Raw genomic sequence first — 71,202 nt, forward strand, 5'->3', positions numbered from 1 at the left:
GGAGTCCTGGGGCTTTGGCCCAACCCCCACCTCTTCCAGGTCCCTCCCCATCACCGGCCGGTGATCTCATCCATTCCTGGGCTGTAAATATCACCCAAATGCTCACGACTCCCAAATGTGTCCTCCAGCCGGGCCCCTCTCCTGAGCTCAGCCTGCACAGCCCACGCGACACCCCCGCCCAGATGTCTCCTGGGCTTCAACAAGCCGCTCCTCCTGGAACCCCCTCCTCGGGGACAGGCACCCCTTGCCGGCTGCTTAGGGCAGACGCCTGGGAGCCCTGCCCACCGCCTCCAACCATCCTGTCAAGTCCAACTTGAAACACATCCCCTGCCTTTTGGATCACCCACCCCTCAGGTCTGGCCCCTTCCTGTGCGCAGGCCCCACAGTGTACACCACTGCCAGAAGAGCTGTCTCAGAAAATATAGACCCTGTCCACTCCCCCTTGAGACAGTTAAAAAAGGATGCATTCTCTCTCTCTCTCTCTCTCTCTCTCTCTCTCTCTCTCTCTCTCTCTCTCTCTCACACACACACACACACACACACACACATACACACACACACACCTCCGACCACTGCCTGCACACCCTGTCCCCTGCCTCACCCTTAGCCTTCATGCCACCTTCACTGGCAGCCTGGTTAGACCGCTGTCTCCACTTCATAACATGTCCCAGATTTCTCTCTTTGAGGAGGGGAGCGTACAGAGCCTCAAGGGACAGCAGGGTCTGTAGAGGCAGGACCCAAGTGATGCATCTCAGGCTGTTAGCCTGGTTACAATACATCATGTGGCCCCATAGGCTTCTTTGCCATCACTGGGGGTTGGCTTCCAATCCCTACCTGTAGGCCAGCTGTTGGTAACAGAAACAGAAAGTGGCCTGAGGCCAGATATGGCCTGTCAGTGTGGAGTAAGCACAGCATAGGTAGTGAACTCCCTGTTCCTAATGGCATATGAGCTGAGACGGGACCCTCTGTCCTGTAAGCCACTGAAAGTACCGGTATCTGCTGTAGATGGCCAGCTCAGGCCCCTAAGGTTCTTTGGTCCTGGCTTACATTTCAGAAAACAGCCTTACCTCTAAGCTCTGCCCCTCCCCTGGACTCAGCAGGCTCAGCTGGTTTTCTCAAATAGGCAGGAGCTCCTTAAAGGTGGGGTGAGGGTTGATGAAGACCCCTATCCACCAGGCGCAGGCCAGTAGCCTCCTAGGGTGCTGGGAAGGGCTGATGGTAACTGTCCTCTTCACAGGCTGTGCACAGAGCAGCCTCTGCTAGGGCTGTGAGGGCGAGCAAGGTGTTGGAGGATGTCTCCTAAGGGAGAAGGGCTGGCAGACCCTAGGCAAGCAGTGATCTCACCTGTGAGACCTGCTCCAATTGCAGCATCCCCAGCCTTGGGACCAGCAGTGATACCCAGGCCTGGAGCTCAGGCCAGAGTCCACTGGGCAGAAGGACAAATTGCAGGTGTAAATGTAGGCAGCCATGTGGGTACATGCAGTAGCACCAGCAGGCCCTGCCCCGGGGGGTTCCTGGAAGAGGCTCCCTGCTGAGGAAGGGCAAAGCCAGACAGGGCCTCTGCACCCCACCTTTGCCCCCAGCCCCTACTCAGATGGCGATTGCTGAGCACATCCCCCATGCCAGCCTCCTCCCCAAGTTTCTGGATCCCTGGCCGCCCCCATGGCCATCTGGCTCCCCAGTTCCCTCCCCCAGTGCCTGCATTTTTCTCCTCCCTTTCTCCCAGCTTTTGCCCTGTCGGGGAGGCAGACCCCATTCCTGTTCCCCTCACCACTACTTCTACCCAGGGTTTTCTGACTGAGTGACTTTCCCTTTTGTCTCTGAGGCCTTTGCAGCCCGGGCCTCAGGGAATCACACATGACTCTTCTTGTCTGTGCTGTTTTTAAGCACATGCGCACACACGTGTGTCTGTGCGGCTCTGCTCTGCCATGTGTGTCTGTTATGTGCGCACGTGTGTTCTTGGGCACGTTGCTCCTCAAGGGCTGTGGGGTGCTGTCAGTCTCCCAGGCATGAGGGCTGTGACCTAGGGCAGCGATATGAAGGTGCACACAGTCCTTTCATGATCTTGAATCCACCTCATTCCTGGTCATTCTCCAGCAATGGGAGCATGGTCTTTACATCTCACTCTCAGCCTTCTCCTGAGCTGGACAATCCCAGAGTAGATGTCCCCAAAAGATAGCCTGTTCATAACCACGTAGAGCTGGGCAGTAGTCAGCCCAGCTCTCATAGAAGTTGGCTGAGCTCAAGGATGCCAGCTATGGGACAAACTCACTGGTGCAGCTAGCAGACGGCGAGAATGTCGTTTCACTCCTGCATGTGACCCCCCCTTCAGCCCAAACTGCCCCACCAGTGAGGGTGGGCAGTTCTATCTCCTCTCGGGCCTTCTGTGCCAGTGTCTGAAGGAGATGCTATGCTGGGACCCACCCTCGTTTCTCACCACCCACAGTACCGCAGCCCAAGAGGCCACAGCTTAAGAAAAAAGCTCTTTATTCCACGTCATCCGATATTTTACACAAGTAAAATAAAATTCATATCTCTATATACCGCGATCCGGGTGGGAGGCGGCGTTCTGGAACAAACGCCACCCCCGGAACCCTGTAAACATGATGGGGTGGAGATGGGGGTGGGCTGGTGGGGAGGCATCTGTCAGGGAGGGCCTGGCCTGCCCCACGGGACCTGTCCCTGGCTCTGGCTGGCGGCATGGAGGGAGACCCCATATGTACACACACCTGGTAGCTGGTGTCTGGTCAGCAAGGCCCGAGCACTGTCCAGAGTATCAGTGCAAGGCCCACAGGAGCAAGGCTGCAGGCCAGAGCAGGCAGGGCGCCTGAACCCTCTGCTTCCCCGGCTCCACTGCTTCCACTTCCTGCCTGGCCCAGACGGCAGTGGCTGCGGGTGCGATTCTTTCGGGAACAACCTGGCCTCCTGCGGGGACCGGTGGTGGGCAGTCCTGGTGACTCGGATCCCCCAGGCCGCACAGCAGTCAGTGGGGGCTCTGCGGAGCTGGGCAAAGTCCCAAAGGGAGAGTCATTGATGTGCCGTGGGCCTGAGCCATTGCCTGGTGGAGTGTCACCAGGAGGTACACGTCCCTTAAGGGCATTGCCAGCAGAAGCTGGCCGCCCGGGTTCCAGAACTGAGGCTTTGTCGGCAGCGTCCGGCTGGCAGCACTTGGGGAGGCTGAGCAGCTCCTCATCAGTGAGCTGAGTGGTCAGGATGGGGCGGAAGGGCCCCGAAGCCACAACACAGCCCTCTAGGTCACTGGCAGCCAGGCGCTTAAGATCATGGCTGGCCAGGCGTGGGGGCAGGCTGCAGGGCACCTCTGACGAGGAACCTCGGAACTTCTGCAGCCAGGCCCAGAGTGGACGTGCCCGGCAGTCACACACCCAGGGGTTGTCGTTGAGTCGCAGGTACTGCAAAGATCTCAGGGGCACTAGGGCCTCTGCGGGTAGCATGGAGAGGTTGTTGGCAAACAGGTAGAGGGTCATGAGGCGGCCGAGGTCCTGGAAGGCATGTGGATGCACACGAGCCACATGGTTCTGGTGTAAGAGGAGGCGGTCAAGACTGTGCAGGCCGCGGAAAGCATGCTCAGGCACGCTGGGGATGCGGTTGCCATGCAGAAAGAGGTGTGTGAGGTTGCCCAGGTCACGGAAGGCATTGTCAGGCAGTGCCTGCAGATTGTTGTCTTGTAGGTAGAGGTACTGCAGAGCTGCCAGTCCACGGAACAGGCCGGGACCCAGCTCCTGCAGGCCGCATCGGTCTAGGTGCAGCGTGTGCAGGTGGCCCAGGCCATGGAAGGTGGTGGGGTCCACAGTACGGAGCTGTGCATTGTCACTGAGGTCTAGTTGCTCCAGGAGGGTCAGGCCAGTGAAGGCAGTGGCATCAATCCGGGCCAGTGCATTGGAGTGCAGCCACAGGATAGTGAGATTTCGGCATGAGTGGAAGCTGGCAGCTGGCACGTGAGAGATGCGATTGCCATGCAAGAAGATTCTCTGGCTGGAGGCTGGGATGCCAGTGGGCACAGCCTGCAAGCCCTGCTGGGGGCAGCTTGTTGTCACCTTGGGCTCATTGTAGCACACACAAGCACCAGGACATGGTGCCGCTACCCGCCAGGCCTGTAGCCATAACACCCATGCCAGCAGCCGGCTTCCTGTAGACAGAGGAAAAGGTGATCAGATAGGGGCCCCAAGGGGTGGGAATTGATGCTGGAACAGTTCTCCTTGGGTTGGCCTCGGGGAACTGGGCAGAGCCTAAAGGGAGCCAACCCTGGGAATGGGGCTATAGGACCTCTACCTTCCACAACATAGAGACAATGCTGGGCTGTAAGTTGTCCTTGGAGGCACATATTCCACACTGGTGATCATGTCTGCACCCCCAACCCTCATGCCACCCTACCTACACACCTGTTGCTCACCCCCATAGGGTTACCCCAGTCGGTCACCAAAAACATGTATCTAGAAGGCCTTCTGGGGTAGTTGCATACACCATCTCAGGACTCCAGGGCACACAGTCCCAAATCAGCCCCAGCAGGCTACAGGGTAAGATGGAAGAAGGGGAGTCTGAAAACACCATAGCAGCAACTGACTCATCCCTAGGCCTGCCGGGTCCCTTGGCACAGGCTGCAGAGGAGGGACTGAGGCTCACAATCCACACCCTGCCCAGGCTCCTCCAGCTCTTGATAACCTCTGGCAGCTGGAATTATAGGGAACCCCCTCATGCCAAAATGAGAACTATGCTTGAGCCCCTGGAGGGTTCTGTCTGTCTGTAGGGGTCTCCTGAGGCTTGGGGTAGGTCTCCTCACTAGCACCTCTGCTATCTGAGGAAAAGGAGCCTGAGTGTGGGGAAGGTGGGGAGGGAGGAAGGGCTTCTCCTAGGCCCCCAGGGCAGGCTGCTCCCTCCTCCACACAGCCTCCCTTTTAAGCACTTCCTGACTTGGCTCTGAACACCTTCTGCAGCCTCCTCCCCCGGCCTCATTCTCTGCTCCACCCCTTCCCAGCCTTCCTGCCCATCCCTGTTGCCACCCTACTTCTCTTAGTGGCCCCAAGGCATCAGGCCCTATTCTAAGTCCTTGGGCCAGATATACCCAGGTGTGGCCAAAGACCTATATTCACAGCAGTAGATGCTAGGGCTGGGGTGCCAAAATTCCTAGGAAAAAGCTCCTTGCCTTGCCCTGTCACTAGAGCCCCATCCATTTTGAATGCTGAAGGCTCTTTCAGGAGTGAGTCTATTAAAATGTGAATCCCCCTGGGAGGGTTATGGCTTATCAGCTAACACCGTCATTGACAGCTAACACCTGTGTTGACAGCTAACACCTTTCTTGGCAGCTAGCTAAGAGCAGGATACTGCAGACAGGAGGCCAAGGCTGGCTAACTGCTTGGAGTTGGGAAAAGACTAGGGGCCAGCCTTCCCTACCCAGTGTTGGCCTCTGGGGACTTCTACTTCACACTGGGCCCCTTACCATAAAGGGTCCTCTTCTGCATGATGCAGTCTGTTGCTCTAAATCCCAGGCCCCACAGGGCAGGCAAATCTAACAGCCCAGCATTCAGGCTCTGGGAGCCCTCTTCTCAGACTCAGTGACTTTATTCAATGAGCTTGGGTTTGCTGGGCCTAGGGTCATTTATTGGCAGCTGTGGTGGCAAGACAGGCCCAGGAGCCCCCAATCCACGGATGCCTGCCCCCATCATGCCCCAGGATGGTCATGTGTGTGGGCTGCACTTGGGCCTGAGGCTCTGTCTAAGCAGCCTCTCGAATTCTCTTCTTACATGCCCCCCTCCCCGACAGTGGGGTATGGCCACGTCAGCACCCCTTGATGCCTTAACTGCTATCACAAGAGGACACCATGCCTTGTGCATAGCACTTCCTGGTCCTGACCTCAGGACCCAAGGCTGGGTAAGTAGGGGCTTCATGCACCCAGGGTCTGGCTGGAGATTTTACTGCCATGGGTGACTGGGGGGGCACTATCAGCCCAGCCACACCACACACTGCCTATCACCTATGCTGCCACACATGCACTGAAGGCACCACCAATTTCTGTGCCATCCATCACACCAGTGGTAGACTGTAGCTCCCAATCGATAGCTCAGCTGCGGTCAGTGGGGGGTCCAGGGCTGCCCCACAACAGGGAGGTGGCCAATCAGAGGAGTGGCTATGTGGTGCTCAGTCTTGCCAGGCAGAAGGTAAAAGACACAGCTGAGTTCCTGTTGGAAATCAACTTCCCAGAGGCGGCCCTTCTCACCCACCCTGTGAGCACAGGGGCTGGGGTAGGCTCTTCTGCTGTAGCCACAGTAATTGGCTCCAGCCTGGCCCCCCTTGGGGCCTGCCCGCTGGTCTCCATGGCAACCCCTGCGCTGAGCAAGCATGAGGGGGCATCTTTTTATGAGATAATCAAACCCAACTTTGCAGCATAGCTTGTGTTCACAGCAGGAGTTTGGGGAAACACTGGACACCTGACCAGGCCGTGAGGGTGATCCCTAACCGCACCCCAGGGCTGCCATATTCAGTCTGTCTGCCACTTTGCCCGGCCTGCTTCCGCTCATCCTTGTGGTTTCTGTAGTGCTTTGAGCTACAAGGCTTCTGAACTTCAGGTCTGGACCCCCTCCACCCTCACATTGTTTTCACTGTAAAACCTGCCCACAGATTCCGTTTGAGACAGCCTTCCTTTTGGGGAGCAGTCTGGCCCTCTTGCCCCGACCCCCATAACCTACACCTGCCAGTCTCTTTCACGTTCCCATTCTCAGAAGGCACTTGGCATGCACTCGTGGCAGAAAGTGGTTGCGGGGGGTCCATCCCTCTCACATGGGATCCATGAAGAGATCCCTCAGGACACTGCAGCCACTTGAGCCGGCCTTAAAAGCTATGCACAAAGTGATATTTCTCCAGCTATACCCAAGTCAATTTTCATCAGATTTGTGTGGGGGTCTCCTCCAGGGCTTTTCCGTTGGGACTCACTAGCTGTTGGAACTGGGTCATGGCCAGTGGCTTCTGGCTTAGCTCAGGTCATCTAGGGAGCCACAGGGACATGAGGGTGAACGTGGGAAACGGCTGGCTTCCTAGTGCACATGGCCTGGAGATTCCCCAGGCAGGGCAATAACTAGACATACAGCCAGGGGTTCTCCTCCACCTGGGGCAGCCAGATCAGGCAGGATACAGCCACTGGCATCTGTACCAACAGATGTGATTCAAAAGCCCAGAGTCACATTCATTGAGGAAGGAGTAGGGGGAGGGAGGAAGAGGGAGATGGGAGAGAGGGAAGAAGAGGAAAGAGGAGGGGGGAGGAAGTAGGAGGCAGAAAGAGGGCAGGGGCAGAGGGAAAGAAGCCAGAGGATGTGAAGAGGGAAAAAGGGAAAGGGAGGGGCCAGGTGGGGTGGAGGATTCTGGGGCCTTGCCCAGCAGCCACTTGAGCCAGCAGGCAGGCACTGCTGAGGTCAGCAGCTCACCTCAGCAGCCCAGTGAGCTGAGACTGCCTTCTTTAGCATCTTCCCAGCCCAATGTGTTCTTGCATTCTCTCCACCACCACCCTAGCCTAGCCTGACATCCTGTGGAGATGTCCTCTCGTCCTTACAGACCCAGGGCACTGACTTTGCTCCTTCTACCAGCTGGGTGCCCTTGGGTCCTGATGTTGCTCTCAAAGGCTACCCCCAGGGATTTTTGGAGTGCCACAGAGAATCTCATTCTCTTTCCATCACCAGCATCTATTTACAGATGAGGGAACTGAGGCAGAGAGTGGCAAGCCCTGCTCCTACACCGAGGCAGTTTAAAAGGAAGGAGAGGTGAGGGTGGTGGCGTGGGCTACCTGGAGGGCTGTCAGGAAAAGTCTAGTCAGCTCATGAAGGACAACTGTTACACGACCAGGACAGCCAGTGGGCGCTGGACTTCTGGCCTGCCGGACAGGCTCTGGGGCACAGGGATCTGCCATGCTAGCTACAGCTGGGAAGATATCTTCATGGGTGTACTGAGCTGGGGTCAGAGACTATAGAAGTGGCTGGATTGCTGAGGCAGTCCAGAAGAGACCACACTTAAAAGGCAGAACAGGTCAGCATACATGACCAGAAATAGCTCTGGTAAAAGAGGGTGGAGGGACCAATGTCATCCCCCCCCCCACTGCAGAGAGTCAAGGCATCCTTCCCTGGGCCCACTCCCCACAGCACATCACTACTGACCCCCACCTCGTCTGTACCCTCATCTTCACTCACCTCTCTCTCTCTCTCTCTCTCTCTCTCTCTCTTCTCTCTCTCTCTCACACACACACACACACACACACACACACACACACACACACACACACACTGCCCACCTTCTACCCATACTTGGGCCCACAGACAAGTGCAGTGACAGCTTGAATTCACACTATGCTTCCTTCCCAGAGCAGTGATGGGGACAGGAAGATGGCAGCAGCTTCCACAGAGGCCAGCTCACCCTGTATCTCCTGTGGGTGTGGCCACTAGCATCTGCTGTCCTGTCCTGGTCCTTTGATGCCTTGTTCCTTATTGATCTTGACTATAGAGCAAAACAAGCAGGTCAGGTCGATAATGGGTAAGGTCACTTACCATGGTTGGCAGATACGAGATCCAAGCTGATATGCCTCAAACCGGGCCATAAGCAGTGGGGAAACTGAGGCCTGGAGTGTGTCCTAGCTGCTTGACATCATATTGCGACTGGAGCAGCGCTGTTGAAAACGGCTTTTGACTGTGCCAGGTCATCCTCATATCCTCAGAGAACCTACCTGCCCCCCCACCACACCCCCGAGCTGCAATTGAAGACATGCACCACCATGCCCGGCTCTTTTATTTTTATTGCTGAGACACAGGGACATGAAGTTGCCCAAGCCGTCTTTTAACTCTTAACCTCAGCCTCCCGAGTAGCTGGGATTACAGGTGTATGCTACCAGTCTTTCCAAGGAATTCATTTTCGGTTCTAGTCCCATTACCTAAAGGGCTCTAGAGCCTCACCAGGTCCGGCAATATATTCTACTCTGACACTCACCTCCTGAACCCTGCCCTGTGAACTCTGCTCTGTGGGCCTATGCGACCAAGCACCTACAGGTTCTGCCTGGCTGAAGCCCATCCAACCCGGAGACTCAGTGTTCCCTCCCTGACAAGAGGCTAGTTGCTCCCATCAGGTGACCAGCAAACACCTGCTGCTTAATTACCTGGCTCCCACCCCAGGCCTTTGGGGTCCTGCTGCTAATTCAATCCATCTTCCATTCCAGGCTTCAGTCCCCAGGGTCACTAATGAGGAACCAACCAACGACTGCCATATCCTTACCATAGACATCCTATGAAGGAGACCCCCTTAGGCCATAGCCTAAGCCCCAGGACTGTCACAAAAATACCCCACCCCTCCTGCACATCCTGATGCTGCCCTGGATGGATGCTCAGCCTGGCAGGTCTATAGTTCCTCCTTCTGTGTCTCGAATCTATTTTAGGACAAGCATCCCAGACTGAACCCTGGGTCTCCACCCTATCCCTGAATCTGCTGCTGACCTGTGAGGCCCCGAGTGTCAGCACATGGGGTAAACACGAGACTTGGGGTGCATGTGGTAGTTATATATACTTGGCCTCAACTGGAAGATAAAAACATATGCCAAGGACAAGCAGTAGGGGCGGGGAGGGCAGACACAAAAATGTGTTGTTAGTACATGCAGTATGCAAAGCAGGATGAATGTATTATAGAAGCCAGCATCCCTTGGGCACGGAGCAAAAATGGGTTGGTACGAGGGGCCTGTGCAGACCTTGGAACTTAGAGGAGGGTCTGCTACCCTGCAGTGGGAGGAAGTAGGTGACACCTCCCCACATGTTCTTGCATTTGTAAAGCATGATCAATCAAGCAGAGAGGTGGCTTCCACCCAGGCTGAACTTACTTTACTATTAAAAAAGCAGGTGCAGGTCTTGAGGCCATCATCAGCTTACACCATCTGGGACCTACCTATTGGGCCCTTGGCCACTCATCAGGAGGGAAGCAGGCAGACAGAACCCACAGGAGAAGGCCAGTTAATGAAGCCTCAGCACACCCTCCTAAGCTGGGCTCCCCAGCCTCTAGAGACCTCTGTCACAGAGCCAGTGGCAGAGGCAGGACAGGCAGGGAGAGCCAGTGGGAACAAGGAATCCAAGAGGGCGCATACAACCCTCTTCAGCTAGATGTTCCCACTGGAATTACCTTCCAAGGCCAGAACTTTGAGCCCATGGAACTAGAAGAAAGGCTGAAGGGCCCTGGACAACCTGGCCCAAGAGCTAGCTGTTACATTAGCAATAAGCTGGGTTTTGGCATGCAGCCACGTAGATGTGTTCACCCACAATCCATAGCTGCTTTTGATCCAGTGATGTTAGCACAGTGCATGGTGTGACCCACAATGCTGGGCCCTCTTACAGGAAGTTTGTCTACCTGCATTGTGACTGAACACCTACTGTGCGCAGTGTTGCTATTTTCACATTTATGAGGGCCCAGCCAAGGCCACTCCACTCAACCTCTTGGCTATGGAAAAGGAACTCAAGGGTCAGAGAAGACCATTCATTGTTCCTGCCAAGCAGGTATGGCTGGGTGGGCTGAGCACAGTGGTCTCTCACCTTAGTGCAGGGTTGACACCGAGGAACACTGGGCAAGATCAGCATTTGGGGATTGGAGGCAGAGTGTGAAAGGGAGGTAGTGAGTACTGGTATCCTGTTTAAGTCATGGGAAACCAAGTGTGTTGTAAGGATACTGTCAGCAGGCATGCATAATGGGAACGCATGCAACTTGGAAATGAAACAGGGAAGCTGAGGCAGTGGGAGTGCAAGTTCAATCTAGGCTACAAAGCAAGACACTGTCTCAAAAAGTTCCCAAACAAAACACGCGCCTTTAATCCCAGCACTCGGGAAGCAGAGGCAGGCAATTCTCTGTGAGTTCGAGGCCAGTCTGGTCTACAAAGCTACACAGAAAAACCCTGTCTTTAAAAAAAAAAAAATCCTCAAACAAGCTGGGTATGGTAGGGAACACCTTAATCTTGCAAATGGGAAGCAGAGTCAGGAAGATCAGGAGTTCAAGGTCAGCTTCAGTTACATGGTGAGTTTCAAGGCCATCCTGTCTTAAAACAAACAGGGGCAGGAGAGGTGGTTCAGCAGTTTTGAGCACTTGCTGCCTTTGTAGAGGAACCACTCTGGTTGCCAGCACTCATACAGCAGCTCACAACCGTCTTTAAGTCTAGTTTCTAGGGATCTCATGCCGAGAGCATGAGACATGACCATGGTTTACATACACTCAGGCAGGCAAAAACACTTGTACACTTAAATTCTCAAAACCTTTTAAAAAAAAGAGCAAACAACACAAAAGACCAAAACTGTTCATAAGAAAAAGATGAACAGCTGTCCCCAGGTATCAGGAGGAAGTCATGACAGTCAGTCCTGATTTGGGAAGGATGGATAAAGGCACTAATGGGGGAACAAATCTAGGGGAGGTGGGTTTGGGGTTGGTGGCATCTTAGTTTAGGTGGGATCTGCTGGGGTGCTGGTCCTGCTATTCCAGTGTATCCACCTACAGGATTTTAGAGGGCTCTGATGACCCCTTTTCTGCAACCTACCCAGAAACCCTAGCCAGGTCCAAATGAGGCTTCTCTGACCCGTTAACATCCATCCTTGGACAGGACAGGACCTGGGAGCATGAACTTCCAGGACATGATCACTCCAGCACTGATATACTTCCCAAGATGTCAAGAGTCTGGCCTTGGCTAATGGACATTCTCAGTTAAAAACAAAGGCTCTATTAAAGGTGAGAATACTTAGCCTGGGAACGGTGAAGGCAGTACTTCTTGGTAAACAGGAAGGTCTGAACCACTTCTTTTTCTTTTTTTTTCCAACACAGGGTTTCTCCGTGGCTTTGGAGGCTGTCCTGGACTAGCTCTTGTAGACCAGGCTGGTCTCAAACTCACAGAGATCTGCCTGCCTCTGCCTCCCGAGTGCTGGGATTAAAGGCGTGCGCCACCACCTCCCGGCTCTGGCCCACTTCTGATGACTTCAGAAGCAGTTACTTACGCAGACCCATGGCCAGGATCACAGACTGAAAGTAAGTTACAGGTATCTTCTGCTCTCATCATCACTGTCACCACCAACCACTATCATCACCATCGTCATTGGTATTGCCATTAGCATCACCATCAGTACCATGCCATGATCTTCGCTGTCATCACCACACCATCCTTATCATCATCATGGTGTTAGTCAGCTTTCTGTCACTGTCACAAAAGCTGAGTCAACTTTTTAGGGAGGTATGGCTTACTTTGGTTCAGTTTTAGAGGGCTGGGTCCCTGGCAAGGCAGAAGTGCACAGCAAAGGAAGTTGCTCATTTCATGGCACCCAGAAAACAAAAAGAAAAAGAACTAGAAGGGGATGGGGTCTTATATGCCTTCAAGGGCACACACTCAATAACTTAACTTCTTCCCCTAGGGCCAACCTTCCAAAGATTTTACCACTTCCCACCATGAACTGGAGCTACGTGTTCTGTACAAGAATCTTTGCCTCCTATAGTCTAGACATTCAGGATCTAGACTGTAGAAATCATCACCATCATCACCACCACCATCACCACCACCACCATCACCACCATCATCACCATCATCACCATCACCTCTACCATCATCACCACCATCACCACCATCACCACCACCATCATCACCATCACCTCTACCATCATCACCACCATCACCACCATCATCACCATCACCACCATCATCACCATCACCACCATCACCTCTACCATCATCACCACCATCACTTCCATCACCACCACCACTACCATCATCACCACCATCATCACCATCAGCACCACCATCATCACCATCAGCAGCACCATCACCACCATCACCTCTACCATCATCACCATCATCACCACCATCACCACCATCATCACCATCATCAGCACCACCACCAGCACCATCATCAGCACCACCACCATCATCACCACCACCACCACCATCATCACCATCATCACCACCATCACCACCATCACCACCATCACCACCACCATCACCACCATCACCACCACCATCATCACCATCACCTCTACCATCATCACCACCATCACCACCGTCATCACCACCACCATCACCACCATCATCAGAACCACCACTACCATCAGAAGCAGCATCACTACCATCATCACCATCATCAGCACCAGCAGCAGCATCACTACCATCATCACCATCATCAGCACCATCATCAGCATCATCAGCAGCATCACTACCATCTTCACCATCATCAGCACCTCTACCATCATCACCATCACTATCATTACCACCATCATCACCATCACCAGCACCACTACCATCATCACCATCATCACTATAAGCACTAATTTGGATGGCAAACAGCCCAAGCTTGAAGCACATATGGAGAGCAGCCAGCTTCACACAAACACAGGGAACCACAGGCCAGTGAGCAGTGGCCTTGTCCTCGCATCAGAGGTTTGAAGCCATACGGGAGTATCTTTGATGAGCAGTTGTTTCCTAGGGAGGCACTGTCCCTGCCACCATAACTCCAACCTCACTGGAGGCTCAGTAGGAGGGCAGGACAGAGGAAGGATGAAGGGAAGAAGGGAGCATTCCTGGACACCTCTCTCCTGGGGATTTTTGTGACCTCCCTATGGTACAACCCCCACATAGGCCCACATAGGCTCATATATTTGAATGCTTAAATGAGTGGCACTATTTGAAAGGATTGGAAGGATTAGGAGGTGTGGCCTTGTTGGAGGAAATGTGTCACTGCGGGGTGGACTTCGAGATTTCAAAAATCCAACCCAGGCCCAGTCTCTCTCTCTCTCTCTCTCTCTCTCTCTCTCTCTCTCTCTCTCTCTCTCTCTCCTTTCCTTGGAATCAGGATGTAGCTCTCAGACACTTCTCCAGCGCCATGCCTGCCTGCTGCCATGCCCCTTGCCATGATGATAATGAACTGAGCCTCTGAAACTATAAGCAAGACACCCCAATTAAATGCTTTCTTTTATACAAGTTGCCTTGGTCATGGTGTGTCTTGACAGCAATAGAACAGTGACCAAGACACCCCATTGCACAGTGAGTAGGTGATCATTACTTCTACTCCATACATAAAGGCCCTGAAACATGCTAAAACCCAATAGGGTACCAGTGATGTCAGGGGACAAGGCACATAATGGGCCCCAGGATCTCCACAACCTTACCCAAGCTCCCAGGGACCACAGGGCAGGAATGGATAGCTACTCTGGCCTCCTTGATCCCCTGCAGCATGTGACTCTTGGACCAAGCCTTGCTCCTTGGGCTGGCTGAAGGTTCAGGCTCAGATGTAGGCTCCACCCACTTTTAGAGAAGCTGGAGAAGAGGCCAGGCCCCCTGAGTCTGTCACCATACCAGCAATGTGAGGATCACACTGGGCCAGCACCATCTCTTCAGGACCCAGTGCTGCCTCTAGCCTCGAATCCCCACTGAGGTGTCCCTAGACAGGTCTGGGCTGGGGCTAGTGTCTTGCCTCCCCAGAAGTTAGCCCAGAGCCTGACACCCATGATTGGTGTAGTCAGCCAGTATGTCTAACCTGGGTCACTGTGATTCAGCTGGAAAAGGTGAGGCACAGTTCAACACAGGTGTTGTCTTGGAGCCACAGAACCACTCTGGCTTGGTCTGATTATTGTCCCTGCCCTGTGTAGAGAATCCTGCGTCTGTACTAAAGGACAGCCCGGCAGCTAGGCTGTGCTTAACACATACCTGAGCTGTGTCCTGTCCTCTCTACAGTCATCTTAGTAGGCTTGTGTCCTGTACAGCCTGCCACACCTTCCAAGAGACCTGAACTCAGGCAGCATCAGCTGCTGCTGCTTCATCACCAGGGACCACTATTCTCCCTGCTTTGCCCAACCATCGTCACATAGAAACTTGGTGAGCCACATGCAGACACATCTGATAGTGACCAAGGAGCATGCCCTATGGAGAGTAGGGAGGGGGGGTAGAGAAACACCCAGAGAAAGGGTCTCTACTCTTGGCACGTGGGGAAGCCTGGGGCAGCTCCTACTTGTTGGTTCAGAACCTGCCAGTTGACATGTACCATCTCAGCAGACCCCTGAAACTGTTTCCCAGAAAAGGTGACCAGCAGCCGTCCCACATGTGAAGAAGGCACAGTGCAGACAACAAAGGAAATAATTCAAGAAGCTGCAGCTGGAGGGTCCCAGATAGCCAGAAATTAGGGGGCAATTCTAATCAGGGGACCCAGGAATAGAAGTAGGTTTCAAACAAGAGCAGGGTGCTATGACCAAAGAGTCACCAGAGAACAAGAAAGAGTGTCTAGAAATTAAAAATAGAGTTGCTAAAATTAAAAGAATCAATAGAAGGGTTGGAAAACAAGGTCAAGGAAATCCTCCAGAAAGAAAAACAAAAAGAAAAACTGAATGAGATTCAATGGGCAAATATAGGTCGAATGTGTTTTAGGGCAATTCTATGAAGAGAAAACAGAAAATGGAAGATAAAAATATTACCCAAGAAATAGTACCAGAAAACTTCCTAGAGCTGAGGGCCTTCACTGGATACTCACACCGAGCTTCAGGCTCCTGGGGACCGAGGGAAGCAAGCGTGAGTCCAAGAGGAAAAGCCGGTCGTAAGCAATGTGAGGTAGCACAGAGCTCCTCAGAACACCGTGGTGCCAGGTAACTGCAAGACTCAGAAGAAACACTTTAAGATATGGAGTTCTGGCCCCCGCCAGTCCAGCTTGATCACACTGGCAAACATAGGAGAGCTCAGATGGCCCACACAATACCTTTCTTACAGTCAGCCAAAACAAAGCTAATTTGCAACCTATGGCATGTGAGTTATGGGGTAGCAGGACAAGGGCCTAGGATGAGATCCCGGAGTTGGGGGGTGGGGGGTGGGGAATGAAAGACCATGACCCGATGAAGAGCTTGCTCTCCTAGGAGATGGGGCAAGGGGAGAAACAAACAATGAAGTCAACTGCAACCCGAGGTACAAAGGAGGACATGAGAGAGAAGAGAGTGCGTCTTCCTGAGTAGAGTCAAACGTGGGTTAGACAGTAGAGCTGGAGGGCATAGAGCGCTGGCATCCTGAGCAGACACATGCTGTTCACTGGTGCAGGCCCCTGCTTAGCCAAGGGTGGCTGAGAATGTACCTACATCCTTTGTTATGGGGGCTTCTGCAGTTCAGAGGCTTGAAGGGATTCTCACAGGTCCAGCTCTGCAGCCACTCTCCCTCAGCCAACCCAGAAGTCTCTCTGCATCCCCCGTGCTGTGCTTCTATGACACCTGACCAACCCCCACCCAACACTTCACATGTGCCACCTCCCTGTTTAGTCTTCAATCTCCATCTCAGGCTGTCGTGGGGAGTGGGGAGGCAGCTGAGAGTCGGCAAGGGCCATCTTGTACTGGAAGCAGGACTGCAGCCACTAGGCCTCAGTCCGAGTCTCAGCTTCTCTGTTTTTCAGATCCTAAACCTGCAACAAAGCCCACAGCACACCGGCAGGGGCAATGTGAATAAGTAATTGCTCTTTTATTAATGAGTGATAAATTATTCCTATATGATTGTGTGTGATAACGCTTGCTTATTTGAAATCAATTTGGATGGAAATTGTTGGCGGCTTCTCACCTGCGCGGGTGGAAGCCAGGCACTCTTGTTTCCTACAGAAAAGGAGGTCACTGTATTTTGGCTACATCCTGATGCTGCTTCATTTAGGGTGCTGTGGCAGACATCAGGGGGAAGGGCAGTGGCCTGGGCTGTGCAGCCAGGAAGACCAGGTACTTCTAATCTCACTTCTGGACAGCACCTCTGTCCAGGGTGCAACATGGGTCAGCTCAGACTCTCAGGGTGGTCCCCTATCTGCAGCTTGGACAAAGTGCAAAGCACTGTTGGTGAAGTGCTTGCTGGGCAAACGTGAGGACCCGAGTTAGAACCTCCCAGAATCCACAGAATAGCCAGACACAGTAGTGTGAACCTGTAATTCTGGTACTGGGAAGATGGGGACTGGAGGGTCCCTGGAGCACACTGGCCAGCCCATCTAGACAAATTAGCAGGTTCTAAGTTTGTTGGGAGACCCTGTCTAAAAAGTAAGGTGAAATGATCCCCCTATTAGTTCAGGACCCAGACTCCTTTTGTGCTGAGGAAGGACCAGGCTGGGAGAGTACCCTCTCCAACAGGCCCTAGGCCCTACTGGGGACAACTCTAGTGACCATAGCATAGCCAGCAGTGTCAGTGGCCATTCCTAAATCTGGCTGCATCCATCTCTTCCATGTAATCCTTGGGGATCTAGGAGCCCTGGTTGTCACCTCACACAGGTCACACCCAGTGCCTAGTGTCCAGCTCAGGCACTGCTCAGGCCTCTCATGGCTTTCACTATCAAGCCTCAAAAACCACTTACCTTTTCCCTGGTCACAGTCCTAATGATTCCACAAAACATGGCTGCATTCTGTTCCTTCCCCAAAGCCCAATACAAGAATGTGTGAGATCCTAGGCCTCTGGCACATGGGACCCCATATTCTGACACATGGAGGCCCCATAACCAGATCCTACTTCGGCATCTCTTCTTGGGAATGCATATTTACAACCCAGCACCCACAGCCAACCACACCCTCCCTCCATCCAGGCCCCACCCATTCCTCAGCTGTTTGGGGTGGCTGCAGCAGGTACCGGTGATCATGACTTGGCCAGTAGGTATCAGGGGGTTAGTCCCAGGTCTGCCTGCATGAGTCTCTCCCATGTGACCCTTGAAAATTTGGAAGGCAGCTGTGAGATGGAATCACCCTTAAGTCCAGCTATATGGGCCAGTGTGGTCATCACTGATGCCTCACAGGCCTGGGTTTTCTTATCTGTGAAGTAGGAGAGCTGGTGCCAGGGTGGCATACCTATAAAACACACCCCAGGGTCCCTACCTTCCACTCAATGCCAAGGTTCCCACTTGGCCCCACAGGCTGGCACAGAGACTGGACAGAGACCTAGCTAGCCTCCGTGTACCCTGATTCTGTCACTGGCCCTGGGCACCATGGAGGCAGAACCATGGCTTGTGAGAAGCACACAGTAGGAACTTATGGATGTTTGTCACATGCTCACTGTAGGTAAGTGGCAGACTTTGTGTAGCCGCACAGATGGCATTCCATGAGAATGGCCAGGGCTGGAGGGGTAGTGGTCCTCTCCTGACTGGGGGAGGCTCATGTACCCAAATGCTGAGGATCTGAGTGGCCCTCAATAGTGGCTTCACTTCTGTTATGGACAGACGTTTGTACCACCCCACCACCACTTTATTTATTTTTTTGAGACATTGTCTTATACTGTAGGGCAGGTTAGTCTAGAATTTACTATGTAATCCAGGCTGGCCTCAAACTCATGGTGATTCCCTGCCTCAGCCTTCCAAGTAGTGGGATTACAGCATGAGTTACTATGCTAGGCTTTCCTCCAAAACATATGCTGGAATCCCATCCCCAATGTGATTTTATTTATTTATTTATTTGTTTGTTTGTTTATTTATATTTTGAGAGCACCAGAGGCCTAGAATCTCACATGCTCTTGCACTGGGCTTTGGGGAAGGAATGGAATGGAGCCATGTTTTGTGGAATCATTAGGACTGTGACCAGGAAAAAGGTAAGTGGTTTTGAGGCTTAATAGTGAGAGCCACGAGAGGCCTGAGAGTGCCTGAGCTGGACACTGGGCACTGGGCACTGGGTGTGACCTGTATGAAGTGATAGCCTAGAATAGCCTGGAGCTCTTTATTTTATTTTCCTTTTTGAAATGTTTGTTTATGGGTATTTTGCCTTCATGTATGTCTGTGTACCATGTGGGTGCAGTGCCCCTAGAGGCCAGAAGAGGGTGTCAGATCCCCTGGGACCAGAGTTAACAGATGATTGTAGGATGCTATGCAGGTGGGAACCAAAAGCAGGTCTGCTGGAAGGGCAGCCCATGCCTTTAACTACTGAACATCTCTCCAGCCCCAGCCTGGAACTCTCGATCTTTCTGCCTTGGTCAAAATGTTGGTGCTTTAGGAGTGTAATCAGTATACCCTACCCCTGATAAGATGGTATTTGAAGGGGTTAGTGGGAGGTGGCTAGGGTTGACACCTCAGGATAAGGTCTGAAGGGCCAGGCTTTGAGATGGATTAGTGGCCTAGAAGAGACCCCAGAGAGGCCTTTCCAAAGCAAGAAAACCATCTGCCAGCTAGGAACAAGTAGCTCACTAGAACCTGGCTGTGCTGACACTCTGATCTTGGAGTCCTAGCCTCTAGAACCGAGAGAAAATTAATTTCTGCCATTTGTGACGCCCAGTTCACGGTATTTTGTTATGGCAGTATGAACTAATACAACCTCCTTCTCAAAACTTTGTGGAGTATCTTTTCAGGGTTTCAGCCATGAGTATGATCTGGTAAAATTCAAAATGTTTCTGGCATATTCTGATGGTCTCATGTTGGTGTCAGAGCAGGTAGAAAGAAATAAACCCACAGCCTTGTGTCCTGAGGTCCCTGCACACACAGGCAATCCTGTAGGGTAGCCCTGAGTCTGTCAGGGTTTGGGAGGCCCAGGTGCACTTGTGTGTGTGTGTGGGGGGGGTTGCTCAAGTGGGGTCCCCAGCCTCTGAGTTTATCCTTTCTTCTGGACATAGAGGTCAGGAAACCTACCTGGTTCATGCAGGGCAGGTGCACTGTGGCTGCATAAGAGATGTTCAGCCCACCAGCTCAGAAAGACCTGAGGCATGCCTTCTCCCTGAGGAACTGTCCTCACCCTGTGGAGGAGAAAGCTCAATCCTGCCCTTCCCTTCCCTCCTGCAGGCTTTTGTTCAAGCAACTCCCCTTGGGCAAGCCTACCTTGTTCCCAGGCCCATGGCCTCAAGGAGGCTCTTCTCTCCTGAGCTCTACCCACCACTTTAAGGAGGGTGAACCCTTCCCAGTCTTTCATCACTCCTGGCCTGTTCCTGCCCATCTTCAGACCTACAGGGGCTTCTGTGGAGCCCTCTGGAGTCAGTGCCCACAGGCTCTGTCCATGGGGCATTAGTCACCTGGGCCAGAGCAGGTCTCCACCACAGATGTGCCCGGGGGAGGGGGGGGGGGAGGGGGGGACAAGAACAATGAACATGCACAACCTGGCCAGAAAAGGGGCCCTGGGCCCTGACTATCTGCCACCTCAGAACCACATGTAGCAAACCCTGCCTTCCCAAGGGCTATTGTCACAGCTGATAAAGATAGTTCTACGACCTGAGGGCCTGGGAGTCTCTGGGAATTCATCTCCTGAGGCTTTGGGTCTTGGTAGCTAGCTGTCTTGGCATGGGGAATACCTTAGCCAGAGGGGGGCGAGGCTGGTGGTGGAGATGCTGGGACCACCAGGGACTCTCCTGTGTAAGTCACTGCCCCTGGAGTTGCTGGAGAGGCTCTGTGGGACAGGTGGGAATGGAGTAGGCTTCAGGGCTAGGGAGGGTTCTGAAGAGGTCTGATGCCCCACCCCCCCACCCCCCCACCTCGAGCCACCTCGTAGCCGGGCCGTGGCTCTGGCAGCAGGTGAAGAATGGAGTGCATTAGGACCACCATCTGTCTCGGCTGTGATGGGCTCTCTCTACTGACATCCAGGAGGTATGTAGATAGAATATCTTTATGGGAAGAGTTTTTCTTTCACCAATTTTCGAACAGGAAGCCAGACACTTGTCACACCTGTCCTCATGTCAGCCTCTGCCTGACATAAATTGGGGCCGAGGCAGGGAGATGAAAGACAGCCTGGACACGGCCCAGTGTGCAGAGACCACGTGTCAGGCCGCAGAACACATGGCCATGAGGGTGTCCTGCTGGGGCTGGGTGCAGTGGGCTCCTCCTCTGCCTCCTCCCGTGCCCTGCCCAGAAGCCAGCCTGCACTGGCACCCCTGCCCTGCCCAGAGGCCAGCCTGCACTGGCACCCCTGCCCTGCCCAGAGGCCAGCCTGTACTGGCACCCCTGCCCTGCCCAAAGGCCAGCCTGCACTGGTGCCCCTACCCTGCCCAGAGGCCAGCCTGCACTGGTGCCCCTGCCTCCCATGGAGCAGAGGGACATCTGCTCTGACACAGCCAGCCCCTTCCCCGGCAGAAGCTCCAGTTCCAGTGGGAAGGGAGGACCTCCACACAGAGGGCAGACCTCAGGGTCCCCATCCACTCTCTAGGCACCCACACTACACCTTTCTCTCTTGAGATCTGAGGACATCTTTTGGAATCTGGGATGACTTAGGGAGAAAAGAGGTTACAAAGATCTCAAGGTCTCCACTGCCCAACACAGGGCTGGCCCATACCTGGTGACACCAGGAAGACTTTGATGAGAGAAAGGAGGGAGAGGCCAATGCTCCCCCCAGGCCTTCCTGCAATGGGAGCCTACCCAGAGCCCTACCTCCTCACCATGTGGGCAGCCCAGGGCCATCAGCTTTACCAAGGGCATGGCTAGGGCTTACCCAGAGGACCAGGTACACCCAGGACCTCAGCCCTCATGGCCATGCAGTTAGCCAAGGAACAGTCTCAGTGGGAGACACCAACAGTCCTGCTACTTCCTCAGGCAGTGGTGAAAGCTTGTGTCTATGGCCCTGCCAGGGTCCCATGCCACCATCACAGAGGGAGGGGGCACCAGCCCACTCTGTACTGTCTGAGGATGGGAGTGCTGGACACGGCAGGTGAAGAGTGAGAGACTATCGGGGGACATGACATAGCTCCATGAAAGGAAGCTGCTGGTCAGGGCAGTGTGGAGGCAGAAGTAGCCATGAGCACTGAAAGTGTCACATTCTGGGTGACCTTGGGCTGGCCTGTAGCCCTCTCTGGACTGCCATTCTGGAGGCTGGCCAGGCTCAGGACAGAAGCTACCCTGTCTTTCTATGGAGTTCTGTTTCCAGCCACAGTTTTGGGGTCCACGTTCTGCCAGCTGAGTGGAAGTATGCAAGCCTCCAAATAAAGGAGGTGCTACTCCTCAGTCAGCCAAGCTGCTGTGACCAGGCTCCTGCTCAGGGCCGAGCTGCACCTCACATTTCTCAAAGGTACGAAGACACCCCACCCCAGCCCCAGTGGAAAGCCTAGCTTCTCTCTACATTCCCCAGCCGCTGGGCATGCCTGGGGCAAGTATACCCCACCTTCACCCCACCATGCCCTCTCATCTCAGGTACCGTGAGCTAGAGCATTGCTCCCCTCAAGACAACTAGCAAGGACTCTCTAAGCAAACAGGCTGGGGTGGGGGTGGGGGGCTCCAGACACTGGCTCTTCCTGTACCTTCAGTGCTATGCTTGTGTTCAGAAACCCACAGGGCCCACACACCTACTCCCACTTTCTGTCTGGGGGTGGGGCAAGAGTAGGCGGGACTGAACAAGAGTCAGAAGGAGTACAGGATTGGGGACTTTGTCTCCTACTAAGGGCTCCAAAGCCATCACCCAACTCAGTTTCCACAGCCAGTTCCCTTGGTCCATGCTGGAGGCACAGGAGTGTTGCAGCCTGCCAAGAGGAGTCCCGTCATCCAGATGACAAGGAACCGGCCAGCATGGCCAGATCAAGCTCCCTGTGGCCAGCTGGCTTTCACCAGCATGTCCACCTTCACACTATCCACATGCCAACAGGGGAGCTCAGGAGCCAGCATCCGCCTTTGGGTTCTGGAGCCCTTACCCGCAGCCATCTTGGCCAACTAGGCTGCCCGACTGCCAGTCCTAAGGGCCACCAGCTTGGGTATTTCCCAACAGATAGGGGCAAGCAGGTGGTGGGAAAGAATGTTCCTCTTTGCTGATACTCAGCAGCCTCCTGGACACCCTCTGCAGCTATTTGCTGGTGTGGCTGGCCACTGCTCATGCTCCCTAAACCCTCATGCCAGGGTGGGGATGCTTGGAGGATGTGGACATGGGGAAGCAGGAACCTGGAGTCCAGTTGACAAGAGGGTCCCCCATCAAGGGTGGAAGAGATGGTTTACACACAAGTTCTTCTAGCCCACCCTGAGAGCAAATGAGCAAAGCTAGGGGCAGCCAGGGGAGACTTTAGGTAGCTCAGAGGCTACCATGGTGAGCAGAGAGCCTGGGGTAGCATGGAGGGCATCTATACCTATAGGCCAGGGAGGGGGTGGCTTGCAGTGAGGGCTAGAAGGGACTAGACAAGAGGTCAGATGGGACACTGGACTTGACTTGGGGGATGAGAAGGAGGGGGCACAGACTCTGGGCTTGGATGTTGGGTGCAGAGGATAGGACACCATCTGGCTGAATCGGGAACCTGGGATGCTCAGGGGAACACAGCTGGGGAACTGTGGTTATCAGCTGGGAGGCAGCTGGGTATCAGCAAAGACAAGTAGCCTCACCCGGTGTGAGCAACTGTCCAGGTGCCTGTCCACCCCTGCATCACCTAGGATTTGCTCAAGCCGGTGACCCTAAGGGGCAGGCTAGCTGGCTGGAATGGGGGCAGGCTAAGTGGTCTTGGGCCCTGAAGACCTCTAATTGGCAGCGCTAGCCTAGTGCTTGGCAAGGAGGCAGTTGTTGTGCATTATTAACACAGGGCAGGGTGAGCTGGACTGGACACAGGGCGGGAGTCGGGGCTGTGGATCCCCAGATTCAGTCACCCTTCTGCTTTCCATCCGTGTTTCACTCTTTCTTGTGTACCTACAGTGTGCAGGGCCTGCTCCTGGCCCAGCTGCCAAGTGATGCCACCCGCCATCTCCCCCAGAGAGCAGCACCCCTAATATTGAGGAGGACTTTTCTTGGCCCTTGGGACACTAAGCTGGAAGTACCACCTCTGGTAAACAGCCACGGATTACAGATGACACTTCAGTGACCAGCAAAGAGTGGCGAGGCCCAAGGTCGCACAGCAAGCAGCATGGCCTGGGCTGATCAAATGGCTGCCTGGACTTGGGGGGAGGGGGAGCTCCTGGCAGGTTCCCAAGCAGGCCCCATCTGGGCCCTGGCAGGAGGGTGAATAAAGCCACTATCTTAACAAGGTCACAATAGCTGGGACAAATCGAGGACGCAGTGTAGGGGATTGCAGGCAGGTCAGGGACAATCTGAGAGGGCTCCCAGGAGGCAGTGAGCACCCAAGAGCCTCACTGTGGTCTGAGACCCTGGACACTGTAACATGTTCAGTCCCACCCCCTACCTCAGTGGGCCCCTCACCCAGCTTCAGCCTTTGCCTGACATTTCCCGTGACATTTGCTGCAAAGAAATAGAGTCATAAATCCAAAGGTTAAATTTGCACATTGCCTTACAATGCCAGGAGAAACCTGTCCTTCCATCCAGCAGGTGTCCCATGGGTGGAGCTTGGTGTGGGATGGCCTACCCATCCCCCTGACCCCTCAACCCCCTTCAAGGAACCCCATCACTATTTCCCCAAATGGCTTCTTGAGTACACCAGGCCGCGGAGTTTATTGCATAGTTTGACTGTTGGAGATGCCGGCCCCATCTGAAACCAAGACCCTGAGATGCCCTGTGGGAAAAATGCTGCATGAGCACCTTAACCCAGCCTACCCCAGATTCAACCATAAAACCTTTGTCTGAAATCCAACAACAATCCACAGAGCTCCAATTTCCAGTAGGGCAGAAGAGCGCTCTTGGGCAAGCTACTCCCCGTGAGGTGTGTCAGCTCCTCACACCTCTACATCCCACCTCTGCCAACCTCCATGTGCCAGAGTGCTAAATGGGGCGTACTGCCTGCTAGGCTCACCTGGGTCAACATAGGGAGGCAGGCTTCTGCCTGCTCAGAACCTCCCTAAAAGCCCCCACTTCTGGCTTCCACTTGCTGGGTCTGGCTGCCTTGGGGGAAGATTATGGGGGTGCATGGGAACACCTCAACCACCTCAGCCTCCACCTTTCCACATCAGACAAAGTACTAGGAGCTATGTGAACAGGGCTGGAGACAGGTGACCCCAAAGGGCCAGCTGATGAGATGGCCACCCTAACAGCTGGAATCCTGGTCTACTTCCCATGTCATCGCCTGGCATGTAAAAAGACTCAGGTTGTTGGGGTTGGGGCAGGGCAGATTTAGGCCCTGACTGGAAGCTGGCTCAAGTGTGTAGGAAGGGGCACACACCCTGGCCCTGGTGAGGACTCGTCAGGATGTATATGGAAAGGCGTATGGCTGAAGGCAAGGCGAAAGGCCAAGGCAGGTTTAAATGAATACATTTGGGTGCATTCTCAGGAAGGGATTCCACACTCACCGTTTAAGTATGATTCACAAGAATAGTTCCCGATGTGCAAAGTGTTTAAAATACAGTGACAAAAGAAGAAACTGCAGTACCAAACACCGGGTGTGATGGGACTAGCCAAGCCCACGCACTCTGGGGACAGGCAGGGAGATGGGGGACATGTCCCCCTGCCCACTGATAGGCTCCCACTGATGGCTGCGTGGTCACCTGTCTTTTAACACATTTACCCCTGGAATCAATAAGGTAAGGATTCACCACCTTCATTGTCTGATCAGAGTAGGATTTGCAGGCCACAAATGATCGAGTGAGAGATGGAGGGTGGGAGCAAATGCGGCATCTGGGATTTGGCCACGTGGATGGCACAGGTGACCTTGGCTGCATGTAGCCAGGCCACAGGGCAGACATACTGAAGGGTGCAGAAGGTGCCAGGCCCTAAAGAGACAGGCAGAATAACCATACTGGCTCTTATGGATCTGAAGGTACAGGCCCTGGTTGGCTGCTGCTGAGAGTCTGACAGCCCTGCCTAGGGTTGAAAGTCGGGGCTCACAGAATGGGGGTTGAACAGCATGAATTTCACTGACCAGGCAGGCACAACGCAGTGCCAGGAGCCTTGGTAACTCTATGACAGGGTCAGATTTTTCTCATATACTTCTTCCATTACACACACACACACACACACACACACACACACACACACACACACCCTTCTCCTGACCCCTTTCATGGATGCACACACAGCCTGAGGCTTCTTGGGAGACTTTCTAGGCATAACCCCCAGAAGGGCTCCCTCTGCCTCCTTTCCCAGCTGAACCCATCCTCTCCCAAGGAGAGCATGGTACCAGGAGGCTGGCAAACAAAGGGTGCTAGAAGCCAGGCCTGGACAGCAAGAGGGAGGCATGATCCCACAAACCCTGCACCTCCCAGACAACTTACCACTTGTAACAAACAGCAGCAAACCTGGGCTTCTTTCCAGCCAACGAGCCAGCCTTAGCCCTCCAAGACAGCAGGCTAAGACCACCTTCCAGGAAGGGCCCTGGGCCAGCCTTGGGGTTCTTCTCTTGCTGTCCTCATGTTAGAGGACATGTCTCTTCCTCTGTAACCACAGGTCAGTCCTACCAGGTCCTGGTTAGTATAGGGCAGAGCCTTAGGCTTACCACCATCATGCTCCCTGCTCACAACCTCCCTTAATATCCCAACAGATTTTCCAGGAGGAAGGAGGGGCTTAAATTGGCAGGAGTCCCAGGAAAACCCCTGTTGACTAGGAGTTGAAAAGCGTATTTGGGGACTTTTAAAGCAGAGATACTGGCAGCCAAAACTCCTAGGAAAGCAAGGTTTGGTGACTGAGACCAGTATTTCCAGTACTTGGGAAGCTGAGGTGACTCCAAGTGTAAGGCCAGCCTGGGCTCTGTGGTTACACCTGCCTCGAAGCAAAACAACAATAAAAACTCCTTGGTGCAGGGCATAGTGGCCTATGCCGTTAATCCCAGCACTCGGGTGGATAACTGAGGCCAAGGCCATCCTGTTCTACATAAAGAGCCCAGGCTAGCCAGGGCCACAGTGAGACCCTGTCTCAATCCAGATCAGGCCTCATGCCCAGGACTAACTGACTAACACAAAATGGACCTTTTTTGGAGCTCTTTTTCTATTTTTGTCTCACTGATCTTTTTCTTTCTTTTGCACATTTTGGTTTTCATTTTTGGTTTTTGCTGTTTTTCTTGGGTTTTGTTTTATTTTGTTTGAAAAAGAGAGAACATGAAGCTGGGTTGGTAGGGAGGTGGGGAGGGTGTGGGAGGGCTGGAAAGGGGAAAGAAAATAATAAAAAAATATGGTATGAAAAACAAACAAAGCCACCTCCATGGGAATTGTGGGCAGACACCACTGGACATCAGCTGGAAATGCCCCCAACAACCTCAGACTACTGGTGGCTGAGACAGGAGAAAGCTCTTTAAGAAGACGCATTGGCAGGCCCGGTAATCTCCCCTTTGCCAGGAGGGATCTGGTGCAGACCACACCTGGCTGAGGTCCTGCCATGGAAACACACCTTCCTCCCCTGGGCTGGAATAGGACAAGAGAAAGAGAGGGCTGGGCTTAAGGAAGGGAGGGGCCAGCTGTTACCCACACACCTGAGCTAGGCGAGCACCACAAAGCAGTGTTCCAGAAGGTCACCAGGATGGAACAACTCATGTGCTAAAGGCAGGGGCCATGATGGGTCAGATGCCCCAGTTGGTGGAGCTGCAGGCAGCCAAGTGTGCTCAGGCTCACACCCCTCTATTGTGGTGTTGACCTCAAGCTGGGAAATGGATCTTCCCTGCCCAGGTAGATTCCAGTCTACCATAGGCCACCACTGCCCCCACCCTCGCTGGAAGATTCTGAACCTCACAGCTTGAACTGGGGACACTGAACAAAACCCCTCAACACATTCCCAAGGCTTTTGGTCCAGATTTGGGCAGGGTATAGCCACAGCCCTCCTAGGTACACAGGGGCACCCACACCCAGAGGCAAACTAAAACGGGCAGATAGGCTTACAGGCACACGTGGTCATGAACACAATCACCTATGTGCAAATACATACCATGCTACACACACACATGCTTGCACACTCAGATCCAAGCACTGGGAATAGGACTCCAGGACTTGTCCCTCTGTCTGTGAGTCCAGATGCCTAGAGCCTCCCTACTCAAAACCCGAGCATATCTACATGTGAGTGGGTCCTGGTAAGGGGCCCCAGCGTGTGCTAAGCATGAAGATCACAGCAGGCAGACTGCGTAAATGCATGTGTGGTCATGGGCATGTTGGCAGGAGTGAGAACAGGGATATGCACCCTTAGAATCTATATGTGTACCCATAGTGTTTACCCATGTGCACCCTAGGGCAGATTTGGTATGAGTGTGCATTGGAGGTGTGCAAGACTATATGAAGCCCACATAGACACGTGCAAAGAAACGTGTGTGCAGCCTGCGGCACCATGGACATCAGCAGGGTAGATAGGGTGGGCACCTGGGGAAGGCAATGTGTTCATTCCACTCCAGATTCTCCAGGTAAGGCATGCCCAACCTACACGAAGCCCTTCCTCCCTTGCCCCTACTGCGGGGACTTTGCACCCGGATGGGAGGAGGGATCCCACAGAGCTGCCAGGGAGGGAGTGCTTCGAGCACCAACGCCCCTCAATGGAGCCTCTCACTCTCAGGAGCCCTCCGGATCTCAGAGGAGGCATTGCTCTGTGTGTGTGTGTGTGTGTGTGTGTGTGTGTGTGTGTGTGTGTGTGTGTGTGTGTGGTGTGTGTGTGTGTGTGTGTGTGTGTGTGTGTGTTATCCTCATTGCTCTGTGTGTGTGTGTGTGTGTGTGTGTGTGTGTGTGTGTGTGTTATCCTCCTCGCTACCTGCCCCAGTAACAGCGCTGTGATTGCCCTGTCCCCCACGCCCTCTGCTGCCGCCAACACCCCTATTCATCCCTATTCTGTTTGACCCCAAAGAAACAGCTTCTGAGCAGAGTCCGCCGGGCAGGCGAAATACCCCATCTCGCTCCGGTGCCCACGTTTCTGCAAACCCCGCTTATTAACCCATTCGCCGCCTGTGCGCTCGTAGGTGGGACCCCGCCCTTCCAGTCCGCAGCCTCCACCCGGCCCTGGTCGAACATCTGGAACCTCCGACCCGACCCGCCATCCCTGGCCCCGCCGTCGCCGTCAACTTTCCCGCAAAGCCGCAACTTTTGCGGCTGCCGCGGGCTCCGCCCTCTCGGGGCCCAGTAGCTAGCGGCCAGCGCGCGGCATGGCACTGCGGTGGCCCTCGGGAGCGCCCCGCGACCGGTCCCCGGCTCTGGCAGCGCGGGCCGTGCCCTCGCTCTCGCCGCCCTGCTGCAGCCCGGCTCTGGAGCGGCGCGGACACTCACCTCCGGAGGACGCCCTCTTCATCTTCGGGGTCGAGCGGGGCGCGTCGGGCACTGGAAGCGGCTTCGGGGCGGGCGCCCGTCTGCGCGCGGCCGGTCCGCATCCAGGCGCCGCCGCTCCGCAGTCCCGGCCCGGCCGCGGGACGAGGCTCGGGCGCTCCGCTCTACCGGGCCGGGCTGGGCTCGCGGCTGCGGGCGCGCAGGGCAAGGGCGGCGCGTGGACTGGCGGGGCGCTTGCAGCGCGGGCCGGGAGAGAATGAATGTTTTATGGGATCAATGGTTGACGCGCGAATCCGCCGGTCCCCCGCCGGCCCGGGCGGGCGGGCCGGGGCGGGGCCTGACGCCGGCGGGGCGCTCACCTGGGCGCGCGGCGCGGGCGCGAACCGGTGGGTACCCGGTGCAGGACCAGCCGGCGGGCGGTGGGAGGGGAGGCGAGGGTGCCTTGCGCGCAGTCCAGGTAGCAGGAGGCGCTCAGCCACCCGGTGCACGGGCCACGCGCGGCCCCAGACAAAGGCGGCGCATTCCTGAAGAGGCGGCGGCCCCTGCAGGCGACCGCAGGCACAGCGTCCCGGAACGGGCCGTGGGCGCGGGCTCGAGGGCGTGGCGGCTCAGCTTGGCCGAGTCCCGAAGGTAGTCCTGGGCATCCGAGGACTACATCCGAGCAGCAGGCCTTTGAGTGGCCCGCCTCCTGCTTGCCCCTTAAATCTCTTTGCTTGAGGGAGGTCTGTCCTCGGCGACTCGGTAAGCAAACTGAGAGGAAAGGCTTAACAGTGCAGTAGTGCTCGCCTTCCCAGCTTTGTAACCCTCTCTACCCCCTTGTCGCAGGGAGGGCACTCGGGCCTTGTCTTCCCCTGTCTCTGCACAGGCTCCCGTCTCTTTCCTTTTTGCGATGAAGAAGACAGAGTCCGAAGACTCCTCTGGACCCACTCTCCACCAACCCAGACCAATATAAAGCCAATAATCCTAATGGCACTCCCCCCCAACACACACACACACACACACACACACACACACACACACACACACACACACACACACACACACACAATCTCCCACTGCTGCTTGGGTGCTCTACCTGGAGTTCTTAAGTGCATTCTGGAGGACTTCAGCTGGCTGCCAGGCCATTGTCTGTGTCTGTCCTGCACACGATCCAGCGAGGGAGCTGGGTAGGGCTCATGGTCTTGCCTGCCTCACTAGGGAAAGCAAACACCAAGTATGCAGCATGACAAACCTTGGGGTGGAGACCACTGAAGTGGCTGCAATGGACTGACCTTGTGGCTAGATATGGAGACTACACTGCTCAGTCCTGCCCTGGTTGCTGCTCTGTGTTCCCACACCTTTGTCGGCCTTGTCCCAGTTGCCCTTGTCCCAGTCTTGGATTTTCAGGTCACTGAAAAGTGGGTTCAATTTCCAGCCATCTGGGAGATGAGGTGAAGCCGGAATGGGCATTCACGACCACTTCTTCATTGGATACTGGTCACTGAGTGCCACCAGGTTGGCCCCTGAAGTGACTCAGTGAATTTTCATCCTCCTCCCCACAACATGGGAGGTTTGCCACCCAAGGACAGATGGCTAGCACAAGGCCAACCTCAAAGAGCCAGCAGAAAGCCATGGCCTATCACCTAGGCCAACGCCCCTTCTTCCAACATCCTTGAATAGAACAGTGCCCAACCCAGGAACTGAACTCTCCTCAAAGACCACCTCATGCCATGTTAGGACAAGGCTGCAGTCCTGGACTATAGTCTGTGCACTGAGGCTTGGTGAAGGCATTTCCCAATGACTATTATTATCAGTGGCCAGGCTGCCCACAGGAGAGGTAAAGATTGACCCCCCTCCTTCCATTGCTGGGGCATAGGATAGGTGTAGGAGGGAAAGGAGAGCTACCATGGAGGCTTCTAGTGCCATGGCTGTCTCTCTACCTGAAAGCTGGCTGTCCCTGGGTGTTCTGGGCTGGGGCCTGGACACCCCTTACCTGCTCACAGGTCTGTGTGTGGTGGGAGCAATACAGAGATTTATAATGTGAACTGGGCATCCATAGTCTGTAGGCAGTATTTCTGTGGTCTGCATACCCATTCCAGTCAGCAGTCCGGTGCTGCTCTTCAGAGGCTGAGTCTCTAGGACACCTTGATGCTGGCTAAGGTTTAGGCCAGCTCTGAAGGGATCCGATAGGGGGCAAAGTGAGATGGGGGCTGGCCAGCCTGCCTCCAGGACGACATGGCTCTCTTCTTAGGCAGGGCATGTGGGAGGTGTGGAGAGGCATATTTATCAGGGTGTGGGCAGATACTGGGCAATTCAAGGAACAGAGCTCTTCCCCTGTGGGCAGGTCCTGCACCATTGCCACCTAGGGCCCCAAGGATAAGGGAGGGCAGCTGACGGCTAGTGAGGGGCTGGTGGAGGGCTTATTAGGGGCTGAAGTCTGGTTAAGACACACAAACAGCCTTAGTTGAGCCCTGGGGGAAGAGTCAGAGGCCCAGTTGGGGAAACTGGCCCACCTACTGTCCTATTGATGAGGTCTACAAGGATTGATTTCTGGGAAGCTCTAGCAGGGGTGCTGAGTGGAAGATGTGAATTCTCCTGGCCCTTTGTACATGTAGCCCTGGGAATCAGAAGACGACGGAATCTGCCGAAGGCTCTCCCCCAAGTCTTGACTATATCAGGGCTGGCTTGCAGGGCCAGACTGAAGGTCTGTCAGAATTGCCTCCCACCCTCGGGGGTAGCTTGCCCAGGCACTGCCTCCTGCAGTGAGACCTGACCCTGCAGTGCCCCAGCACTGTCTCACCTTTGTCCCCCGGCCCCAGACTCAGCTCAGTGATCTGTATGTGGCATGAAAGTGCCCTGTCTGGCTGTGTGACCTCAGCCAGCTCTTCGCATGTAGATAAAGCAAATGTTAATGCTTTGGGGTGTGGTCAGATCACTGACCCTTCTCTGTCTGCCTCTCTGGTCCCTTGTGGGATTCTAGCAGGGATTACAGGGATGACTCAAACCTCCAGGTCTACTCAGAGTCTAACATGGGGCAACTGGGGCTGGCAGGAATGCGGTACAGCCATGAAAGGTGGTCACTGTTGCAAAGGCTTGAGGAGCTTATGGGCACAGACCCTACTGGGGCATCCTTCTAGGACACCCACATAGCCTCAGGCTGTTGGTGTTCTCTAGGAAGGAAGGAAGAAATAAGGGGACTTTGTTCTTGCTATACGTGCTCTGGGCCACTCTGGGACAGTACAAGGAGGAACCAGGAAAGAATCGGGAAGGGCAAGCTGTACGGCTACACCTGCTGTCTAAGCATGCCAAGGCCACCAACCTGAGTGGGTGGCTGGGGATGCGATCTCAGTGCCAGGGAGCTGGGGGCCATCTGCTCTCACCACAGAAGGTGGCTTTATGCCCAAGGCCCGAGACGACTCTGTGCCAGGCCTGCTAAATGCATGGTGCTATTGGTCCTGTGATGGCAACACCACCACCTATTTTTTCAGACAGGAAACAGAGGGCTGGAGAGTTTAGGAAGATGAAGCGTGTGACAGCCCCTCTTGGATCCCCTACACCTGTGTTCCCTCAGGGGCTTCTTGCCATCGTCCACCTTCTGCCATCCTCAGCTCCGAACCTCTAAGGAACCCCACCCTCAGTCCCTCTGCCCAACTTTGGTGCATATCAAGCCATAATTAATCAGCTTCCTCATCTCTTATTCATCAAAGGCACACACAGCAGCAACCGGGGCTGGTGCAGGGAAGGGGCTTGGCGTGTCCCAGAATCCCGCTGGGCCTGCCCATCTCCCAGCACTTCTGAACTTGGCTCTGAGCCAGGGCCTCCTACAGGGCACCGTCCTGGATTCTACTGTACTGAGTGCACCTCCTGAAACATCATGTCTGCACCCCACCTCTGAGAGGTTACTGGGGATACTGGGTAGGATGTGTGCAGTGCAGGGTTAATTCTCAGTAGTCACCTTGGCCCATCTTTAGGATGAGAGCCTGAGCAGGGAGAGAAGTGGAGCCCCAGGCCAGGCAAGATAACAGTGCTGACCCTTGGGCCCAAAGGTTGAGTCTATCCCTTCTTCCAGCTCCCAGAGGGATTAGTGAGTCCCCAGAACTTCCAGGCCTTAGGCGTGCATGGGATACTGTGATAGTTGCTGTTGGTTAGATTCTCAGGCTTGTCTCCTAGGGAAAGCTGCTGAGCTGGTGATCTTGGAGTAGGCACAGCTAGCCCACTGGAGGGCTGGAGCTGAATGCTATGTCCCAGAGGGCCCAAAGTCTGGTATAGGGATAGGACTCAGGGAAGCACAGTCCCAGGGCTATCCCAAGTCATCACTGTGGCTCCTGGCCCTTCCTCAGCTCCTGTGGGGAATGTAGATTCTTGTCTAGAGCCACTCATCTAGCAGTGATAGCTAAACTGGGAGCTGCTTTCAGGCCAGGAGCCCAGAGGGCAATCAAAGCTGGGTTGGGGCACTGTCTGAACGGACTCATAAGCTCTGGAAGGCACAGCTCCCTCATCCAGAATAGTCATAGCTTGCAACTGCATGAGCTGGGGTGGAAGGCATCTCAGAGCCCTTCCTATGCCCTCTGTGTAGGGTTTCTACTGGACCAACTCCACTCCTGCCCATGTTCAGTACAGCTCTCCCCAGAACTCCCAGGGCCCAAAGCACATGCTTTGGCCACTGCCACCCACAGAGCATGCAAACTTGCTTTGTTTTCCACATGGGGACTCCAATGGTTAGCCTTAGAGTGCCCAACTGAGGACACACATGGACTAGCTTGACTCAGCCTAGTGGCCCTATCCAAAGGGCACTAAGAAGGGCCCTTCATTGTCTTTTCCTCATTGCCTTCAACATTTAGCTGTTGGTACTTTGGGAGGTTAGTTCACACTTCTGCTGGATTTTGACTCTTCTCATCCCTTCAGGGTACAAATGAGGACCTGAGCCCAAGGGAGAAGTGTCTTGCTTTGGCTTGCTTGGATAACATAGAACAAAGAATCTAGTATGTGATCAGCTGGAAGCTCAAAGGGATGGACAGAGATCACCTGGCCCCTTCCCAGCTGTACCCCATTTCTGTTCCACTTTCCACAAGCGGTTCTGCATCCTGGGACCCATGGGACAGCCCTGCTGTCCTAGGTCAAGCTTCCACTCTGACTCCTTCCCTGGGTCACAGATCTGGCTTTCATATGAGACAGAGGTCCCAAAAGCTGGCCTGGAGGCTGGCCTGAGTTTGGGACACACTGAATATAGAGAATACATTTTTCCACATTCCCAGTGAGGAAGGTCAGGGGCTCATATGGTTTCTATGTGAAGACGGTCTGAGAGGCAGAGGCAGCAGATGGGCATCTGAGTCTGGGGTGTTTTTAGCTGGGATTCTGCTGACAGTCCAAGATGACCAAGCTTTGCTGTCAGTCTTGTATGATGTCTCCCAGCTTGTGGTGGACATCTCGGGTCTGCCCATCCCACCAACCCTATGCTCCTGGCTCCACGCCCTGCCTTTCAGCCTTGGCCCTTCCCACTCACGTGCTGGTTTACCCTGACAAGTCTCTCACCATGAATCTGTGTGGCTGAAACTGGGTTAGCCAAGGACTAGGCACAGAGCCTTGAGCTGTTGGTGTCCTGGATCCCAGGATCCCTGTCACCACTCTCAGGTAGCTGAGTGGTAGGTTTCCGGAAGACTTTGCAGCCTACATCATGCTCCATTGGAATGCCCACAGGCTACCATGTCCCACCTGTTGGAAACACTGCTCAGACTGAAAAGCTCATCAGGAGGCCTAGAACCCTCTTTCCTGGGCCTGGATCCTTTCTGTGACACTCTTGTATAGGACCATTTACTGCTCTAGTAACTGGACCTGTCCCGCTGGCTTGGCATGGCCAGGTTAATGGTACCCAGACACATGCATGTGTCCAACCCACGGAGCTTCCCAGGTTAGGCAGGAACACCTGTCTTCCTAGACTTCAGAGAAGGTCCTCTGGTTGGCCCCTCCCTTAGGCCGGCCTCTCCTCGGTCCCAAGGATGAAGCAGAACCAGGGTCTAGCATCCTGGACAGCACAATGCTTGCGCCATCTGTCTGAGGTCCAAGGGGAAAGGGCAATGTGATGAACCAGGTGACAGGGCCCGGTGCTGGAGCTGACCCACTAAAGTCCTGAGTGATTGTTCTTTGAATGCATGAGCATTCAAGCAGAGCAATTCTGAAGGTCGCAATGCAAAAAGAATCAGAAGAGATAGCACAAGGCAGGGTAGATGGTGGTAGTGAGCATGAGTTATGAAAGCATTGTTATAAAGCTAATTGCTTTTTAAATTCTAACTCTGGTGTGGATTTTTTATTTTGGGTGGTAAAGAAGAGAATAAAAATATATTTGATAGTGAAACTACAGTATCCAATGTGAAGCTTCATAGCTTTCTGTTCCAAATGGATACTCTAATGGTATAAAAGTTCACTGAGTTCTAGAGTCTTTGGGTTTAATATGGTATATGATTTGTTTGTTTGTTTGAGATAGGATCTCTCTACATATCCCTGGCTGTCCTGGAACTCTCTCTGTAGACCAGGCTATACTCTAACTCACAGAGACCCACCTGTGTCTGCCTCCCAAATGTTGGGATTAAAGCTGTGTACCACCACACCCAATATATGTATACGATTTTTTTTTTTTTTTGGTTTTTTCGAGACAGGGTTTCGCTGTGTAGCTTTGGAGCCTACCCTGGCACTCGCTCTGGAGACCAGGATGGTCTCGAACTCACAGAGATTTGCCTGCCTCTGCCTCCCGAGTGCCACCAATGCCCGGCATGTATGATTTTTTTTTATTTGCAACTTTTTTGTCTTTTTTTTATGAGACAGTCTTTTTCTGTTTAGCTTTAGCTGTTCTGGAACTCACTCTGTAGATCAGGCTGATCTCCAATTCACAGAGATCTGTCTGCCTCTCCCGAGTGCTGGGATTAAAGGTGTGTGGCACTATTCCTGGCTACAGCTTTTTATAATGAAGTTTTGTTTGTCCTAAGAAAGAGCTGGAGAGAGTGATTAAAAGCACTGACTGCTCTCCCAGAGGACCCAGGTTCAATTTCCAGAACCCACATGGCAGTTCACAACCATCTGTAACTCCAGTCTAAAGGGATCTGACACCTTCTTCTGGCCTCTGAAGTCACCAAGCATGTATGGTGCACAGAGATGCATACAGGCAAAAAGCCCATTAACATAAAAATATTTTTTAAAGAAAAAGAAAAGTTAAGAAGGAGGGGGAGAGGAAAAACTAGCTGCTTTGAATCTTGGAACCCATTACATTCTAAGACCTCCATAATTAACACAGTCCATGGGCATCAGATGATGGGAAGGAAAATCCCAGAAAAGGCTCAACTACAAGCATGAGAAGGAGATAGATAAAATCCAGGAAGAAAGGTGAATTATTCAAAGACTATAAATACACAATCATACAAGGTTTTAGGACAACTCAGTTAACAAACCAATTGGAAAGTTTGAGTCCCTGCCTGGGTCCTTCACATTAAAATAGGCACCCAAAGGACCAAAGGTTTAAGAAGTAAAAACAAAACAATAAACTACTCTTTTAAAAAGGCACAAAGCATGGCATAGTGGTGTAGAGGCTAACCCAGGTCAATCTCTGTGAGTTTGAGGCCAGCCTGGTCTACAAGTGAGTTCCAGGACAACCAGGGCTACATAGTAAGATCCTATCTCAAACAGACAAACAAAATCCACAAATAAATAACTATAATCTCAAATCACTCTGAAGAATTATAAAAACCTAGAAGCTGTAACGTGAGAGATTGGTATATTCAACCTCATAAAAATAAAAAGTAACTGCATTGGAGAAACAAAACCAACAAATAAACGATAAGACGTGAAAGTATCAGCAATTCATTTCACAAAGGACTGTTCTGGGTTATACGAGAAAAATGGATATAGTCATAAAAGAAACCCATCAGTATGCATTAAGCCTAACCCAAACTAAGCAAGAAGCATTTGTGCTCATGGTACAACAGGATGCAGTTCACACCTCTCTAACTCTTCCCCTAGCACACAGGGAGGCAGGGGCGGAGGCTCAACCTGCTGGGGTGTGCCTGGGTTGCGCCCTCTAGTGGTTGCCTGGGAACACTGGGCGGTTTGCTGGAGAAGTCCTCTATAAAAGGAGGAGCACCTGCTTGCTGATCTAACTGGCAAGATGGGGAGATTTCCGATTGTGAGCTGGGGCTATGAGGTGACTGGAGCAGGCTGAGGAAGAGTGTCCGTTCACAACAAGAAACATTTAAACAGGAGACGCTGATATTTGGCCTTTGATGTTGCCACCAGTGAAGCTGCAGTGGTGAGGGACCCCTTGGCTGTCCCATCTGCTCAGAGGTCCATGCTAAGTGCTCACAGCTGCCTGCTCAGCCTCTTTGTCTTCATTAGCGCCCAGTTAGCAATGGCCTATGTTAATTAATTAGTTCCTGCCCTGCTGTTCAGGAGCAGTGCCAGATTCAGCTGGGGCCTTGCCTGGTCCCAGCTCTGACCACGAGCACCTCTGTTCTTCCTGAAGCTCCAGCCAGTTATTCGTCATCAGTTATTCCCCACGTGTGTCATCTGGGACCAGGGAATCCAGTCTCCCAAAGACGTGGCCTGGGTAGTGTGTCTTTCCAGCCTCAGTTTCTATGAAAGTGAAATGAGGTGTATTATTTTTGCAGGCTGTGACAAAGATACCTAACAGAGCTCGTGTGTGTGTGTGTGTGTGTGTGTGTGTGTGTGTGTGTGTGTGTGTGTGTGTGTGTTATGTGTGTGTTGAGACAAGATGTCAATTGGTAGCCGAGGCTGGTTTTGAACTCCCAGCAACCCCCCTGCCTCAGCCTCCCAAGTGTTGAGATTATAGCATGTGCCATCATGTCTCTGACACTCCATCTTGAGGCCTGGCTGGTGGACCATGTAGGGCCTCTACAGATGGTCTTTATTTTTGTTTTGGAGGTGCTGGGCTTTGAACTCAAATCTTCTTGCGTGATAAGCAAATGCTCTACAACTGAGCTACACCCCAGACCTAGCAGAAGTTAAAAGCAGGAACGACTCCTTTTGGCTCAGGGTTTCAGAAGATTCATCCTTCATGGCAGGAGGGAATGGTGAAGCCGACCAGGTCACCATATGGAGGACAGGAGACGGAGAAAGGAGGTGTGGGAAGCTGGCAGGGCAAGATACAGCCCCCAAGGTCATGCCCCCAGTTCCTACTTGGCCAGCTGTGTCCTACCTCACACCTTTCACCACCTCCCAGTAATAATGTATTGTGAATCCATCCCAAGGCAAGTCTAGCTTGTGAACATCACAACATGATGTCATCTACAAAGTTCACACAAAAACAGCAAAAACAAAACAACAACAACAACAACAAAAAAAAACCTCATATTGTTTTAACTAACTTTACAGTTTTTAAGGCCACACTCATAGTTATCCTAGGGTTCGTGTTGCCCCATCAGCCACAGGTTGGACACAGCTGAGTTAGGCTCCAGTCCTTGTGATCTGGTCCCCTCTGGAGACCCCCTCACAGACACACACAAGTGACTAGGAATTTTTTCACTGATCTCTTATGTGGTTTTCAATCAAACTGACAAGGCTGATCACCATAGAAAGAGACTTACTTCCTCTGAGGGAGAAACTTGAAAATGGAGAGGGCCAGAGGAGGGGTTCAAGAAAGGGGGTCCCAGAGAAGGCAGGGATTCTTGGTACTGGTCCAGATAACCTCATGGCTTAGAGCAGAGGGATGGCTGACCCAAGGTAACCAAGACCATTGGCCACCTATGTGGGAACTAGGCCTCCTCATAGCTTAATCCATATGCCTGTCCTGTTGGGTTCCATGTCAGATGGCTTTCACACTGCTGTAGGTTCCTGTGTGTCTGGAACCTAGCTGAGGTCAGCCCAAACCCATGGCTGACATTATGCACAGACAGACTTTACTATGTAATGACAACATGCCTGGTGAGCCCTAATGATAGGTAGCTGCCAGCCTGAGCCCCAGAGACTAAGCAAGAGAAAGCCATTCTTCCAGACCCTGGCCATTCTTGCTGGGTCTTGATTTCTGGGTAAAGGTCCACTTTTCAGTTGGGGTTGATTTGGAGGCAGGAGGATGGCTGTGTGTTTAGGAGGTGAGAGTTGGGCATGAAAACTATGGTTCCCACTTGTAGAAGTCACACCATCCTTGAGGGAACAGGCCCCCAACCCCATCCCATCTGACTGTAGGAAAAAGAGACACCATGGTGGGTCCCTTAGGAGTGTCTGCCCCATGATCACAACACAAGTTAAAAAAACAAACAAACAGGGTGCTGTGGGTGTGTGTCATAGCAGCAATCTAGACTCATGTCATAGATGAAGAAACGCGCTTGGGAGGCTGTCTTCAGTACCTCTGGAGAAAGGGGGGCATCCTGATGTGACCTTAGCAGCCCTGACCCCCAGAGATGTCTGTGGAAAGCCTGGGGGTCACAGTGTGTCTGTGGGAAACCCAGCTAGTCAAATATGTCTTTGTTCCCATTCTTGGGGAGTTTGGGACCAACAGTCAGATTGTGGAATAGAAAAAAAGAGATTGGGTCAGAACTAAGAGAATGTGGAGAAGGAATGATTTTGTTGCTAGGATTCTCAGTGTTGGCTCATCAGTGATGGCAGGAGCGCAGTATTAACAGCAGGAGACTGGCTATGTGGCATATGGGAGCTTTCTGTACTGTCTTTGCTGCAAATCTAGAACTATTCTCAAAGAAAAGCTTATTTTAAAACGATGACTTTATTAGCAATGCCAAGCAGAGCCTACCCTAGTCTCTGCCTGGGGCAGTTCTTGCCCCCAGCTCAGGAAGTCTGTGACCATTGCCCCTTGAGTCCTGTACCCCTCCTATGGGAGCCACCAACCCAGCCCGAAGTACTCTTAGGTACTCTCCTTGATGGTGAGAGACCTGGTGGGTTTAATTCATGTGTCTGTCCTGCTGGGTTCCATAGCAGGTGGCTTTCACATTGCTGTCCATCTCTGAGTGTCTGGAACCTGGCTGAGTCAGCTTCATGCACAGACAGCAAATGCATGACAGTGACCTGACCTGAGCTCTTGGGAGGTTGAGGACTTGAGAGTGAGCAACCTCAGCCCCGGCCTCATGGGTATGGCTCTGGTGTAGACTCCCAGCCTCATTGGTTTCATTCCGTTTCTTCAGCACAAAGCAGAGCTCTGTGAAAGATGTCTGAAGGCCAGAAAGACCAGGTTCAAACCCCTCCCCTCCCTCCCCTAACTGAACCCCTACCTGGTCTTATTACTGTTGGTGGGAGTGTTCTGGATAGGCCAACCACCCTTCTGACTCTCTCACGATTGTAGGTAGCCATGTGGTTAATGGGGCTTATCCAGTTATGCTGACCCAAGGAGAGGCCACACAGGGTCCCATCTATGGCAGGGGTTTCCCCCACCACGCCCTCTTAACATCTGGGAAGTTGTTTGTGGACGTGCAGGATGAGAGGGTGGGCACGCTTCTCTGCTCTGAACTGCTGTGTGCTGGCCTGTTAGAGCTTGGGATAAGTCCCCACCTCCAGGCCTCCAGACATGGCCATGTAGACCTGTTGGAGTCTCACACAGCAGGAAACAACTGGGCCTGTAGTTTGGGGCTCTAAGGGCACTGCAGAGGCTGGGAAATGGGTGGTCAATATACTGTCTCTCCTGTCAGGGGAGCCTGACCTAGTTCAGAGGTCACACATCCACTCAGCTCTCCTAAAGTTTCTAGCTCCTTGTGGGTTTCTGACAGCCCTGCCTTGCAATGACCGACCCTTCCACTAGAAAGGGACAACAGTCCATCCCCAGCACCCTTCCAGAATGAGAACCCACTGCTAGGAGATTTACTCCACCAATCTGACCACCAGGTCTGTGCAGCCACTCACCGGGTCGACCGTTCACGTCTGCTCTGGGCTTCCTTCCCTCCAAGTGAACTCACAGGAAGTCTTTGGCCATCTTGGTGGGATGCCAGGCCTGCCTTGGGACTGGAGAACTCCTGACTTGGAGCAAGAGTGAAGATGTCCCTAAAGAAACATATTGTTCCTGGGCACAGCACAGAGCTCAGCTCCCCAGACAGCCAAGGGCATTGGCTGGAGGACAAAGAATCACTTTCATCACCCTAGAGGGAAAACTGAGGCTGGGTTGTCCCAGACCTGCCCTGAGGGCCACTGGGGGAAGGTGACACATCCCTCTTCCTACCTTAGGACAGGAGGGGGCAGCTGCAACCAGACATCCTGCTGTAGATTTTTTTCTAGTTGCAGGAATTGAGATGATTAAAGGGTGGGTCATGGGGAGATAAAAACTACAAGTGGTGTGCAGGATAAAGAGGACATGGAGGAGCCTCAAAGACCCCGCTAGGCACTTGATGGGTGACTCAGACAGTGTCGATATGCAGGACGCATGGAGAGGGCTAGCAACCAGCTCGGTTGCCAGGTTAGGTGTCCCTAGGCAGTGTTGCTTTTCCCAACCCCCCACATGCCATCTATCTGGTTGTGGTATCTGGAAGAAGGATGACAAGAGCTCTGGGGCTATGTCCTGGAGCTCAGAGTCCCAGCAGGAAGCTGTTGGGTGTAGGGATGGCACTTTGGATCCAGGGAAGGAAGGGTATCTCCACTCAGCTGGCTGCCCGTCAGCCACTCATCGGTATCCTGTGTGTCGAGTACTTTGACAGGTTGCAGGGTGGCCAAAGAGCCAGCCTCCCTCTCAGACTAGATGTTTCCATTTCCCTCATTATATTCACTTTGGATGTCTCTGTAAAAGCACACCTGTTCCTAAGGTATGGCTCAGAGTTAGCCACCCACACCAGAATGAGAATTACTGGGTGTGATACACTTGCCTTGGCAGGGTGTGGCATTCAACTGGACAAAGAGAGGAGGCACTTTCTGCCAGGAACTCAGGCCATCATCCCAGATACTCACTCCCAAGCCCACCAGGAAAGGTGGTAAGCCTTGAAGTACCAAGCTTGTGAATGGCCCATCTCCATGGCAACACATGGGCACAAAGGGCTGGGCCGGTGAGCAGGCACTGGCTGCACAAGGCTGGGAAGAGGAAGGAAACCTTGCCTATGGAAAGGGAACATGGGAAAACAGGGCAGTTCTCTGGCCCTGTTCTGGAGGTTGTAGCTCTACTCTATAGCCTAGGGTTCCAAGCCAGTCCCCACCAGGCACAGCACTGACCCACGGACATCAGTGAAGGCCAGGGCTGGTACTTAGTACTCAGAGAGCTTCCCCAAGTGAAGGACCCTTTACCATCTACCACACCAGTGTCTATGCACATGTACCCAGACAGGGGCATGACGGTGCCTACTTGACCAGTGGCGGGGATATGAGACCCCACACAACAGGCTGGTGTGGAAGGGAAACCTAGTAAAGACCTGAGTTTGGTTGCCAGCACACATTGGGAAGATCATAAGGCATCTAATACTCTCTTCTGGTCTCTGCTAGCACCTAGGCACATGTGATATGCATACACACACTCAGGTACACCTACACACATGCACGTGCACACACACACACACATACACAGAGTCACACACACACACAAACACACACACATGCACACACTCAGGTAAACACACACTGTCACACACATAGATACACAAACACATGCACACACACATACACTCTGGTACACACACAAACACACACACTTACCCAAACACATACATACACTCAGGTACACACACACAAACACACTCAGGTAGGCACACACACACATATATACTCAGATACACAAACACACACACATTCAAATTAAAAAAAAAAGAGGATTCTAAGGAAAAATCTCAAACAAGAGACCAATGTGAGGGAGAGGGTTGGATCCAGGAGTTAGAAGGATGAGAGGGGGTGGATATAATAAAGAACAAATACTGTATACATGAATAAAATTCTCAAATATTAATAAAAAACATTTCAAAAGAGAGAGACTAGAAATGGCCAGACACAGAAAGAGCCACCTGTGCAAAGGCACAGGGACAGACAGCTGGGACTATTTGAGGGTGGCTGGAACGTGAGAGGCTCAGGGCAGAGCTAGTCCACCTTAGGCACCCTCTTCTCCCTGTGCCCCTAGCCATGCACGTAGGGGACCTTGCTCATAGGTGGCAATGTTCCTCCTGTTGCAGGGGAGGCTGCAACCCACTCTTGGTTTCTAACCTTTGCCTCACCATCCCCCCATGTCCCTCCCCTCAGGGCTCATACCTTATTCTCCACAATATGGCCTATATTATACCTGTATCTGACCCCATATACAGGAGGCAATGAGAACTGCCACCCTGAAGTAGAAATTGCATCTCAGGTTTTCATTTGTTAGATTTTTTGAGATAGGGTTTCTCTGTGTAACAATCAACTTCTGGCTATCCTGGAACTCGCTCTGTAAACCAGGCTGGCCTTGAACTTACAGAGATCCGCTTGCCTTTGCTTCCTGAGTTCTGGGATTAAAGGTGCGCACTACTACTACTGGCCTGCTTTTCAGTTTTTTTAAAGGGTCTAATCCAGTTTAAGGGAGAGAGAGAGAGAGAGAGAGAGAGAGAGAGAGAGAGAGAGAGAGAGAGAGAGAGAGGAGCCCTTTATCCATCCCCTCATTCCTATTCCTTTTCCTCAAGCATGCATGAAGTAGATGGGAGAAACAACCGCACTGGCAATTCTAAGCCAGCACTCTACTGAGCCACTGGTTCGTTCTGGGTATTTTCTGTCACTAGCCGAGGCCGGAGGAAGGGTGTTGGAGGTCACCCACTTTCAAGGTCTTCTGAATTATGAAAAACCCAGCCATGGGGCTGAGGGAGCTGATGAAAGATGTCATCTCTGCCACCTCAGGCCAGCGCTGTGGAACCTCGGAAGTCCCCAAGCCTTTTAGGAAGCCTAGAGCCTGGAGCCCGAGGGCCGAGCTATCTGGTTGTGCACACCACACTGAAGAAGCATGCATCATCCCTCATGCCTGCCTTCACTGGTGTACAGGCCTCTGTCTCTAGGGCTACAAGCTGGGGTCACTCTAATCTTTGACATGCCAAAGTTTGGGATCTGAGGAAGGGCTCAGGGAACCAGAGAGGGCTGAGAGGAGGGGCCTGGGAGAGGTTGGCAGAAGACAGAGCACAACAGGTAAGAGCTAAATACCCCGAGGAAGCTGGCCAGGTAGCCAGAATCCCCCTGTTGGTCCCTGTTCAGGAGTGGCCATGGTCTCTCCATCCCAGGAGAACCTTCCCCAGTCCATGGTATCAGCCTCACCCATGGTGTCGGCATCACCCATGGGGCCAGCATCACACACATTTTGAACGGGCTCTGGCCACTGCCCACAGCTTTGGGATGCAAGCTCCGATAGGGCCCTGGCTCCTTGAGCATGCTCATAGTCGAAGTCCCTTCTCTCACCCCATTCAAGGCTCCGTCTTGAGGGATGTCATCTTCCTTTCATCTTACTTCAACTCATTCCCCAAATGAGAAAGCCGTGAAGCCTGGGGGACAGTAGGGAGAGGCAGTCCAGCTAGCCTTCAGGCTACCACTGTGGAAGCCCAAACCATGCTTGCCCACAGAAATGATCAGGAACTGATTGTCCCCCTGTACAGCCTTGGTCCTAGGTGCTACATCTGCAGGAGCCTATGGGGTTCTCCATGAGCTGCAGCGGGGCCCAGTGGGGTCCGGAACTCCGAGCTTCCTGTCTACCTTCCTGCAGCCTTTTTGCTCCAACTCACTCTCATTGGCTGTAGGTGGTGGCTCTATGTATAGCCCAGAGAGGAAGTGGACAGAGATGCCCTGAGAGTACCTTACACTCAAAAGAGGGTGCAGTGGAGGACTCCTTCCAGGACAGTGGAGGCCGGGAAGCCCAGCCCATGCAGGAGTGGAGGGCACCACAACCCCGCAAGGAGGAACAGTTCCAGGACCAGCTAGGCCCATAGGCCCCAGGCATGCCTCCCGTTGCTGCACAGGGCCACTCAGGCCCCACCAGCCTACCCAGTGCACCATGCGATAGAGAACTGTGGACAGCCCATGCAGGCTCCTAAATGTTGGGAAAAGAGGCCCTTGAGAGCTCCAGACACTGGGATAAGTGTGTGAAAATGGTGGAGCAGTGGGCAAGACCAATGCCAACTGAGCTTTTGTGAGTGGCCACTAGAGTAGCTGTCTGTCTCCAGGGCATCTGCAGTTGTCTTCCTAGTGTCTGGGCAATTTCAGGCTTGATGACCTCCAGGGAGCACACAGAGAAGTGTCCTTTTACCAGCTATCTCTCCAGAAGGTCAGCTTTGGTGGCAGGTACAAGGACTTTAGTGGCAAATACAGAGCTGCTCAGCCCTGCTCAGCTAGGTCCCTGGTCCCAACCCAGCCAGCCTTTCTTCCAATGGCCCAGAGCTGAGGCAAGTGGCAGGGAGCCAATTATTCCCAAGACAAAGTCACTATGGATAATTGGAAAGACAGCTTTTGACTATAGAGCCAAACTCTGGGGTATCTCCGCTACATTAGGACGGGGAGACTTGGTGGCCCACGGAACTGTGGCCTAATTGGGGACCCCTTGTGCTGCTGTCTGTTTGGAGTGGCAAGTGGTGACTTTTTCCTAGCAATAGAGTGGGGGAAGCCAGGACTTCAGAAGAGAGATCTGGGCTCCTCACCTCCTCCACTGCCTCCTTGTTTGGAAAACCACAATGTATTTTACCAGGAGTTCACTGCAAGTGCCCAGACCAGCCCTTCTCAGTAGTGATATCCACCCCACCACACACACCCCTGCTTGGGTCAGGCAGTGGTTACACTCAGTCCTAAGAAACAGGAAAAACAAAAGGTGCTTCTTGGGGCTGGAGAGATGGCTCAGCAGTCAAGAGCACTGACTGTTCTTTCCAAGGACCTGGGTTCTGCTCCCAGCACCCACATGGGGGCTTACAGGATCTGATGCCCCCTTCTGACTTGGGCAAGCACTAGGCATACCTGGGGCACAGACATACTTGCAGACAAAACACTCATACATAAATTAAATGCACCTTTTTTTTTTTATCTCAAGACAGGGGTTCTCTGTGTAACAGTCCTGGCTGTCCTGGCTATCCTGCAACTCACTTTGTAGACCAGGCTGGCCTTGAACTCACTGAGATCCTCTTGCCTCTTTCTCCCAAGTGCTGGGATTAAAGGCATGTGCCACTACCACCCAGCTAATAAATGTATCTTGCCTGTTTCTTGCCAGGCGGTGGTGGTACATGCCTTTAATCCCAGCACTTGGGAGACAGAGGCAGGAGCTAGAGAATTCACAGGGTAGAACCTGTGAATTCAAGGCCAGCCTGGTCTACAGAGCAAGTTCCAAGACAGCTAGGACTGCCACACAGAGAAACACTGTCTGGGAAAAAACAAAAAATGTATTTCTTATTAAAACAGGTGGATCTCTCTGGCCACAGTCACCTACATAGTACCCCAGAATTGCCACAATGCAGTCTGACCCCATATGTGAGAAAGACAAGTAGAAAGGAGTGAAATCAGCCACAACACTCATGGCCACAGAGCAGGTGGACACTGGGTTACAATCTCCTCCCCGCACTGGGCCAGCAGACAGGTACAGCTTGGGGATAAGATATGCAGGAACCTCTGACTTTGAACTTTGGTCTTTGAGGCAAGCAAGACTTCCCTGAGCAGTTTCCCTGGAGTGGGGCATCTAGAGGAGGTAAAGGCCTGGCAGGTAGGGGTAGACCCAGCTGGGATCCCCTCCAGCTGACTGCACTCCCCAAATGAGAATTCCCAGACTGAAAGGCATGGCCTGTGCTCAGCATAGGCCGGCCTGGGGTGGGGCAGGGAGGAGGGGTAGAACCCATCAGGTGGGGTCGGGGGCATACTTGAGACAGGGCAAAATCATTTTGGGAAGTTCTTTCAGTGCCCCATAGGGCTGGGGTGGGAGGTGGGATGTGACACACAGTGAATCTCTAAGCAACAGAACTGAGTGAGGTAATGGGGACTTGTGGGAAGAGTGGCAGTCGGGTGGGCTTCCTGAGCACCTTGTTCAGGGTTCAGCTCTGCTCTGAAGGTGTCTTGGCCATGCTGCCCCATGAGTCAGCCACATCCTCTGGGCAACCCCATCTCTCCCCCCCCCCAGCTGTGCATCAACCACCCTTGGCTCCAGGATCATTGTACCTACTCAGACAGACCATTGTGCCATAACCTTCCTGGGCTGGTCTGTACTAATAAGCCAAGCTATCCAGCCCACACAGGACCACTGCAGGCTGGGGAGCCAGGTGGAGTAGGGAGTAGGACAGGTCCTCAGTGCAGTTGCCGCTCCAGGAGTGTTTTGGTTAGTTTTGGTCACTACACAAAAGCTAGAGTCAACTGAGAAGAGGGAACCTCAGTTGAGAAAATGCCCTCACTAGAGTAGCCTGTTGGCAAGCCCATAGGGTGTTCTCTCTCTCTCTCTCTCTCTCTCTCTCTCTCTCTCTCTCTCTCTCTCTTTCTCTCTCTCTCTCCCTCCCTCTCTCCCTCCCTCCCTCTTTCCTTCCTTCCTTCTTTCTTAATTAATGATTGATCTGGGTCTGCACAGCCCACTGTGGGCAGTTCTCATGGTCCTGGAGTGTATAAGAAAGCAGGCTGAGCAAGCCATGTGGAGCAAGCCGTAAGCAGCATTCCTCGTGGTCTCTGCATCAGCTCTTGTGTTCATGTTCCTGTCCCAACTTCCTTCGATAGCTCACTATGATGTAGAAGTGTAAACAAAACAAGCCCTTTCCTCCCTAAATTGCTTATGGTCATGGTGTTTCATCACAGTGATAGAAACCCTAACTAAGAAAAGAGGTTTGGGGACAGGACAGTTAGGGACTTCGGGCAGGAGTTGCTGAGAAAGGTAGAAACTGGCAGAGCCGGGGGAGGGGGGGGTCATGGCCAGTGGTGAGGATTGGGTATGACAGCTCCAGCCAGGATGTGTGGGTCTAGGTAAGGACAGACTGAGGAGTGGCCAGTTTGGAGCAAAGACTAGCTATACATATGGTCATCAGAGAATGACGATCAGTGACAAATTCTGAGACCTCATCCTGGAGGTTAACGGGAAAGAACTTGAACCCCATCCCTGGATAATGGCAAGAGACTAACCACAGCTCAAGCCACAGTCCTCATGATCCTGGTAACATGGGGGGTGCACCTCTACAGGGACCCCAGAGAGAAGACTGTAAGGGTGCTTACACCTAGCTCAGTGTGTGGTCACAGGCTTGCACAGGACCACCATTCTGGAGGAGCCATGCTGTGATGTCCACAGATGTTATATGTGGTCTCACTGGCTCACTTGCCATCCAGGTCTCATTCTGCATACCATGGGGGACATAAGTTTGAGAAGGTTAGGGTTGGGCTCTGGGGCTCCTGTGCTCCTGTGGTGACCTGAGGGGGCTCTGAAGGGTCCAGGGGTTCAGAGGGCAGTGAAGAAGGTGCAGTTGGTATTGAGGTAGGCGTGCAACGTGAGGCTTGATACTCTTCTGCAGAGTTGGGCCAGAATCTGAGGCATCCTAGACAGGGGACAAAGTCCCAGACTCAGCTGCTTGGTATGTAGGAGCCAATGGGTCCATGGCCTTCTGCTGCCCTCTGCTGGCCGCTTCTGTCACTTCAGGCCTGGCCATCTGTGGGATTGGAAGCACAGTTGCTAGCCCAGGCAAGGGTCTAACAGGGTCGACAGTCTGACAGTATCTGAAAAGAGCCTGGTTGATCCCTGTGCTTAGCTTGCTGGGCCAGCAGGCCCGGTGGACAGTTTGGAGGTTGCTAATGGCCGCAGAGGAGAGAACCCAGAGGCTCAGATGCCATCTGAGGTAGCAGCAGGAGGGAAAGATCTTTATTCCCTTCCCAGCAGGGGGCAAGGAGGCAGGATAGTACCCTGCATGGTGGGTTTATGAGACAGGAAATCCCAGAATTCTCATTCTGGTTCCCTGTTGCAGGGTCTGCTGGTCCACAGTGCTCTCCTGTCCACACAGAACAACTCAGCCTTTGGTCAGATTCAGCCTCGCCCTCTCTCAAGGCTGTAGCCTCCTGGCCCCTGGACACATGTGACACTCCCGGAGCTGGAGGTAACAGGAACCCGAGAGGCCAGACTCAGAGCAGGGGCAGGATGTGAGAGATAGGGATGAGGGAAGTAGGGACTTAGGAGATTGGAGGCCCAGAATAGGAGAGAGGATTCAGGGAGGCAGGGTGTGGGCTGGGAGGTTGTAGAGGACTGGGGTAGCTGGAGCCTGGAGACCATGATGACACAGAACTTGCAGGCCTGCTTGCACTCTGGCCTCCGCTGGCCCTGTATACTAGAGAAAGCCCATGTTCCCCATGCTCACTCCTGCTGTGAACTGAGCATAACTGAGACCTCCTTGGAGACTTCCATGGAGACTACCCTGATGTCATGCTGGCATGGGCTCACTGGATGGCACCTAATGGTATCACAGAAATACGGGTACCATTCCCCACTAGTTTCTGTGTGACTGATGGCCCTCAAAGAGTGCCCCCATACAGTTGTGCAGGATGTCCTGCTGCCTTCATGGAGCACTGGCTGAATCTGACCAAAGGCTGAGTTGTTCTGTGTGGACAGGAGAGCACTGTGGACCAGAAGACCCTGCTGGACAGAGTCCCTCAGGCCTCCAAGCTGGACTATCTGCCTGCCTCCCTCTTTCCTTCCTTCTCTTTGTCTGTCCCACCCCACCCCCACCGATCATGCCCTTTCAGGACATCCATCCAGACATGTGTCTGGATGTCTCCTGATTGTTGTTGCACCACCCACCCTCACTGGCAGCTAGTGGGCACAGTTGGTAAAGTCTCCTAATTTGCCCAAAGGCCCCTCAGCAAATGGAGAGTCATGTACCTGGTATGGCCTGTCCAACATCTGCCACTTGGAGCTGTCCCAGGCTTATTCTGGGATGTTTAGGGCCCTGTGATAATATGTATGGACACTGAGCTAGAACACCAGTAATACAAAAACAGGACAAATGAGAATTCCCAGGAAGTAAGGAGGACGTGCTGGTGACAGACAGGTGCACTTAGTGACACTGGAGTCATGCAGAAGGTGCCCTCCATTGTGTGCCCGTCTCTTTCTTCTAAAGGTGGATGTGCCTTACATGTAAGGCCTGGGACCACTGTCCTCCCTTGTGTGCTCACAGATGTGCACACGTGTGCTCAGGGAAACAGACTGGATACAAATTTGCACAACATCCTCTCTGGCTTCTTCATGGTGTTGGGGTTTTAGAGCAGCCATCCATGCTGTCCTCTTTCCTCTTTTTCGGTGTCTGCTAAAGCCTGCTGCCAATTTATAGTCAAAAAGGGACAACGATATATAGAGCAGACAGGCAATGGGTTACAGGATGCGCTGCACCAGGACTGGGGGGCTGGAGCAAGGCCCTATTTACTTATCTTCAACGATTTTATTTGTAATCAACACATGATCATTGTATGTATTTGGATGTTTAGACATATTGTATAATGATCAAATCAGGGTGATTAGCATACCCATCACCTCAAACAGATACCATATCTTTGCAGCAAAAACATCCAGACTCCTGTCATGTAGCTCTTTGAAAAGCCATGCTGTGGTCTTGTCGATCACGGTCATCCTGCTGCAAAACAGAACCCCAGAACATCTTCTAATCTGCCTGCCACTAATATCCACTGATCACCCACAACCATGATTCTACTCTGCATCTGCCTCGTGGCCTCCCCATGCGAGTGAGAACAGCGTTAGTCTTTCCATGTCTAGCTTATCTCACTTAGTAGAATACCCTCCAGGGTCATCCAAGTTGTTGCAAATTACAAGATTTCAATTTTAATGTCCAAATGGTATTACAAACCACATGTATCTTATCCATTCATCTAGAATAAGCAGGTTGACTCTACACATTGTCTGCAGTCAACAGGAACATGCTGGCGTTGTTTCTTTCAGATACAGACACAATAGATGGATCTAGATTTAAAATTTTTATGGAACCACAAAAGCCGAAGAGCTGCAGGCCTCACGCTGATAAATATGTATACAGATAGATAGGTAGATAGATAGATAGATAGATAGATAGATAGATAGATACATACATACATACATACATACATACATACATACATACATACATAGTAAAGTCACACAACATGGTTCTGGCCTCAAAGTAAGCACATTGGCCAGGAAAAGAATTAAGAGCCCAGAAATAGGTCCATATATCTGCAGTCAAGGGTCTCAATGTGAAAACAGCCTTGGAGTCCAGGATGCACTCTACTTTATGTTGGCGAATGGCATACCGACACAGGTGACCGTGGTCATGGGTGAGCCATCTGGCTGACTTCCTCAGTGCTCTACAGCAGACTGGGCATCCTGTTATACCCTCTGACACCACCAACATCTCTAGATCCACGGATGCTTCCAAATTCTCATGGGCTTGCCTGGGGTGGGCACCCTATTCTCAGCAATCCAGGACCCCTGGGGAGGATTATAGTGTGAGAGACTTCCTAGGGAGACATGGCACTCACACATTTACTCACCCCAGGACAGAAACCATTAATAGACTACAATAGTGGTGCCACTGAAGTCCAACTTGGTGAACCAATGAGGTTTTTATGGGGGGGGAGGGGGTGCTACTAATAGAATTATGCCTGAGGAGCTACTTAAAGAAACAGGAGGACTCAAAAGCAGCCCAGTCACTGTAAAACCCACCCAAGCATGGTGATAACTCCCCAAAGCTCCAACCCTGGAGCTCTGCGCAGCTTGAGGCAGCGCCACAGGCCTGAGAATCTCCTCTCCAAGCTGGTCAGAGTCCCATCCCCAGAGTTGTTCACTCCTATAAAGCTAGAGGGACCTTCCAGAACCCTCCCACGTTTCTGACTTCCCGGAAATGTGACTTTTTTCTCCCTGGAGTCTCATGAGCCTCCCTCATGAGGTGTTTCAACTCTGTCTTAGACACTGTTCCATTGCTGTGAAGAGACACTATGACCAAAACAACCCTTATAAAGGAAAACATTTAATTGGGGGCTTGCTTACAGTTTCAGAGGTTCAGTCCATTATCCTGGCAGGGAGCATGGGAGCATGAAGGCAGACACGGTGCTGCAGCTACACGATGCTGGTATCTGAGAGCTACATCCTGGTCCATAAGTAGAAAGAGAGGGAGAGATGGAGGAAGGAGGGAGGGAGGGAAGGAGAGAGGGAAGGACACACACACACACACACACACACACACACACACACACACACACTGGGCTTTTGAAACCTCACTCTTAGCAACACTCCTCCTCCTGCATGGACTGGCCTACTCCAATAAGGCCACACCTCCTAATCCTTCCAAACAATTCAACTGGAGTCTAAGTATGAAAATACAGAAGCCCATGTAGGGCATTGTCACTCAAACCATCACAATTTCCAATAACACTGCCATGCTACCAGGGTTCAGGCACACCAACACATCATTGGTCTGTTTCTGTTAGCTCTCCAGGCTGCGGTATCAGGAGGGCAGGACAGCAGCTCCCCACCCTCCTGCCACCATACTTGCTGCTACTGGGTGCAGGTGCAGCAGGAGGGGCCTCTTGATTAGTGTTTCCTATGGCAGTTCAATACTGGCCAGTCTTCTCAAGAGGGGACGCCCTCTTCCAGCTACCACATCATTGCACATTGTTTTTCACCCTATTCCTGCATGACATCTCTCTCTGTGGCTCAGGGGAGCCCTATAGGCTTATACATTAGAATGTTTGGTTTGCAGCCAGAAGACTGTTTAGGAAGGACTAGGAGGTGTGCCACTGGGGGTGGGCTTTGAAGTTTCAAAAGCCAGAAATAGACTTTCATTCTGTCTGCTTCCATTTTATGCATCAGATGTGAGCTCTCAGCTATTGCTCCAGGACCCCGACTGTCTGCCTGCTGCTGTGACCCCTGCCTCGATGATCATGGGCCCACTTTTTGAAACTGTAAGCAAGACCCTAATTAAATGCTGTCTTGCAACCTGTCTTGGTCATGATGTCTCTTCACAGCAATAGAACAGTGACGAAGACAGAAGACGGTATCAGGGACTGGGGTACTGCTGTGATAGGCCTGACCATGCTGCTCGTTGGAGAATCATGGGAGACTTTTTTGGGACCTTTTACTAGAAAAGCAGTTGAATGCTGTAAGTAGGGCTTAATGGGCCATTCTAGTAGGATTTGGAAGACAGTATTGCTGAGAGCAATATGGACTATGGAGCACCAACCACAGAGGTTTCAGAGGGCAAACAATATTAGCTATTGCCCTAGGGACAATTCTTGTTGTAATATTTTGTCAAAGAATGTATCTGCTTCTGCCCTTGTCCTAAGAATCTGCCAGAGGCTAAAGTGAAGAGGTTTGTTGTTGTTGTTGTTGTTTTTAAGATTGTATCTATTTATTATGTATACAGTCTTCTGCCTGCATGCCAGCAGAGGGCACAAGATCTCATTTAAGGTGGTTGTGAGCCACCATGTGGTTGCCAGGAATTGAACTCAAGACCTCTGGAAGAACAGTCAGTGCTCTTAACCGCTGAGCCATCTCTCCAGCCCCAAGTGAAGATTTTTGGACTAGTATCATTAGCAGAGGAGATTTCAAGACAGCCTAGTACTGTGTCACATGGTCATTACTAATCACTTATACAGATCTACAATGAAAATGAGCCAGCAGAGCAAAGAGAAATATAAAATGTACAGTTTGAGGAGAAAAAGAGCACCAGGAAATAAAATGTTGGAGCAAGTTCTGTGCTCAAGGAGGTGAGAAGTTTAAAGAAAAGCCTGATATGAAATGGAATAAAGGGAGTGATGCCTGGGGGCGAGACCCCACCCAGATATTCCTGCACCTTGTGGAGAGAATGGCCTAAGGAATGCTTGCTCTGTCCCTGAAGAGCAACAACAAAGGAAAGCTGATGCAGATGTAATTCAAGCAGGGCTAGGCCCCATCAAAGAAGGTAGCATCAGCTACATGGTTCTGGGTTTAGAGTCTAGAAGGACTCAGGAGTACAGGGATTTGTGGATTCTTCCTCCAGTTAAGGAGGGCCACTGAGTTCAGGTATGTGACAGGGGAGCCCCTGCACGGAGCCCCAGAGAGGCCACTGTGTGAAGCTGTGAAGGTGAAGCCTGGATTGTGTTGGAAATTCCAAGATGTTATAGAGGCCAGAGGCGGGTACCTTCCAAGGATAGCTGCTGACAGAGTGGAACCAGCCCGAGAGAGAGAAATGTGTTGCAGTCAACAAAGCTGGAAGGAGTTGGAGATCTGAAGAGCCATCTAAGTGCTCAGACATCAGTTACAGAGGGTTTAGAGTTTGCCCTGCTGGGTTTCAGCCTTGCTTTGGTCCAGTGTTTCCCCGCTATGCCTCCTTCCCTCCCTTTTGGAATAGTGAAGTATCATATGTGCCCTTGTGTGTTGGAAGCATGTAATTTGTCTTTTGATTTTGCTTTTACAGGGAGATTACATTTAAGAGACTGAATGAGTCTCAGAAGAGACTGGACTTTTAAACAGTGTTGATAGTCTATGGGGACTTTTGAACTTGGACTGAATGCATTTTGCGTTATGGTATGGCTACAAACCTATGGGGCCAGGGAGTGGGATGTGGTGGTTTGAATGAGAATGGTCCCCATGACTCATATATTTGAGTGTTTGGTTCCCAGTTGGTAAACTGTTGAAGATTAGGAGGTGTGGTCTTTCTGGAGGAGTCATGACACGGGGTGTGGGGGGTAATGGAGGGTATGCTTAGAGGTTTCAAGCACTCCAGACCCAGTCTCTCTGCCTCTGCCTCCTCTTTGGGATAAGACGTGAGCTCTCAGCTACTCCTGCCGCACCATGTCTGCCAGCTGCCATGCTCCCCGCCATGGCATGGACTTACCCTCGGAAGCTGTAAGAAACAATGTTTCCTTTTCTAAGTTGCCCTGGTCATGGTCTCTTCATAGTAACTAAGACACACTATGGGAGCCTAAGTTACATTTTAAGTTTTAATAATTACTATGTCTAAGAGAACCATGAAACAAAAATGCCTCTTGACCAAGAACAAATAGTTGCTGAAATACCGGAGGCTACTATTTGTTTTTGTTTTGCCTGACCTGGAAATGGATCTGTAGACCAGGCCGGCCCAAAACTCACAGAGACCAGGCTGCCTCTGCCTCTCTAGTGCTGGAATTAAAGCTGTGTGCCACCTTTAAGACTATTGTCTTGCTGGACCGAACTGCACCAGATGTGCTTGGTTACATGTGATTGGGAGGTTCACAGACAAGAAATACGTCAAAATGTATGCTTGCCCCTGATTGGGTGTAGGCAGGAAATAAGTCAGGATATATGCTTGCCCCTGGTTGGACTTGATGGGAAGTCCCTACAAACTCCAGTAGAATCTTTCAAGCAACATAAAAATTACAATGTGTAGGGAAAAAAAAAAAAAAAAAAAACAAGTTTCCCAGCCATGTGGTAGTGGTGGTACACGCCTTTAATCCTAGCACTTGGGAGGCAGAGAACTCTGTGAGTTCAACACTGGCCTGGTCTACAGAGCCAGTTCCAGGACAGCCTCCAAAAGCTACAGAGAAACCCTGTCTCAAAAAACCAAAAAAAAAAAAAAAAGTTTCCCATTTCCCTTACACAAGTTAAGTAATTTATTATAGATTAACAGATAAAACAAGGAAGTGTCACACAGCTAGAGCTAGAGTTTCTATTGAGGAGTTGTATAGACTGTGGCTTAGTATTTTTCTGTTTTTCTCAGTCAGTTTTTTTTTTTTTTTTTTTTCCTGGCAGGTCACATTTTGCAGTTACAAAGAAAGGACTGATTATTTTATTATTTATCACAAAAGGTAATCCTATAAGAAATATCATGAACCTAAACTTTTTTTTTTCTGAGACAGGGTTTCTCTGTGTAGCTTTGGAGCCTATCCTGCACTCTCTCTCTGTAGACCAGGCTGGCCTCGAACTCACAGGGATCTGCCTGTCTCTGCATTCCAAGTGCTGGGATTAAAGGCGTGCTCCACCAACGCCTGGTCAAACCTAAACTTTTATATATGAAAAACAGTCAGCTCTATTTTAAACCTCAGGTTGCATACTCACTCATCAACAGTTTTTCATATCAGGAAGCTGAGGGCAGAAATGGGCACAAGGAATTTATCATCGCCTTTGGTCACCAACCCATCTTAGCAACAAAGACAAGCCAGCTAATAATAATTGGGCTGCTTTGTTCTTGTTCCCTCACTGAGTCCCTCACTCAGCTACGTGCTTTTCTAAAACTTTAGATTGTCTTCTTGGGCTTTTTTACCTCAAAGCTATTTGATAAAAACATCTTATTCTAACCTTAAGTTATTTTCAAAGCTTTGTTTCAGCTGTGATGCACTCCAAAACCTGTGAACACATCTCCCAAAATTAAACTTAAAAGAATTTAAGATAGCTGGGCTACTGAGACTCAATTGTTTTTCTTAATCATTAACCTAAGCCACAGTCTATACAGCTCCTCACGTGTTCTAGCTGTGTGACACTTCCTTGTTTTATCTTTTATCCTCTGCAGCCTCTGCTTTATCAGAGGCAGGGGCAACATTTTACCCTACCTTTACCTATGTTAAATTTTCCACTAAACTAACTTCTATCATAATTCCTTGCTATATTTATTAAAAACTACCAATCATCAAAATCCTATTTTAGCTGACTATTACTGTATAAAATCATTGCTTCAGTTAAACTGTATAGCATTATTCATCAACCAATAAAAGCAATGCATATTCACAGCAGACAGACATCTCATATCATATGCACACGTACATATAAGTGAAAATAAGAACAAATATTAAAAAAATTCAAAGTGTACAGAAGGATGTGAAGTGACACTGTCCTGGATCAGCCTGCTGGCCTCACTAAGGCAGCCTAAGCCAGTGTCCCACCCTAGCGAGAGCCAGGAGGTCAGCTCTGTTCTTTCAAGAGGACTCCAGGTATTGCCTGGCTCACCCAGAGAGACATGGTGCCTCAGGTGAGCTGAATCAGGAGTGAGCCAGGTAAGCGGACAGGCCATGCTGGGCTGCTAACTCCGGTTCCTCATATGTACCATAGAAACCCATGTGAAATTATCTCAGACATCTTGAATGTGGCCCTGGGAGCAGACAGGCCTCCAAGCTGACTAGCAGCTGAGGTGCCATTACGTACCAGAGTCTGTTGCTCAGATAACCTTCATTCTCTGGAGCTGCAGGACAGAACCCCATCCTTCTGTCCTATAGGATCCTTCTTGCCTACTCCCCTCTGTTCCCTAATGGGGCAATTCCTGGCATGGCAGGTGCCTCCTGCCCAGGGGTCCTCAAAGAGGGCAGACCCAGCTTTAAAGTGTTTGTGGAGTGGCTGGGCTCTCAGTTGTTTTATTTGCTGATAGATTCAGCAAGTGGGCTTTGAAGCAAACAGTGTGGCTGGGACACACACATGCACACACACACACACACACACACACACACACACACACACACACACCAGCTTTCTGGGGTACAATTCACACAGCATACAATTCATTCACTATAGGGCACAGTTGAACCACTTTTACTATACAGCTGGCCATCTGTATCCTATTTTCTGGATCTGTGGACTCAGCCAACCAAAGACCAAATGTAGCTGAAAAAAATCTGCATGTGTCCTGAACAGGAAGACTTTCCTTGTCATCATTCCCTGGATGATAGATACAGTGTGCCAGGGATTCACACAGCACTTACGTGGATGAGGTATGGTAAGCCATTTAGAGGCAACTTAAGTACCTGGGAGGACACACATAGGTTATATGCAAATTCTATGACATTTCCATTATGGAATTTGAGCATCCCTCCATCCTGGTTTCCATGGAGGGTCTGGCACCAATCTCCTGGGGCTGCTTCAAGATGACTGTGTTGCAAGACTCAGTGAATGTCACTACTGTCTAGTCCCAGAATATTTTCATACCCAAAAGGAACTCTAGGCCCACTGATTGCCAGTCTTCTTCCTACCCACACCATCATTTCCATACAATTGCCAATCTATTCTATGGTTTTGTCTACAAGGTAGCTGTCCCTATGAATTGGCCTGTTCTGAAGATTTCATATATATGGAATCATACAGCATATGGTCTTCTGAATATGGCTTCTTTCATTAAATTTAATTTTTGCCGGGTGTCATGGAATATGGCTTTAATCCCAGAACTCGAGAAGGAGATGCAGGCAGATCTTGAGTTTGAGGCCAGCCTGGTTTACATAGCAAGTTCCAGGCCAGCCAGTGCTAGATAGTAAGACCCTGTCTCAAAGAAAATCTTACTTCTATTTTAAATACTTCTGCTATGTAAGCAAGTTCACAAACTCAAGATCCATCTGCCTCAGTGCTGGGATCATAGGTGTACACCATCATGCCTGGCAGAGTGAAGGATTAATAAGTGTCATTATTACACACACTATTATTATATAGAATGGATGGGCTCTAAGTATGTTGTGCTGAAGGTACCTTATCTCAATAGAACAACAAAATCCATTTCATCCCTTTTACACCATTGAACAATATTCTATTGAACGAATAGACTGCATTTTATCTTTCCAGTCATTTGTCAGTGGACATCTGGGTTGTTCTCACCTTTAGTGAATGTGTCATTATGGAATAGGAATAAGACCCACTGTCCCCAGAGTTGCTTGCTCTGAAAGCGGAGGACACCAACTGTCCCCAGAAGGTAGAAATCATAGTGCCCTGGATGTGGAGTGACCTACTAGATTCCAGAGTCCCAGAAAACACTTGTTACTTGGTATCTGTGGGTACAAACCTCCGAGGCTTCCCAGTTCCTTCATACAATGGCATGGTATTTGCACATAACCCAAGCACAGCTTCCCACGTACATCAGCTCACCTCAAGCTTTCTTATCTAATGTGGCTAGAGATGGCCCAGCAGTTAAGAGCATGGCTGGCTGATCTTCCCAGAGGACCCAGGGTCGGTACCCAGAACCCACATGGGGGCTCACAATGACTTGTAACTCAAGTCTCAGGGGAGCTGATACGCTCTTCTAGCTTTTGTGGACACCAGGGAAGCATGTGACACACCTCTTCCAACAAGGCCATACCCTAGTCCTTCTATTCCTTCTCAAACAGTTCCACTAACTGTGGACCAAGAATTCAGACATTCGAGCCTAGGCAGCCCTTCTCACTGAAACCACCACATTTATCATACCTAACACAATGTAAGTGCTATGTCAATAGCTGTTTAGATGCATTTTTTCAGGGAATAAAGAGAAGAGTAAGTCTGTATATGTTCAGCAAGGTTGAACATTTTTCACACACACACACACACACACACACACACACACACACACACACACACACACCCGCCCCCCCCCACACACAGTTTGAAGGGTGGGGATGTGGCTCAGTTGGCAGAGTGCTAGCCTAACATACACAAAGCCCTAAATTTGACCTCCAGTACCACATAAACCAAGGGTGGTGGTGCACACCTAATCCCAGGCAGGAGGAGGCAGGGGGATCAAGGCCATCTCTGGCTACCCAGTGAGCTTGAAGCAGCCTAGGACATATGAGGCCCTGGCTCAAACAATAATAACAATAACAATAGCAACAGACCTGGTGTTTAGAAACTGGCCATGGCCATTGGAAAGCTACCAAACTTTAGCACACCCCAGAAAATCAATAAAGGGGGGTGTTCTGAAATGGTGCCCTCTGGTCAGTGGTAGATGTCTTGGGCTTGATCAGCCAGCTGCAGCTGGATTCCAATGAAGAAGCCCTGGCTATTGGTATCATTTTGTCATAAGTGTGTATAATGAGGAATCATATCAGTCTCCCCTGCTGTGGTGCAGTGAAGGGTAGCTTTAAAAGTGCTTTAGAGTAGGGTTCCTGGTGGGCCAGTAAGACCAACAACAAATGGGCACATCCACAGTATGGTTCCTTTTGCTGAGTGTACATCTTTTTTTTTTTTTTTTTTTGGTTTTTCAAGACAGGGTTTCTCTGTGGCTTTGGAGGCTGTCCTGGAACTAGCTCTTGTAGACCAGGTTGGTCTTGAACTCACAGAGATCCGCCTGCCTCTGCCTCCCCAGTGCTGGGATTAAAGGCGTGCACCACCAATGCCCGGCTGAGTTATATCTCTTAATCAGCTGGTGTGCACCTGCATCTCTCCTGCCAAATGTGATCTGGATGAAGATGGGGCTTAGGAACTTGGGGTCCAATACTGGTCACCAGGTGCAGGAGCTTGGGATTGTAGCCAAACCACTGGATATAGCTGCTAGGGGACACACGGCATCAAAGGGACAGGGCTGTTTGGAAACCTATGGGTCCAAGCCCTAGCTGTGCCCAAAGAAGGTCCCAACCCCATGGCCTTCAGGAGCTGGGTGAGGGCCAGGTGTGGTTCAGGACGACTCAGAGTCTAGAGTAGGGCCTGGAGGATGAGCCAGACACCTAGAGCTTATGATAAGATACTCTGTGCCACTTCTGTCCTTCTCTCAACAAAGCCACAGAGTGTCAGCAGGAAGGCAGCAGTGACAAGCAATGGAAGAGAAGAGGGCCTTGGCCACCCTGGAAGATGTCAGGGCCTCCAGAGCCTCAGGAGGAAGAAAGGGGAGGACACAGGGAGGGGTGGATGTCCCACAGCCACAAGCAACAGACCGGCTGACCGAAAGATCAGCTGCGGGTGGGGTGGGGGTGGTGGAGGAGTGTGGCGACTGTGGGTTAGAACTGAAGGAGGTTGGGTGGATGGATGGTCATGGTGGTGTTTCCAAGCCTGCTCCCTATCAGTCATGTTTCTGAGCTGCTGTAGGGTACTTATGGCTTCCCGCCTCCCTCCGGACTTTGATGCCTCTGTCATGCTCTGCTTTTCCCCTTAGGTTCCAGCAGGAAAAACCTGGGTCCTGCCTTAGGAAGTCATCTTCAGTCAAGACAAGTGAGAATTGTGCTTTTCAGGGGCTTCTGGCAATATCAGAGATGTTTTAGGCTACTTCAAGTGTGTGTGTGTGTGTGCATGTATGTCTGTGTGTGCATGTGTGTTATGTGTGTATGTGCATGAGTGTGTGTCTGTGTGTGCATGTGTGTTATGTGTGTATGTGCATGAGTGTGTGTCTGTGTGTGCATGTGTGTTATGTGTGTATGTGCATGAGTGTGTGTCTGTGTGTGCATGTGTGTTGTGTGTGTATGTGCATGAGTGTGTGTCTGTGTGTGCATGTGTGTTATGTGTGTATGTGCATGAGTGTGTGTATGGGTGTGCATGTGTGTTATGTGTGTATGTGCATGAGTGTGTGTATGCATGTGTGTTGTGTGTGTGTGTGTAATTGCCATCTGAGGCCAAAGGTGGCGCTAAACATTCTGCAGTGCACAGCACAGTCACCACCATAAAGAGTCCCGCAGCTCTAAATATCCAGTCTAAGATAGACTTCTGCAGAGGTGTAGGAAAGGCAGGGCCAAGCCCCTAGGGGGTACTGGGGTCATATTGTCACTCACAACCTGTGGGAGGATGAGATGTCAGAGGCAGAGGCAGTTAGAGTCCCTAGGTGACATCTGCTGCTGGTGGTGCCAGGATGTGGACAGGTGAGTGAGGGAGGAGCCGCTAGAGCTCCAAGAGTTCACAGAGGAGCCTGGGGGCCCTTGCTTGCCTTGCGGGCAGGAGGTGAGACTAAATGACAAAAAAGAAACAGGAAAGGGTAGCTTTTAAGAAAGTACTTTAGGCAGGGGTGAGTGATGGGGTGGGGGGAAGGGGCCACCTTCTGGGACAGAATTCTCGCAGTCCTGGCCTCAGCTGGAGGCTCCGATGCTCGGGATCGGAGGATGCGTGAGTGCCAGGGTGTCATGGTACTGACTGGTGGACTCTGGACCCACCTGGCCAGCCCGGGGACAGGTAAATCCCAGAGCTAAACATCCTGGTTCCCAAGGGGCGGGGTCTAGGGGTCAGAGTTGAGGGTGGGCTCAGGAGGAATATTTGCGGGCTGGGGAGGCGTGGTCAGCCACGGGAAGCGCGCCAAACCAGAGCGCCAAGGAAGTCCTCCAGAGGAGATGGGCGGAACAAAGATTCTTAAAATGGGAGCAGAGCCACTGGGTGGTAGGCGGGGCTTCCCGGAATGGGGCGTGATTAAGGCGCGGCTTTGGGGCGTGGCCGGCCGAGCGTACTTAAGCTCCTGGGCGCCGGTGTTGGCTCCGCCATGGCTCTAAGGCGCGTCTTCCTGCTGCGCTCGCTGGCACCACATGTGGCCGGTCTCTCAACAGGGCCGCAGGCCCGTGAGCAGCCCGCCGCGAGCTCAGGGGCTGTGCGGGCATGGCGAGCGGCCGAGGCTGTGCGGCGGCCTGTGCAAGTCGTGGACTTCAGCAACACTATGGAGGCGTACCGCAGTCGGCGGAGCTGGGAACTGGTGCGCTACCTGTTAGTGCTGCGCCTGTGTGCGTCGCCGATGCTGCTGGCGCACCACGAACAGGTGCGCGGGTGGGTGGCCCAAACTGAAGAGATTGTATACAAATTTCGGTGGTCCAGATCGCCCCCTAGCCTTGGTCAGCCTGCTGTCGTTATACACTGGAATGCAGTGTTAGAAGCTGCAGGTTCTCAGAGACTAGCAAGCATGCAACTTTAAACTGTGACATGGTAACTTTGAAAACATGAGGGCCTTTGGGGAAAGCAGGATACAACTTAAGCCAGTCTTGAAGGGTGAGTTATAAGTTAGTTATCTCAAGGTGACCTGTGATGTTTGTAAAGATACAGATCTGGACGATATCTCAAAGTGGGTAATGACTTCTCCTGTGAGACTGGAGGAGCTGGAGCTACACTTAGAACTTAGCCGAGGCCACAGCGGGTAGCAGATGAGTCACACCCCACAACCGTGTTGAGAAGGAATTGAAGTGCTGGCGGAATCCCTTGGGAGAACTTCACTGTAAGCAGTAAAAGTAAAGGAGTAGTAAAAGGCTCTGATGTGTGTGCGGGAAGCCAGGTATGTGTGTGGCAGTAATAATGGTGGCCAGGGGCATAGTGCACTGAAATAACGCCCAGTAGGGAAGAAGGGTACACAGGAAAAGGAGCCCGGGCTTGGCTGGGGTGGGGGTGGGGTGGGGGTGGGGCAGCGGCAAGGACTTTGAAGTAGCAGCATCTAGCAGGTTGCTGGAAGGGATCTGCCAGTGATGCCAGCCAGGAGGGAGGATGTGGCAATCTGGGCAGGAATGACTTGAAAAGAGTGGTTAACTAGAGCGGGAACTGGGCCGTCCCCTCGGGTATGGGGGGGGGGCTGCTTTTGCTTTGGTGACAGGATGAGCAGCAGTTTGTGCTCTACCCTAGATTCACCACCACCAGCCGCCCAGCTGAAAGCAGCATCCCTCGGGGGCTGAGGGTTGGTTCTAAGGAGGGTGAGCCCTGCACCTCTATGCTGATCAGGGTTCTGTGGGTGGCCATCGGGAGGACATGTCACCTCCTCTGGGTAATGCTGGAGCCCAGGGTTGTGCTATGGTTTCCTGGAGCAAGCAGCAAACCCGCCCAACCCCCACTCCACCTGTCCAACCTATGCCCTGGGAGCCTCTCAGATCTGGGCCGCTGTCATTGGTAGTGGCCTCAGTGCCTCCTGCTGAAGGAAATGGTGTTTGAAGCCAGGCCCTGAGCAGAAGATCTACTTACCAGATCCTAGACTTGATGGACCAGACTAAGAACAGCTGACCCAGGCCTTGCGGCTGTGAGGCTCTAGCTGGGGCAGTGGGCAACCAGACTTGTTCTGACTAAGGAGCTGAGATTGGAACTGCTGCCTAGGATTGGAGCCCTGTTGGGGACCATAAAGCAGTCTATTTGACATCAAGACAATGTTTCTCTGTGTAGCCCTGGCTGTCCTGGAACTCGATCTGTAGACTAGGCTGGCCTTTAACTCAGAAATCATCCTGCCTCTGCCTCCCAAATGCAGGGACTAAAGGTGTGTCCTACCGCACCTAGCAGGCTATCTCTCTTTTTGATTGTGAGTCCAAACTGAAGAAATTGGATGCAAATTACAGTGGTTCTCTGGGGCCAAAGGAAAGAATTGGTTTTACTGTCATGGTTTCCCGGATATGGATTGAGACTTTTCTCTCTGTGTGTGTAAGCATGAATGCATGCATGGGAGCCCAATGACACACTTGGGCTGTGCCGGGATTAAAGGCATGTGCCACCAACACCCGGATTTTTTTGTTTTTTTGGGTTTTTGTTTGTTTGTTTGTTTTGAGACATGGTTTCTCTGAGTGGCCCTGGCTGCCCTGGAACTTGCCCTGCAGACCAGGCTGGCCTCTGCCTCCTAAGTGCTGGGATTAAAACCTGGGATTACCAGGCCAGGCTTCCCTGCCCTACTTTTAAAAAGTTGTTTTTGAGCCAGCGTCTCACTATGCAGCCCTTAACTTCTTGAAACTCACAACATAGACTGGAAAGAGATCTACCTCTCTCTGCGTCCTGAATATGGGGTTCAGCTGTTTGCCATTAGGTCTGCCTGACCCTTTTAAGACAGGTTTTGTTGGTTAGGCTTGCTAACCAGTGAGCTCCAGGAGCTTGGGTGTCTCTGCCTCCCTAGAGCTGGGATTACAAGCGTATACCACCATGTGTGGTGTCTGGGGATCAAACTCAAGGCAAGTACTTTATACTGAGCCATCTTGTAAGATAAGGTCTTGTTCTATAGCCCAGCTGGCCTTGAACTCCTGACCCTTGTAACTCAGCCTCTCAAGTCCTGAATTACAGGAGTGTGTCACCATGCCTGGCTTTGTCTGAATCTTCTACAGTGAGAATTAAGTGTCTCTATCCCTGGTACAAGTCTGTAAGTTTTCAAAGACTCCACTTACCTGGATAGGAGGTAGTGCTGCCCTGAGCTCAGGTGACGATACCCCGGGGCATCAGTGACATCAAGACAGATATGAAATGGTGGCTTGGCTTTGGAGTCCACTTTAAAGTTGCCGACCCTGTTTGTGTGTGTGTCCACCATTCTCAGTGACCGGGGGAGAGAGCATGTGACTGTCATAGGTGGTCATTCCCTCATCTACCCTTCCCCATGGAAAGCAATGTCAGGATTTTTTCCCTTTTATCAGAGATCATAACTCTCTTGACAAAAGAACAGAGTGCAGGAATCCCAGATCACTCATGGAGGCTGCATATAGGTGTTGTCCAGTGGCAGCATCTTCTTAGAGCCCGCCATAGAGTGGCAGCACCGTGACGGGGAAGTTGTTTGCCTTGCAAATGTTTAGACTAAAAGGGGGCTCCCCACATAGCGAAGGGTTCATTGTCCATGGGACTTGAGGCACCCCAGGCTTTCCCTTTCTTGGAGCTGAGTTGGGTGGGCAGGAGTGGAGACGGGCTTCTACTGTGTATGTGTGTACCTAGGGGTGTGCTCCCACCATTCTTTGCTGCCATAGCTCGTCTCCTTGCTCCCCATTTCACCTTCTTGCCTGGCTGGGCACCCTCTTTCTTGTCTAAGTTAGCAAATGTCCCTCTTCGATGTCCACAATACCAGCTGTCGGTCTGCCTTCATTATGTGAGGAGTGGCCTTGTTGCTTCTTTCCCTTGGGCGTCTTTCATGATGTATGTTTCCTTGTCCTTTTCCCGGGGGGTTTAAGGGATGCTTGCAATCCTGTGAGATGGGGTGAGATATGACGAGAAAGGTGGCTGGTTGCATGCAGCCATCTTCCATGGGGGCACATCCGTCAGTGTTGCTGGTCAGCCCTGGATGAGGCTGTGGAGTGGACTCCCATTTCATGGTGTCCTGACAGGCAGACCTCTCCAGCCGTTTGAGTTTTGTGTGTAGCCACTGCTCAGCAGCTGCTCTGTGGGTTAGAATGAGAAAACAGGTGTGAGAGGTCATTCCAGAGGGTCACTTCTGTGCTGCCCCCCCCCCCAGACCACTAAATGTCACAGAAATGCCTATTGCTATCCCCGGGACACTGGCTGGATCCCCTCTCCCCCCTAAGGGGTGGTCAGGCAACCCTCTGTGCCCTGAGGGGGATCCATGAGTCAGCCCCCTAGGCACAGTCCTAAGAGGAGCAGTGCGCTCAGAGCTTCATAGAGCCAGCAGCCTTGGTTCTGCCATGCTGCCCTGGATCTGGACTGGCTCGATGTGGCTGTGCAAGTGGAAGCAGCCTGCACCAAGTGGTCTCCATAAAACATGCTATGCAAAAAACAAAAACAAAAAACACATGCTATGCACAGTGTGGCGCTGAGGTGAAACAGGAAGGAGTAAGCAGGGGTCTTGCAAGGATCGGGAGACAGACAGATGGCCAGACAGCTGCTTTCCTTTGCCTTTCAGTTACTCCATGTTGCCAGGAAGCTTCTGGGGCAGAGGATGTTCGACAGACTAATGAAGATGACCTTCTATGGTCATTTTGTGGCTGGCGAGGACCAGGAGTCTATCAGGCCTCTGATCCGGCACAACAAAGCCTTTGGTGTTGGCTCCATCCTGGACTATGGAATGGAGGAAGATATGAGCCCTGAGGAGGCGGAGCGCAAGGAGATGGAGTAAGGCCTGCCTTTCCGGTGATGCAAGGCACAGTGTCACCCTGAAATGCACCAGGCTGCTAGGTTTCAGCCTTAGCTAGGTGGTGGACAAGACGGGGAAAGCCTTTGGCCTGATTGCCGGCAGCCCTCCTGAGTTGTGCCTAGAGTTCTGGTTTCCCGCAGACAAGAGCGCTGTGCTTTGTGGGCCTGTACTAGAGGAGGGCTGAGCAACACATCTGCAAACTATGGCCTGTGGCCATGTTCAGCTCATCACATAGTCCTGAGGCTGCAGTTTTTACATTTTGAGTTGTTGAACTATAGTTTGTGATACAAAAACTATATAAAATTCAAACTGCCTTTGTGTTTGCAAGGGCACAGTGGTGTAAGTTTGTGGCCGCTAAGGCTGAGACAGAAACATTGGGTGGTGCCTCTGCTTCCTACCCTGCTACAACCTCTCTTTCCAAGGATTCCTGACTGGCTGACTGGACCTGCAGGTTCCAACTAGTCCTCAAATAGTTTCCTAATCTGCAGATGGCTGTGCCTGCAGGGTGTAGAACTTTGCAGACTGGGCCTAGCCAGTCACAATTGTAGCAGGCTGCAGTGTAGTGTGATAGGCAGCCTAGATTCTCCTGCTGGCACCAACTTGCTGCAGGGCCTTTCCCCAGCCAGGAGTAGAAAGCACAGCTCACAGACTGCCCTCTTCTCTTGGTAGCAGGGTAGAATGGTCTTATTCTGCCCCTTAGGGTGGCAGCTGACTCACTGGAGGCCTGGGCAAAATCAGCTTTCTCTTTGCAAGTGCTCCTGCCTGTGACCCTCCCTGACAGGCCCTTGCTGGGTTTTGGTTTCCGAGTTGCTGGCTGTGACCATAGGCCAGGCCCTGTCAGGCCTTTGACTTTACCCTGCTCCTCCTCCTAGGTGGCTAACAGGAGGGGTTGAGGAAAGGCAGTCATGTGAGGCTGTTGGCCCAGAGAACAGAATGTCCAGAGTCTGGCCTCAGTCTGGGAGCCCAGCCCCTGCCTTGTGATTGGCCATTCTGAAGGCGGGGTGACCCAGCCCCAGCATCCCCTGTGAACCTCGCTGATGCCTGGGGATTTGGCTGTGGGCCTTTACCAAGGCTGCTGTTGAATAACCAAATAGATTCCACAGCCTCAGCCTAGATAGGGTGAGCACTGAGTGGGGTCTTGCTATGCGATTGGGTGGCATGCCTGCCCGCCCTGCCTGTCTGCAGGATCTACTCTTGTCTGTGCCTGTCCGTTGGCTGCTCAGCTCGTCACGGCTGCTTATGCCACAGAAGCTCTGCTCGGGCTCCGGGACATCAGAAATAGACCTCTCCTTACCTAACGATGCCCTCCCTCCAATGCCAACAGCAAGTAGTGAGGATGCGGGCCCAGCCCTGCTGCTGGCGTCTCTGCCTTCAAAGGACTGCCTGCCTTTGACGATAAGAGGGAGAAATATCACTCTGACAATGTTCTGAGTCTGTGATGGGGACGCTGGCAATTCTCACCTGCCCCCTCCCCGAAGGGAAAAGAACTTACAGGGCCCACTGGTTGCACCTGATGGAGTGAGCTGCCCCACAGGCCCAGAGACTGAGGCCTGCCCCTAGCTAGTGGAAGAAGGCACAGAAAGCATGGAGACTAAACTGTCTAAATTTTGGGCTGTGGGGCTCTACAACTAACATTCTTTCTCATCAGAGTCATTGAGGAGGCCAAGTCTCCTTCCTTAACAGGGTTTCTGCTCAAGGAATCACTGAACCTGCCTCCACACTGATAGCCCTCAGGGGACTTTTGTCTGTCTGTACCTGAGACTGCTCTTATGGGACCCATATCCTCCAGGGACTTTGGCTGTTTCTGAGGGCAGGTGACAAATGAGGTCTGTCTGCCTCCTCATTACAGCCTCAGAACATTGTTACCAAATGACTTTTCACCCTCTTTTATTCTTACATATTGTCTGCATGAGTTAGGTGGAGCAGTAGCAGCCTGCCTAGCTCCTGTTCCCTGGGCTGTGGCCTTGTGGGCTGAGCTGCTTGTAGGGAGCCCCAGTCACCCAAGGATATGGCCTGCCCCCCATAGTTTCTGGGTCAAAGTCTCTAGATAAGGGCGCTGGGACAGGAGCTTCTCATCATATTGTTTGGTGGCCCAGGTTTGCTTTAAGAGTAGTGAGGTTCCTAGATGGGTAAGGCTCATTGACTGTAAGACCTGAAAGGTGCTGTCGCCTGTCTCTGCTCCTTGCCATGAAGAATGCTAGGAAGAAGCAGTGCTCTGCCCTACGACTGCCTCAGGACCCTGCCCTGTGGAGGACTTGATGTCTCCGAGTATGATGGGGTTTTCAATGAGGTGATATTAAGGTCTCATTTTCATCTTCTAAGGAAATTTCTGGTTGCTATTTGGAAAATAAGCCTAAGAGTCTTAGCAGGGGCTGGGGCATCAGGTGGGAGTAGCCAGGGTGTACAGGACTCTGTCCTGGAGACCACAGATGTTAGGGGTGCAGGCCAGAGCAAGGGGGCATTGTTGCTGGATTGTACGGGGTGGCTTCTGCCCCTCTTCCTCTCCTTGCCTGACCTCATCAGTAAGGAAGGCTCAACCCACAGGAAGCCTGGGTGTCCTCTCCCTGGCCCAGCTGATCATGACAGACCCGAGGAAGGACTGGGTTAACTCAAGTTGGTCTGTTTCCTTGAACCAGCCTTCTGTCAGGTTCACTGTCTGGTTCAAGGCTCAGCTGCCTCCTGGTGACCTGACCTTTGCCTCCTCTGTCCTGCAGGTCGTGCACCTCTGAAGCAGAGAGAGACAGCAGTGGTGAGTTTAGGGATAGGTACTCTCCTCCCACCAGCACAGTCTGGTGGCCATGGAGATACCTGGGCTTTGGGCCTGGGCCAACCTTTGGGCAGGGGACAAGGCCAGAGACTGCCTCCTATGGTAGGGCTATGGTTCTGGCTTTGTGTACCTGACCTACCTGAGAGTTCCTGATGAGACACAGGCTCCTTGTATTTTTAACAGCTCTTCCAAGAAGGCTCAGTCTCCTTGGCCTTCAGTAGGCTGCAGTCCCAAGCCTTTGCAATGACTGCTCTACTTTCCTGGCCTGATTTGCTGTGTTGTAAGGTTTAGCCAGGGGGATCCAAGTGGGAAGGGCAGGCAGGGCTATCAGGAGGGCAGCTTCAGGGTGCAGCAAGGCCTATTTGGAGCCCATCTAGAAGGTTGTAGCTCTGGGATGTTGGCTTACGCTGGGATGGGCTCTGAACTAGGCTGGCATCTCTAATGAGGCCATGTATCTACTTTCCCAGGCACAAATAAGAGGGAGAAGCAATATCAGGTCCACCCTGCCTTTGGAGACCGCAGAGATGGTGTCATCAGTGCCCGCACCTACTTCTATGCCAATGAAGCCAAATGTGACAACTATATGGAAAATTTACTGAAGTGCATCGAGGCCTCAGGTGGGTCCCCTGCTTTGCTAGCTCCGAGGGCTGGAGTGAAGGGCTGTGCTCAGATCTTCAGCTCCTTCTGAACGGTCCTGACAGCTGGGGGCACCTCCTAACAAGCCCATGTTCCCCTGCATGTCCCTGCCCTGGGCCTGTGCCTGTATGTGGTGTCCTCATAACTGACTTAGGAGTCCCCACCCCTCAAGTGAGTTGTCAGTTCTGGGAGCTGACAACATATCTTCTATGACTGGCAACTCCTCCTTGTTATAAGAGAATTGCAGATGGGAAGGCCAATTAAGCCATAATGCCATTGAGCCCTAGGGTCCCAGTGGTCCTGCAGGTGTGGTGGTGGGTCTCACACCTTTAAATGCATTGCACTTACTTCTTGGGGTGTAATACCAGTAAGCAGTTGCCTCATGGACCAGGATGGTCTCTGTAATCATTGCACTCTGGCCTCTTGGTGCCTTGACTGTTGTCCCTGGGGTTGTGTGCCCCAGCCCCTACTCTACTTGGCATTTCTGTGCTCTGTGGCCCATATGTGGATGGCCTATAGGGCTGAGGGCATTAGGAAAAAACTGGGCCAAGGAGGCCACCAGCAATGTACAAACCTCTCTGGCTTCTTTGTCTGCTGTCTTCTTGCAGTACAAAGGTTGTTTCATCAGCCCTCCCCATCTCTGTAGCAGGGCCCTTGGAGAGCAGCCATGTGTAAGGGCATTTAGGGGACTGGGTATCACTATGGGTAGGAACTGGCTACAGGGCTGGTTTTAACTATCAGGGAGCTGCAAGATGCATCTGGTCCCTCTGACCCAGACATTCATCATCTTGGAGACACTCATGGTTCTTCCTTTTGCTTCGGACAGGTGGAGCCAGTGACGGTGGTTTCTCAGCCATTAAGCTCACTGCACTGGGGAGACCACAGTTTCTGGTAAGTGGTGGCACCTTTGACCTGCAGGGGCTTTGAGACCCTGGGGCTACTGTGTGCACTGAGAGGCTTCAGATGTGCTCAGATTGGTGGCTGTGCTCTGGGGCTACAGTGGTGGCCCCAGAGCTGGATGGAGGAGCAGGGCACATGCTGCAGCGGGGCTCACACCTACACTGGCAGCTGCAGTTCTCAGACGTGCTGACCAGGTGGAGACGGTTCTTTCATCAAATGGCCGCAGAGCAGGGACAGGCTGGGCGTGCTGCTGTAGACACAAAGCTGGAGGTGGTGGTGCTCCAGGTAAGCAGCCTCCCCTTCCTTCCCCAGGCACTGTGCAGTGTCTAAGGTGGGGTCTTGCAGCTGTTTAGAGGTATAGTTGGGGCAGCAGGGAGGAGGGAAAGAAGGAGGGGAAACTGAACTCTGGGCAGCTCCACTGTCTACAGAGTATGGTTGGGAGGGTAGGGAGTTGGCTCAGAGCAGATAGCTGATGTGGGAAAGGTACCACGGCCAGCTGGGAATGGAAATGCTGGCCTGAGATGAGTGCTGCTGTCACAGGCGATGTGACACTGTCAGATAGACTCATGGTGGGGATGAGGCTTAACAGATGGCGAGAGGAGGCAGTACTGACTCTGCCTTCTCAATTCCTAAGGAAAGCATCGCAAAGATGGGCATCGCGTCCAGGGCTGAAATCGAGGGTTGGTTCACATCAGAG

At 52.1% G+C, this 71,202-nt stretch overlaps 2 protein-coding genes across 2 annotated transcripts in view; one reads left to right on the top strand and one right to left on the bottom strand.

Moving 5' to 3' along the window:
- Positions 1 to 2,747: 2,747 nt before the first annotated feature.
- On the bottom strand, positions 2,748 to 22,565 carry Rtn4r (reticulon 4 receptor). Its single transcript, XM_035444145.1, has 2 exons — positions 22,556 to 22,565; positions 2,748 to 4,147 (listed from the first exon to the last, which is right to left on the bottom strand). The coding sequence occupies exons 1-2, from the start codon at positions 22,563 to 22,565 to the stop codon at positions 2,748 to 2,750; spliced, it is 1,410 nt and encodes a 469-aa protein (XP_035300036.1).
- A 39,326-nt stretch (positions 22,566 to 61,891) lies between these two features.
- The window catches only part of Prodh (proline dehydrogenase 1), a 19,500-nt gene continuing 10,189 nt past the window's right edge, over positions 61,892 to 71,202 (top strand). Inside the window, exons 1-7 of the mRNA XM_027413148.2 lie at positions 61,892 to 62,161; positions 65,972 to 66,180; positions 68,917 to 68,951; positions 69,437 to 69,586; positions 70,432 to 70,496; positions 70,674 to 70,790; positions 71,140 to 71,202. The exon at positions 71,140 to 71,202 is cut by the window's right edge and continues 17 nt beyond it. Of these exons, the coding sequence (XP_027268949.1) occupies positions 61,892 to 62,161; positions 65,972 to 66,180; positions 68,917 to 68,951; positions 69,437 to 69,586; positions 70,432 to 70,496; positions 70,674 to 70,790; positions 71,140 to 71,202 (909 nt within the window). The remainder of the gene's footprint in view (positions 62,162 to 65,971; positions 66,181 to 68,916; positions 68,952 to 69,436; positions 69,587 to 70,431; positions 70,497 to 70,673; positions 70,791 to 71,139) is intronic.

The sequence above is a fragment of the Cricetulus griseus genome, chromosome 4 (genome assembly GCF_003668045.3).
Source record: "Cricetulus griseus strain 17A/GY chromosome 4, alternate assembly CriGri-PICRH-1.0, whole genome shotgun sequence".
Lineage (NCBI taxonomy): Eukaryota > Metazoa > Chordata > Mammalia > Rodentia > Cricetidae > Cricetulus > Cricetulus griseus.